General features: G+C 39.6%; 2 protein-coding genes across 4 annotated transcripts; both read right to left on the reverse strand.

The window, feature by feature from the left end:
- Positions 1-22,348: 22,348 nt before the first annotated feature.
- On the reverse strand, positions 22,349-28,751 carry EAPP (E2F associated phosphoprotein). The gene is made up of 7 exons (XM_018082816.2): positions 28,725-28,751; positions 27,887-28,050; positions 27,207-27,388; positions 25,799-25,897; positions 25,320-25,443; positions 24,420-24,539; positions 22,349-22,970 (listed from the first exon to the last, which is right to left on the reverse strand). Exons 1-7 carry the CDS (start codon positions 28,749-28,751, stop codon positions 22,706-22,708), a joined length of 981 nt encoding a protein of 326 aa, XP_017938305.2. The 3' UTR covers positions 22,349-22,705.
- Positions 28,752-29,391: 640 nt separating this feature from the next.
- Positions 29,392-50,913, reverse strand: SNX6 (sorting nexin 6). 3 transcript variants are annotated; one of them, XM_018082745.1, is made up of 13 exons: positions 50,809-50,913; positions 49,941-50,051; positions 48,368-48,489; positions 47,257-47,395; positions 46,289-46,412; positions 44,981-45,076; positions 43,555-43,660; positions 41,042-41,117; positions 39,753-39,792; positions 38,508-38,594; positions 37,433-37,592; positions 36,382-36,467; positions 29,392-30,084 (listed from the first exon to the last, which is right to left on the reverse strand). In XM_018082745.1, the coding sequence occupies exons 4-13, from the start codon at positions 47,313-47,315 to the stop codon at positions 30,031-30,033; spliced, it is 888 nt and encodes a 295-aa protein (XP_017938234.1). In that variant the 5' UTR covers positions 47,316-47,395; positions 48,368-48,489; positions 49,941-50,051; positions 50,809-50,913; the 3' UTR covers positions 29,392-30,030. The 3 variants fall into 3 exon arrangements, with proteins under 3 accessions (XP_017938234.1, XP_017938236.1, XP_017938235.1); XM_018082747.1 differs by lacking the exon at positions 47,257-47,395 and having other exon boundaries at positions 50,809-50,907; XM_018082746.2 differs by lacking the exons at positions 48,368-48,489; positions 49,941-50,051; positions 50,809-50,913 and adding an exon at positions 47,566-47,652.
- Positions 50,914-72,089: the final 21,176 nt, after the last annotated feature.

The following is a 72,089-nucleotide window of genomic DNA, read 5'->3' on the forward strand; positions in this document are numbered from 1 at the left end:
AAAGTGATAGGTTGTACCACTGCTGGCTTCAGCAAAGTTTCAAAACAAGCTTTTGTCCAAACAAGGACACCTTTTCCCCAGCAAGAATATGAACAAAATCTGACAAAAAAGAAGTGCCACAAAATTATTGTCTGCTGATATGATCTGTATATCCTACACTACTGTTTCTCTGTCCCTACTCAGTTTCCCGCAAATCACCAAAAGGGGGATTTTCACCAGTAAGCATCAGAAATCCACCCAGGGTTTCTGTGGGATTTGTTGGCTTTTGAAGTTCTCATGACAATCTGACAATTTTTCCAGCCTCAGTATGCAAAGCTCTGCTCTCCACTTCAGAGACTAGTTCTATCAACATTCTGTGCCCCTCATCTCCTTTCAGCTTCATTACCTGTATCAGGTAGCCTTGGATAGATGTGCTTGCATTAAGTAACACTAAACTGCCTCATTTACTCAGGTCAAGATGAGTGCTAGAGAGAATGTGTTTAGCTCAGGATTTCTCACCAGCACTCACCTCTCACCTCCTTATCTTCCTCCCACTACTTTGGACCTCCAGTTTTCCCCTGCTCCACAAAGAACACATCCAGCCTCTGGAGATCTCAGCCTTGGCTCACCAGCTGGCTTCACCAGCTCAAAGTTAATGTTGCACACTTCTTACGGCTGCCAGGGAGGGCAACATTTGGGGGAAGAAAAGGGGAGCATTTTCCTTGGGGGGGAGGATGGGTTGCTTTTATTTTTCTTCTCAAACATACTTCGTAGTCACTCAAACTTCCATTTTGAAAAATGCTGGCTTAATTCAGGGCTCCTGTCATTCTTTCTTTCATGACTGACATATTGCATCTCCCTTTGAAAGGAGAGTGAAGTGGCACAGGAAGCATCATACCTCTGAAGATCTCCCTTTCTGTAACAATGCAGACACTTTACTAACTCTGTATGAAATCTGCAAAAATTTTTAAAGTTGCATTATTTTTCCTCAGAATTTAATACAAGGTGTTTGCTAAGATGCTTAAGCAGCATCCCAGGGTGGGAAAAAGGGTGCTAGTCAATATTTGAAACCTCAGTGGCTGCAGTGCTGAGCGCCAGAAATGATCAAGCTTTGTAATTGGCTACGTCACATGATCTACTTGCTGCATATTCAGTGGCCTGGCAACACACATCCTCCCCTCCTTAATAACTGATATGCATCTCTTCCCTATCTAGTACTCCTCCCATCATCTGGTATGGGCCAACATTGCCTGCAAGAGCTGTACATGGCTCCACAGGAGCACAGAGTGGACTGCATGGCATCTAGGGAGAGGTACTGGTCCATGGGCCATATGGCTTGCTCTATCACATACACGTGAATGGGCGGTTTCTTCTGGAAGGACAGGTAAGCTAAAAAGAAAAGTTGTTGTCTTTTGAGAATGCCATGAGGTCTGGACTACATCAGGTGTCAAATGTGCCCTGTGGTAACAGTGGTGACTGAAAACAAAAAGAAACATGAAGATGTCACACCAAGGACTGATGAAAGGGACGTGGACAAGGCGTCCCACGAACACGCCTTACTCAGCAACGTCACACAGAAAGCAGTAACAGCAGGGAACTACCTCCCCAGGCTGCTTTTGGGAGGGGAGCACAGCGGGACATAGCCCTGTGGATGGTGATAACAGAAATTCTTTCTGACACGAAAGGTACAGCAACATGAGGAAGTTTTGCTAGATTTGGTACTAAATATAAGGAGGGATCAACTGGAAAAGCAAAGGTGACAGCAACCAAGTTATGATAGACTCAGTGATCCTTTGGAAAGCTGAGTAAAAGGTGTTAAGAAAATTACCTTCAATACAAGGTAAATTAAAAAAAAATGCCTGTTACAAACTCTTATTCTGTGTTAAGGAAATTAAAAAAAAGGGAGGAATTAGGGCACCAGTTCCTCAAAGAAATTACACAAAAGCTCTTTATTGACCTCAGATAAAAACAAGGAAGTATACAGAAATCAATCTAGGTCTTACTACTAAAGTGAGTATAAAAAAATAGCAGGAGTGCCTAGGGACAAAAACAGCTAGAAGAATAGAAAATTCAGAATAGGAATTCAGAAAAGAAGAAAAATATAAAAAAGGGCACAAGTCCGCAATATTTAATGTCATCACGCAGGAGTCTTTACTTAAAAAGTCAGCAGTATGCAGATGGTTAATACAATTAATATCAACAACAAAAAGGGTAAGATTACATATGGCAGTGTTACTTAAGTATTTCTAAGAAAAATATTTTAAAATAATTAAATAAAGGCATATTCAAAGATTGCTTGAATTATTAACCCAAAAGCCCCAATAAGAAGAATAGGTTATGATAACCCAGCCATCCTTTTTCATATTGGTTGAGCATGATGTTGTCTCTTCTAGGTTAATTAAAAAAAAAAAAAACACAAAGGAATAAATCATACCTTCTGTAAACCCACAAAAGGTACTAAAGCAGATGAATGGTAGGAAATAAAGCATACCAAACCAATTAACTTCCTTCCACAATAGACCAACAGGCTTTGTGGACAGAGAAGAAGAAATCAATGTCAAAACTGAATTTCAGTAAAGGCCTTTGATGTTACCCAATATGACAATCATGTAAGTAAGCTGCAGAAGCAAAGATTAGATCAAACCATAGTCACAGGATAGCTGAAAAAGTAATCAGACACTATTACTAAGGGGTAATTATCCATGGTTCCCTTTCAAAAAAGAAAGATGAATTGAGGTGGATATTTCATGGATAAGTGCACCACTTCCAGCCTCATTCAGTGCTTTCACTAATAATTTGGACAATTGAATAAACAACCTTATTAAATCTGCACACAAGAAAGTAGAGAGAACTGCAAGTATACTGGATGGCAAACGGAATTCAAAATAAACAAAATGAAAAGTAGTCAGGTAAAGGAAAAAGGAGCCAAACCAAGCAGGAACTTAATACGAAGCATTGCATTTTCATAATAACATCCAAATTAATGAATTTGGAGCAGGAAATGGTTGGCAAGATAACAGCTCTTAAGAGGATGGGAAGGCAACAGATACGAAGCAAAAGGTAAATCAATATAATGCCACTATGAAAAGGGAAACATCAAAAGGGATGTATAAACAGGATTATTTCATGTGTCTTTCAGGATACAATTTTTCTACTTTAGTTGGCACTGATAAGGCCTTGGATGGGAAAACATCCAGTTTCAGAAAAGACTTCAGGCAATTTAACTTATAGAAGATTGTTAATTTCTCGTGTTGTCCCTCCAGCCTTGAAGTATAAAGAAACTTGTTGCAAAGGAACAATCATTCATCTTTGCACATGGCAGACAGGACAGGTAGCAACAGGCTTAGATGGAAGTAGGATTACGGTTAGAAATAAGGAAAATCTTTATAATCAGAAGGGTAGCAGCCTCACCCCACAACAGATTACCTGATTTGTTCCTTTATTTGTACAAGCATATGATCCACATAAAAAGCATCCTAAAAAGACACATAAGGACAAGAACAATCAGAACACCTTCTGGCTCCCAAAACTGCAGATGACCATGCTGATCATGAAAATAGACTCCCTTCTCTTCAAAACCATGCACTGCTTTTCGCTGTACTAGCGGTCCTCCCCAAAATTAATCCCTAAGTGGAACAGAGCTCTGCAAAAGCACAGAGCTGGGAACAGCTGGGGAATCAGCCACTTGGAGACAGACATGTGCTATTTCCTTTTCACCAGTGTAAACTTCCCCGCTCACTGACAGCATCCTTGTTAAAGGGTAATTCTTAGGGGCTTGTCATTTACTGCTGGCTTTGGGAGGTTGGTTTGACCAGAGACCTTAAATTTACAGCTCATTTAGAAGCATAGCAGCTGTTTGATGATTGTAATCCACTTGACGTCCTGGCTTGTTATACCAGCACATCAAGCTGGTATGACAAACTGGCTAATTAAATGGAGAACAGGGACTATTTTCACAAGCTTCACTCACATGGTAGAGGTGAGCTTTAACTCCTTGATTCCTGTCATTCAAAACAAGTCACTGCATTTAGAGTTGTTTCCAGGGAAATTGCAGGGATCAGGTATAGGTGCCCTGACATTATCTATTGAGTTGTCAATGAAAAATCTATCTCGTTCCGAGTGAAATTCTCAATCAGGTGTGAAGAAAAGCTGGAAGCTAATGTACTTGAGGCCAAACACACTGTGTGGTCGAGGGATATCTAGCCTGGACACATGCTAAGAAGGATGCTATCATACCCCTGATACTCTCCTAAATTTATCTGGATGTGAAAGCAAGGACTGGAAGCTGGGTCCCCCCCCAGGTGAGTGACCATACTACTGCATTTTAGGTATATAAGTAAAGCTGGCATTAACTTCAGCTAGAAGGAGTAACCATATCCCATACCCATTAAACTGGACATAGTGACAAGAGGAATTCAAGTTACATGGATCCTTGATTTTGCCAATATCTCAGAGACCTTATAGTCCAAAGAAACTAAAAATCAGCTTAACAAGAGAAGTTCCTTCCCTGTTCAACTACTGCAAAAAGATACAAAATAAAGGTCTAGTCTCTGACTGAAGGCACCTAAGTGGCATTTTTTAAATGTTCTGACCCCTACAAAAAAAAGTTCTTTACAAAGTACTTTTTTTCTTATTGTTGAAGATCCAGTGCTGGGAAACAAGACAGCATTCCTTTTTAACAATTCTTCTTAACCACATGTCGGTCAGGAATTCACAAAAGAACATCAACAGCAGTTCTATAATAACCAAAAAAGAAAAAAAATTACCCCATAAATACTGACTGAAAAAACAGGGTTGTCTTCTCTGGTTTATGGTTTTGGGCCTTTCATGGAAAGAACCAGCTCCCATAAATAAGCTATTTTCAAGTTCCAAACTGAATCAGTGGAAATTAGATTCCTCTTTTCGTTCTCTTCATTACAGAAAATGGAGAGGAGATATTTTGATTTTTTAACAGCAGAGTCATTCAAGGCTGTGACATGTGAAGTCTCAAGCACAAAAGTCCCCAAATGTGAATAAGGATGAATCAATGTGAAAGCCCAGAAGACAATTCAGGACACGTATTCCAAGTCAAAAACAACAACAAAGTACAGGGCAAGTCCATGAGACACCTATTCTGAAAACAGAGCTAATGAGAAGGTAAATAACTGTGCTCAGTTTGCAAGCTGTTCAGTTTTACAGGAAACATACTTGCAAATTATTGCAGTAGATGCCTCTCTTGATTCTTTTTCTCATTTCAAGCTCAGAAAATAGTGCTTTCCGTTCTGTTGGTTTCAGTGTTATTAATGAAAACGTTTTATTGACTTAATAATAGCATTGAGGGAAGTGCAATGTTGCTGTAAAGATCATATTGGGACCACTGTCATCTCAGCACCTTCCCTCTACTTTCACTCTGTCACCCTATGCATTTCTAGCACTTTGGATTCTGTGTAATTCTTCTAATGCCTACTGCTTCAGTTGCTATTAAAATCCATGTAAATTTTTTTCATATTGCTCCTTCGCCTGACTTCTTCCTTGGTCTATAAAGAACAACAGAAAAGCTGTTTCAAAGGTACATGTAGAGATCACCTAGTCCAACCTCCCACTAAAAGCAGGACAAATGCCAGCACTAGTTCCAATCAGGTTAGTCATAGCTTTGTCCAGAGGAGTCTTGAAAACCTTCAAGGACAGGGGTTTCGCAACCTCCCTAGGAAACATGTTCTTAACTGCCAACCATCTTTACAGCCTCTTCTGGATAGTTTCTCTCCATCCTTCTGGAAGCAAGGAGCCCAAAACCAGACACACTATTGCAGCAGCTGCCTCAGCAGCAGGATGAGGATAATGATTTCTCTTGACTTGGTGGCCACATTCTCCTACTGTAGCCTCACATGTATGCTGCCATATTTATGTTGTGAACTCACTGTTGGCTCATGTTCAGCATACACCATTAATTCTCAGGATCTCTCTCAGCAAAGCTGAGAATTCTGCACTTCTCCTTGTCAAACAGGCTTCTGTCAGCCAAATTCTGAGCCCAGGCTCTATCATATTAACTCCCTCCCCCACAGAGGAACATTGGTTGAATAATCAGGGTCTTCTATGAAGATACTGAACATCAGCCCCAGTATCACCTTACAGAACACTCCACTTTTAGCCACCTTATAAATTAACATTGAGCAACTAATTTGAGTACAGTGATCCAGCCAGTTAAAACCACCAAACAGTCCCCTCACTTTACTCAAACTTCCTCTGTCCCAGCTGCAAACACTGTGGGAGATCATGTCAAAAGCCATTCTAAAGTCAACATATGAGAATATCTGCCACTGCTCTCATTCACATAACAAGTCATTTGATCATATAAAGTCATCTGATTGTCTAAGCGATGCTTTTACACATCTCCCTTATAGCCTGTCCTTACTTATTTCCACTTCTTTTTTGGCCTTCTAGTTCACTAACAAGCACCTTGCTTATATAAATAAGCCTTTTCAAAAAAAAAAAAAATCACCTTCTTCACCCTCACAGGCTAGAGGTCTGAGCAGACCCTTACCACAGCATCATCAGTGTTATTTTCCATGCCTTGTTTGTCTTTGTTATTGTAATTCAGTGCTTTATCCTTGGTAATTCCAATCTCCAACCGTCAAAACACAACTGGTAACTCAGCAGGTGAAATAAAATAGACATGAATCGATTTCTGTTTCTCCTACCCATGTTTCCTCTTATATCTACTGTCCTGTCTAGGCCTGACACTATTTGAGAAAGCATACAGTGGTTGAAACCAGTATAATGCACAATACAAGGGTTTATCAGTAGTTTATGGAGAGTCCCAGTATTGCTGAACATCATACAAAAGGGGGTTTTCCAGCAAGACTGCTTCTTGCAGCAGGTGAAGATATCTATAACACTGGTATATCATGGGATGCATATATGTTGGCTTTAAAAGGAATGAATACTACCATCATCAATCAAATTAGAGATTACCAATCAGTGTAGTAGTATCCATTCCCCAGGTTGCAGTCACCAGCCAGAGGAGGAACAAAAGACTTGAACTACTCTTGCCACTCCTCTGAACCAGCCCTAAGATTTTTCAAAAGGCATAAGACAGAACATTTGTGCTCACATATGCACAAGACATTGAGCAGAAGCAGTACTGAAACCCCAGATGTCATGCAGATACCTAGAGACTGTCCGGTTCACACCACACAGCACAAAACAGAGACCAGAAGTGGTGTCTCTGTGTGCTCTATTTCAGCTTGTTCAAACACTTGCAATCTTTTCAATGGCTTAATATAACTCTTTCTCCAAGGAAATGCAGAGAAGTGACACAAGTCTTTCGGCACGGTACTTCTGATCTCAGCATTAGGCAGCATCACATTGTGCAAGCAGACTGTGCAGCTGTGTCCTGACCCAGAAAGCCTCATATCTGCAGAAGTTGTCTCCTATTCTCTGGATACAGATAACCCCTTGATTCCTTTCCCATGGAGCCCACCTGTCCATTTGATCAGACACCAGTTCAGAAGTCCCTGTTTGTCTAAGACAAACAGAGTGCACATTTTATCCTCAGTCCCTCCGAGCTGAGCACTACTTTTTGTCCAGCTTACTGAAATACTGTAAAACAACACAGAAGGTGTTTTGAAAATATTTTTTTAACCAATACTCCAGTTCATATAATCACCCACTAATTCAATCCTGAGTTTGGGAACTATGCGCTTATTCTGATTAAAAGTCAAAGTACTACCCAAGCATATAAACTTCTTGAGCCCTGGGATGCATCACAGGAGGCTTTCTCTCAAAAATGTTTGTTTTGAGCTGCTAACATAATATAAGCAAAATAAGCTGTCAGTAGTCTAGCACATCTAACTAGATACTCAAATTCAGATCATGCATGCCTTTGGATTGCCCCATAGATGATCTGACAGCACAATCCTGTTATGCCAGAAAGACTATTTTATTCAAAGACATCTTCCAGACTTTCATAACCTTACCAGTGTGTATTAAATAGCATCACTAAAAAATATGTTCTGAGGCATTAATTTCTTTCTTTTTGCAGTATATGAACCAAGAACATCTCAAAGAAAAAACAATCCAAAAGGAAGAGAGGACAACAACCGATCATTACAAAAGCAGGAGAGGAAGATAAACCTTGGATAGAAGATTTTTGGTTTAAATTTTTACGTGATCATAAAAACTCAGCTTTTCTGCCTCAGTAGACACAAACAAATTTCACAGAAAAGACAAAAAATATCAATCATTGCCAATATAATTTTTTCCCAAAGAAGTTCTTTTGGGGGCTATGTAGTGTGTCGTCTTGCCATTGTGAAACACAGGCCAGAAATATGCTGTCCATCTCAAACTGCAGAGAACACAAAATGCAAAATATGCCAAGAGAATTCCACCTGCAGACATGGGCATGAATAAAAACCAGATATGTCAGACATGATGCTTGTAACTGTGTGAATATTAGCAAAGTGTTGATTACCTGTTATTTCCAACTATGAGATAGGTCAAGGAGCTTGTACAGGAACATTCAGGCTATCCAAGAACTATCAGTTTCAATAAAAAAGCAACCAGCTATGACTATAAATTGAATCTCAGGCTTCTTCCTCAAACATCTCATTATCTGGATAACTTCTTTAAAAGGTAAAAGAAACAGTATGATTCTTTTTTTTTCTTTTTTTGTGGGATGATAGTAGTAAGCAGTTTATCAATCATATGCTTTATTTCCAAACCTCAAGCACTAAAGCCTAAAAGAGACACCTACAAAAGCAGTCACCTTTTCACCATTAAAACACCCACAACATAAATCCTGGCTAATGAAACTTATTGCAGTGACAAGATTGATATCGTATACAGAACACACCCTTCAAGGTTAAGAAAGAGCAACAGAAGATCAACGAAAGAGTCTCCTGTTAACCTGTAAAAGCACATTTCAGCCAGTAATAGGCTGTGACAGAAAATCACCACCATGATCACCAACACAGAGGATAGCTGCTTCCTGCATAGATACACAGCCTATTCCAAGATTTTTAATGTTTGGGTTGTACCTAGAAATGGCACATCCTATATCCAATTTAGTGATTACTGCTCCATGATTATCTGTCTGCAACTGGCATGTCCTATATCCAATTTAGTGATTACTGCTCCACAATTATTTATCTAGCTTATGACAGGTGTTGAGGTTTTCCCATTAATTTATTATTCCTGGTTTTCCCATTAATTTACTTAATCAAAACTTCTGTTTCTGAACCACGAGATCTAACAGTAAAGCCTTTAGAATGATTATTTAGTCTTTAATACCAAACGCCATCACTACAACCTCTAAATGAATAAATCAGTCACATCCTACTGGTACCAGCGGTTGCCTTTCTGACACGAAGGATCTCTAACCCAGGTGAATCCATAGGTCCACACATTACAACCACACAGTCTAACCATGAGGTACTATCACCCCTTATACCAACTGTTCTGTAATGTAAGGTAGCTCCTAGCTTGGTAACTGCTATATTTACATAAAATATTTACTGTTAGTAGTTTGGGGGTTTAGCACAGGTATCAGCTTCAGATTTCAAAACAAGGCTACATTTTCTATTTAGGGAAATAACTCCTACTTTTCTCAAAACATCAGGAAAAAATATTTCATATAGGTTTAAGTTTCACAAAAACCAGAGGTTTTGTAAAAGAATTTTCATCCCTCAGTTCATCCTTTCACTGTCCAAAGACACAATTTTCATTTTCAGTCTCATCTTTGGTATCAATATTTCACTGTATGAACCTTCCCTTTGATTTCACATAATGAAGCAATTTTAGATTAGAATAAAAAAATTCCTCCTGAATTAAGAATGCTATTAACAGAGGGTCTTCTCCACATAGGAAAGTAGAATCTCTTTATTAGGCTCCAAAATGTAAAGGAGTTACATGTTTCTGGGGCCATAAACCTTTGCAACAGCAAAACACAGGGAACTGTTCTAAGTGTAAATTAAGAGTCTCCAATACTTAATAGGGTTCTTTCCAAGATAAAGCATGCCTCAATTCATATTATAAAGTCTAACTGTTTGACCCATAAACAGATGCAGCTTATAAATTATATATATATAGTATCATTTTTTCACTAATAAAATAAGCAGTACTACCAACAAAATAAAGTGCTAGACAGTGTCTTAAAGGTAGTTTGGTTTTGCAGTTTTTGGGGGTTTTTTTAAACAATGGGAAGTCCACTCATGAATAAGGTGTATTTTGTTAAGCATATGTGGCGGATAGCTCAGAGACACCACAAGAGCACCACAAAAGGTGCAGCAGCATAGTCTGACTTTCAGCCAAGGCCACCTCCCAGCTACTGAACATTGTGTTAAATGTTTAGTGATAAGGTGTTGCATAATGCAATTCTCCATTCTATTTAATTGTAAGTACTTGTAGTGTTTGAGATAAGACACTGGCTGCCATTGCAAAATTATTGTGAAGAAACAGTTCAACTTTTACTTTACTTAAGAAATCGGTATTTACTTGAGAAATTGAATCAGGTTTTCTCAAGGCCTATTCAACTCTTATCCAGCTAAACTCTCAGAGAGAGTGGATATTCATAACTTCTTATTATTCCATCATGCAATGCTAATTGTGATGGATTGAGGATCTTGTGATGATTTACTGATTTATGAAAAGCAGAGAGGTGTCTGCCAAAATTCCATGCTGAAATCTAGAATAGATCTAGAGTTTCATCTCTCCCCATTACCAGAAGAGGAAGGTGGATCCAGGTCTGGACTATGATGCCAGATTTTCTTCTTAAACCATCATTACACAAACAAAAGGCAGAAAAGACAGCAGCTTTTGTGCTCAGCGATGACTGCTGTTTAGGGAGGGCCTAGCAGATCAAACAGAGAAACCATGCATGAAATATTCGGGTTGACTTTGTCTGTGAAAAAAAAAAAACAACAATAGCACTACACTGGTATCAGGATAACATGTCAACAAGAGGGGAAGAAACTGTCTTCCTACAACAGCAGTTGCAGAAAACATGGGCAAATAAGCAGGTGAAAGGAACTTCTGGAACTGAAGACCTTTACTGGGGTCCCAATTCCAGAGTATGCTCCTCTAGAGCATATGCCATCCTTCTAGAGGATGGCTGCTGTCTCCACAGCTTTGTGCACAGCCCACTCATCCCATGGTACCCAATCTCTTCAAGTTGTGTCTCTTCACCTCAATATAACCTTTATTTGTTGTTAGCCAAAAGCAGGTACCTCTTCTTCAGCATTTACAATGCACACTTCATTACTGCACCTGAATGGAACTGGGCAACACTTCACAACATACCAGTTGCACCAATTTGCAGTAACGTAATGCCCATCTATCACACAAGATTCACCTTTACAGCTCCTATGCTCTTTTCACATCTATTTATTTTTAATACTGATGGATATACAAATGGATTTCTTGCTGAATTTTCTCAAGAAAGTCTCACTTTAGGATTCTCTGGTGTTTTCCTTCCCAGAGTAAAGAAATGAGAAAAGAAACCCGACAGCCTCTGTCTCCAAACTAATTGCTATGTAATAATTTTTGATAAGAAATAAACAGTTTATGTATATCTATATACATATAAAAGAAAAAAAAAACAGTGTCTGTGCATATATTTATTTTAAAAGATATAACTATTTCAAGCCATACATACCCACAGGTCCTGGATCTGTTTCTGGCTCCACCCTGACTTCCTGCAATACTATGCCTGTTTTGGTTACGGCAGCTCCTTCTGCAAAGGTTTTTAATGAGTAATTCTACAGTACCCAGCCCTGGAGGCAGCCAAGGAGCCTCTGCAGAGCCAGCTCTGGGAGACCAAGGGCTGCCAGCACAGCAAGTCACCCTGCACAGGCAGGCACATGTAGCTGGAATTATCAGTTCTGATAACTGTGTCTGTTATGACACAGTTAATGCATTTTTAAATGCTTATTTCTAATTACTTGGTCTAAACCACGAGAGCTATTACTATTAAAAGACTAACATAAACTTGCAGGTTTCTCAGCTGATTTTTTTTCTCATTTCTCACAATTGGTTTTTTCCAACTTTATCTAAATTACTAATGGCTTAATTGTTATCAAAAAACAAAAGCAAAATTGACCAGCTGCCTCCAAAAGGTATTTAAACTGCCTTTGACGTCCAGCTTGCACAGAAAAAGCTTATGGTTCTATCACAGAAGACATGATCCCCCAGCTAATATGACAATAAAACAGACTGGGGAAAACAATTTGTTAGTCGTATGATTCATTTATTATTCAAATGTAATGATTAATTAAATCCCTACCAATACCCTTACTTTAAAAAAAGAAAACTTACTCTGCTTCATAATTATCACCACTTGAACCATCTCTTCACTACATCAACCTTAAGAAAAGGAGACACTGCAGAAACATTCTTCTAGAAATTCAAACTCTAATAACACTTTGTATTTCATTAATTAAATTATTCCATCTTTAACAAAGTATCCAGAATCTAAAAAGAACAGTCCAGGACTATGAGATTCTTGATTTATACTAAAAGAAATGCTGAAAAAGACTGTACTCAACTTAGCCAATTGAATTCAAGTATATCACCCAAGCCAACATAACGCAAATGACTGTAAAGTGATTCTCAGCAAAAAGCAGACAGCTAACAAAAGTCCGTATACCAATGCTTTTTTATAAAACCTTTAACAATTAAAAATCATGCTTAACATTTCTAATGCCACCACACAGAAAGGCTTTTTCCCCTCATACAAATAATACATCTACTGCTGAGAAAGGGGCTATCAATCATGGTAATAGTTTGCAAAGAAATATCACAGTATCAATTTAGTCCTCAGAGAGATCAGATTTATGCTATGTTACTTCAAAAAGAGTATGTTAACTTATCATTAACTCCATATATGCTTAAAACACTCACAACTCTGGATACAGTTAAATAAAACCACAAAAAAGCACCACAAACAATAACAAAAAACACCACCCCAAAAACCTACCCAAGTTTTGATAGTCAGTTACTACTAAGTGAAAGCACTAATTTAAAGGGAGACTCCTACCAACCTAGGAAAGCTCAGGTTCACCTAAGAAGTTTAAGGCTCACTGTTTATAGCTTCCAAAACAACAGGGTTTTTAATCAAATACACATGAAGTTTTTAAATAAAGGAGAAAAACACTCTTTTCTCATAAGAAAAATTTTGAGAAAATTAAATAAACCTAAAAGGCAGTATTTCTATAGATACATCTATAATTTCTGATTTCAACAGAAGTTGCATAAAAGATATAGAAGTACATATTATTACTGAGCCATTAAAATCACAGTACTTTGGTCAAGTATCACTGTTCCCCTTTTGGAAAGTTCTGAGAAAAGCAAGCAGCATTCAGAAACATATTAACTTCTCTAAGAAAGTTTTGCATCAAAACTCTGCTTTTAAACCTTTATTTTTTAAACAACAACAACAAAAAATTGTCCACTTAAGAAAGTTGTCACCATCTTACATTTCAGAATACAAAACTGAAAAAAATCCCTATTAAAAAAAAAGACAGGACTTCAGCCAAGTATTCAGCTACTTATTGCTGTAGTTGTAACTCAAGTCCATTGAAACCCTTGTGTTTTGGTCGTTTGTAGCGAAAACATGTTTGGAATACTAGCAGCAATAGAAAACCCCTTTAAAACCTAGACATAGTTACACTGTTGAGTGAAAATTAGCAGAAACCATAATCATTGGAACATAATAAAGTATCCTGTAAAATTACAATTGAATTGGCAGCTAGAAAAACAGGGTTGATTTAAAATGCTAACCCAAAGCCTTATGTGGGCCTATGCCAGTAAAGTCCATTTTCCCCCACTAGATAAAGCTGAGAACTACAACACTACTTGAAACATAACAAATGCAGTCTTCACTCCGCTTCAGTGCCTCATCTCCCCCAGCCTTCTCCAACAGGTAGAATACAGAAGACTGAAATAATGGCCAATTCCAAATTTAGGTGATATGCACAAATATACTGTTGAACAAAGTTTGGACAGCAAACAGTACACCTGAGTTCGGTCATACAAACTAACTTCTGTAAATAGCGTTAGACGAATATATCCATGTCTCTAATATGAATCTAGATGTATTTTCTTACAAAACGCATTAATAGAAATCTCCAAGCAAATACATACCATACAATAGCAAAAGCTTTAAGCCCCATTTAATAAGATGACTTTCAGATTAAAAATAGAAGGCAATTAAGATTTACTCAAAATTACAATTAAGAAAAGCATTCACAGTGCAATATTGAAACTGTCACAAAGTTAAGAAAATACTGATATCAAAGTACAATCACAATGTTAAAGTAGACAAAACTAGCATATCTTGTAAAATTAAAAGGAATGAACACAACATAGGGGACATCTCACATCTCATGTCCCTGCTCTACATATCTCATTTCCTAGTCTTCAGAGTCATAAGCGTGTCTTTTGGACATTGGTAGAAATCTTGTTAAAACTAAGAGGTTCATTCTTCTTTGTAGAACAGATTTCAAAGCCCAGTTACTTCTTGAAGGTAGGTTCTTCATCACTGCACAATTTCGAAGTAGTGCAATATTGCCATGATGTGCTGAGGCATGAACACATAGCCTGTGTAGAGTGCCATTCCAACAATGGAAACCAGCATGGAATCTGAATTACAGTTGAGGAAAAAAGCATTTGAAATAGGAAGTGCATGAGACATCACAAACTATAGCATTAAAACTTTACCGGTTACTATCTTATAATGTTATCTTTTTCAATCAGACAAGGTCAACTGCATTCAGAAATTACAGCTATAGGAAGAACCTACTGAATACCCAAAACCAGAACACCGGCAGAAGCAATTAGCTGAATTGCAAAGGATGCCTTGCAAGTTATCCACTGCCTTGTCACAGACACAAGAGGACAGGCCAGAGCACAGGAAGCATGATGGAGAACAGAAAACAGGCACTTAGAAGACACAGGTTTTTACATGCATCTTCCTAGGTGTTGAGCAATTCTGCAGAAGCCAGCCCCATCCAGCCAAGCAGAAAAAAGTCAACCATCACAAAAATCCAAAACAAAACCAAACCACAATAATATGATAGCTGTACTGAATACTACCATTCTTATTTGTGGATGACCTCATTTTTAAGCAGACAGCATTAGATGCTGATCTCAACTTCCTGGAATAGAATGACCTAAGAAATTCAATTTACGATGCACAAAACACATCTGGTGTGAAAGTTGTACTGTTAGCATAATAGTCAGGAAACCTCACATCCATTTCTAGCTTCCAGTGTCCCCTAGGGCTCTAAGTCACTACAATATTTGGTCCGTTTCTCCATCAGTAGTACTTTACTATAGCAGATCACACTGCAAAACAAACTTTACATGAAGCTATTATCTAAAAAATCTTAAGATGACCACTTTATTAGCTGCATGCCTAACAGAAGTGAGACAATAGCTTATAAGCATATGTACAACTGGACTTTTGTCAAGCTCTAGGGCTCTTGAAGCTTTATCTAAAGACATCAGATTACTGAAAGATTACACCACTGAAAGCTTAAGGTTTCAGAAATTCAAAAATAATGGAAACCAATGAAAATCTGTTGATTTCATCCAATTACCTGCAGAGATTCAGTAAACTTAGACCAAAGCACTATAAAAAGCACTGGAGATTAACAAGCGTGATAACCCCAGACAGCAGTACTCAGTTTCCGCAGGTGAAACCAGAGGAGCTGTGCATGCTCTGCATCTTCGTGAAATCAAGTCACCACACACAAGTGTAACAAATGCTCTACGACTGACTTCCCTATGGCAGAGCAGAGGTATTAGCTGTGCTTATTAGAGCATACTAGCTGCTTAGTGTATTTATAGTCCCGGAAGACAGTAAGAGATACTAAAATGAAGGTCAACACATAAATCCACATTTCCGTATCAGCGCTCTCCTCCGATGCTGGAGCACAAGCAGCAGTGTGACACGCAGCAGAGCCACACACCATTAGCTCCCAAGGCCGTTGTGTCTGCGCTGCAGCCGTGCACCACCTGGCAGACATGGCCCACCCACAGCCAAAGAGTCCGGTCTAAGGACAAAAAAAAATTTTGCTGATCTGAGATCACAAGCGATACTTGTGCCACTCATTACATTTGTCAGTTATGTGGCAATTACAATATGAGCATTTTATGAAAGTAAATATGCATACACTTTCACTTAAGTTAAAAAGGAAAAAAATACTCATGACTAATATAATTGCAGGGAAAACAAAAATTAAGTTTCCTCAGTGAAACATAAATGGCATAAAAGGAGAAAGGTTAGTTAGCAAGGAATACATTTTTAACGTAAGAACCCCTAGCTAAAGAATTGTGCATGGTAAGTCTACTAGAAAAGTAGTAAGTTTTTATAATCTCCATTTCTACTGACTTGAGACAGGAAAAAAATAGATGTTCGATCACACCACTGTAACTTGGGCAACCACTCTTACATAACAAAAGTGAGTTTCTTTACAGAACTGAGCAGTATGTCAGTAAAAGCACCTTCTCACTACTTTGTTAATGTTTTCATTCATTTCTCTTTGCCTCTCAGCGTTAACTGGAGATGGCTCAGGGTCATTCACACTGAAATATCGTTTTAAGTCAAGATCAAAACAGCCACACTTCAGAGAGAAATACTTGCAACGCCATAACAATACTTGAGAAAATATACTACTGCTAAAAAAGGACCAGGTAAAGAAGAAAACCTGTAAATAGTCTTGATACAGATGTCTTTACATGAGCATCTATCAAGTTCTTCCACTCCAAAAGAGACAAACTTAACAGTTCGAGGATTAAATACCTATGTAAGAAAAGCCACAAGACAAAGCACCATGAAAACCTAGGCTTGCAAGGTTTTGCAGCGTGCACATTTACTTTCCTCTAGGCAAAAATACAACAGAAAACACTAAAGACACCTTAACAAAAAAGCTCGGGATTTCAGTACAAAAGCCGGAACTGCCATAACTCTAGAGATATAAACTTGTGCTGGAGGAGAAACGAACTAGGTCGCCACACGCCCGGACACGGGATGCGAAACAGCTGAATGAGGATTATTCCCAGATCGGGCAACATATTAGTTTGGGAGGGAGAGGAGCTGAGCCCCTGCCTGCGAGGCGGGGACAAGGCTCGGTTCCGAGCGGAGGCTGCCGCTCCTCTGCCCCCTGCGTGCTCCGGCGCGCTCCGCGCGCCTCAGGCCGGCTGCCGGGCCCGCGCCGCTCCCTCCGGCCCGGCCCGCCCCGAACCCGACTCTCCTTCCACGCCCAGCACAGCCCGCCGGCTGGCAGCGCCCTCAGCACGGCCACGGCCGAGGCGCTCCCCCGCACGCGCCCCGGCCGGCGGAGCCGCCACACCCGCCGGCCGCTCGCGGGCAGCCCCAGAGCCGCCGCCGGCAGAGCTGGCGCGGTGGGCAGCCCAGCGCCGCGCACACACACACACTCCGGCCAGAAGGATACTGAAACGGTGCTCTTCCCTCAGGGCTCCAGCATGTAGAGGGCGGCTGAACCAGCATCGGTACTGGTTAGTAGTACAGCCAACCGACATCTTGCTTCAGACGCCGGACACCAGCGCCATGGCGCTCCCGCCGCCCAGCGGACCGCGCCGGGCCAGGGCGAGTGCGCAAGCCAGCGAGCGCACCGGGACAGCCCTTCCCCGGCCCCGCCCCGCGCCCCCGACCGGGGAGGCCGCGGCCTGTTGGGGCCCGTCACGGGCGGTGCCGGTGATCCCACACCCGGACAGAACGTCTGGGGCACCCCCGGCACACCGGTACCTCGGCCCTCCCCGAGGAACGCCCACATCGGGCCCAGTCTCGTTACGTTACGCGGCTGGCCCTGAACCTGGTAACCTGCCAGCCCGAGTCACACCTCCTGTTCAAATTTGATCTGGGAATCGCGGCAGACCCGAAGCCGGTGCTCGGCAAGGCCCACGGGAGGCATGTTAAAAATGCTCTGCACAGGCCTTCGGTTTCGTTGTCAGACGGTAAAGCCCACCCAAAAACATGGCTCGGATAAATGCGACCTTAAGATCGGCCAACTGTGATGACACTGATCCGTATGAATAGAAAAAAGAAAGAGGTGATAGATCAACTGTTTACTTGTGACTGTTGCTAGCTTTTCACTTCCCTAAGGCACTTGGAGCCAGAAACCAGAGGGTGTGGGACACCCCTGCCCTGACTGCTAATTTGCCTAAGATTAATAAGTAATTCCCAGAGAGCAGTTTGGGACTACATGAGTAGGAAGGCTCTTGGCAGTTTATACTGCCACTCTAGAAGGCACGAGTTGAAAGCCAGCTGGAAAGGGATGTACACAATCATCAGGCACCTTAACTAAGCAGAGCATGCATTGCAACCACCAGGCAGCAGGTCCAGGTCACCAGCCAGGACCTCATTTGCCAAGTGTGCACACCGTAGCCGCCGATTAGAAACTGAAGTCGACCCACTATACTCTGCTTGGTAAATCAATTTGCAATTATGTCACTGAGCAGTGATTCTGTTCCTGCAGCCACCCCACCACTACCTTCACCTGTGCTGTTTGTACAATGAAAAACAAGGAAATACAACCACAGGAGGATGCACATATGAGTTATTTACACAGCTGCAAAATAAAACTACAGGACCAGGAGATTACTGTGAAAAAAAAGAGCAGCTGGCAGACAGAACTTAAGACTCTACTATTTCGTGTGGCAGGAATCTGAAAAGGGATTTAATTCACCCAGAAGACATTTAGACACACTTTGCAGATTTCTTAAAAGACAAGTAGAAATGAGAGCACTCACACAGTTAATACCCCCACACAACTGCCTACAGGAGCTGTTGCCCCTACCCAAGCCTGCCGTTGCTTGTTGCAATTGCTGCTGGAGGAGCCCTGTGTTGGTGTAGCTGCTTGAAAAGGCAGTGGTAATCATGAAAGGCGCCTTTCTGTATAAACATGTCCAATGTTCAAGGACAAGTGGGGTATTCAGCACAAGTAAAGCATTACTCCTATTCTAAGCTGCAAGAGCATGATCAACATGGAGCAAACAAGTCCCAGTCCTGTCTGTTCCTATGATTCCAAATAAGGAGCTCTGCAATTCAAGTGGTAAGGCAAACAAACCGCAGCAGCAAGAAAGGACCTGGGATAAGAGGAAGGGTAATATCTAGAGGTGTGCTGTCTTCAAAATCCCCCACTGCACCTGCCCTAACACCCCAGGTGGGTGGCCCCTTACACTTTTTTGTTGTGGTGCATATTCATGAGAGGTTTTTTTGCTAGTTAGCCCCTTCAGAAAATGGACAATATTCCTATGTATAGAGTTTCCCCTCCTTCACCAGCTCCGTTTTACCCCTGCTTAGGGACTGTCAGCACTTAGTAATAATCCTGATACCACCCACATCAATTCTTGAGCCCTTGAACTACATTCCCACGTGCTCATGTTTCCAGCAGGTCAGTGCCAAGACCCTTAACCTAGAGAGCCTTCATGCTTCACCTGGAACATGAAGAGAGCTAAATCGAGGCCAGCATGCCTGAAAGCACAGACCATATGCTCTGTATCACATCTGTTCCTCCATACTTCTACCAAGAAGAAACAGTTCTTTGTACATTCAAAATTTTCCTTATGCACCTCCTGGCTCATGGCACACAGTAACAATTTCTCTCACTTTAAATGATCCCACAGCTATCTAATACTGCAAGTCAGACACTCCACTAAGGAGTCTGACTAGTAGGTAGCAAAGCTGAGATTGAGATCTTGTTTCAGGCATATCCCAAACCTCAGAACCTGCATGGCTCCATTTTATTTGTAGGTTGCACATGCAGAGGAAGGCACATCATACTGGCCAACCAATTAAGTGTTCAGCAGCTGCATCAACAGTTCTGTACTTCATCAAGGAGAAGATAAGTTTCTGCTGACTTGAAAATAATAATTCAATGTTTTTCTCATGTAATTCTGACAGAAGAACCAACATGTTTATTTCTTCCTAATCTCATTAACAGTGTAGAACGAGTGTGTGTACATTAGTAAAATACTACACCAGGGACTACAAAAGGTAACCAAAGAGTCACAAGATTTTATTATAATCTAAGGCACAAAAGAAGTATGTTCTTCAGGTTCTTGCCTCCTAAGTTCAAATATTTCTGACAATTCCTCAAAGCACATATAACAAATTATTCCTGGTACTATTACAACAAAAAGCACAATGATGAGATTTTTTTTCAGACCATTGTTCAAAGTAAACTTAAAAACATATCAGGCTATAGAGAGGAGATTTACTATAAAAAACAAGAGTTCACCTCTTAGGCATACACCTGGAAGAAGAGAGGGAAGGATCCGTTGTTAACTATGCAGTGGCTTCATAAATATCAAGTAGCAGAAGCTCTTTATGCTTCCATAAAGAAGATGTAAATGTACTAAAGAAACAGAAAAAGCATGCAAATTAGCTCTATGGTCATAGATCTGATCATAAATTTCTTCTTAAAATGTGTCATCGTAAGGAAAAAGGACAATAAAGTTCAGTACTTTCTTCATATACATATTTATATGTAGAGCACTCAGCTGTATTATTAGACATTAATATGCTGATTTAAATGATCCATTGCAGAACAATCCATGCCAGCAAACTCTATATAAGCTCATTTTCCACTCTATATAAATGGAAGTTTCAACTTTTTGAGATCTTAATGAATGAAAAATCCAAATACGGTGACAATTCCTTCTTTATCAAAGTGTCCTGGTTTTGGCTGGGACAGAGTTCATAGTCTTCTCAGTAGCTTGGATTTAGTATGAGAAAAATGTTCTCACGAACACTCTGATGTTTTGGTTGTTGCTAAGTGGTACTTATCCTAAGTCAAGGACTTTTCAGTGTTTCATGTTCTGCCAGTGAAGAGCTACACAAAAAGCTGGGAGGGAGCATGGCCAGGACAGCTGACCAAACTGGCCAAAGGAATATTCCGTACAATAGAATGTCATGGCTCTGTATATAAACTGGGGGAGTTACATGGAAGGGGATCGACTGCTGCTCAGGGACAAGCTGGGTATCAGTCAGCAGGTGGAGAGTTGTGTTGTGGGTGGGCTGACCCTGACTGGATGCCAGGCACCCACCAAAGCCGCTCTATCACTCACCTCTGCAAGTGGACAGGAGAGAAAACATAGGGAAAGATCCATGAGTTGAGATAAGGATCAGGAGCGATCACTCATCGCTGTCATGGGCAAAACAGACTGAACTTGGGAGATATTAATTGAATTTATTACTAACAAAATCAGAGCAGGATAATGAGAAGGAAAATAGATCGTAAAAAAACCTTCCCCCCACCCCTCCCTCCTTCCTAGACTCTACCTCCTCCCACCCAGTGGTGCAGAGAGATGGGGAATGGGGGTTACAGTCAGTTCATCACACATTCCTGCCACTGTTCAGGGAGAAGAGTCCTTTCCCTGTTCCAGTGTGGGGTCCCTCCCACAGGAGACAGTCCTTCACAAACTTCTCCCATATGAGTCCATCCCATAAGCAACAGTTCTCCACAGACTTCTGCAACATGGGTCACTTTTCCACAGGGTGCAGTCCTTCAGGCACAAGCTGCTCCAGCATGGGTCTCACAGAGGGTGACAAGTCCTTCAAGGAAACCTACTCCAGCACGGGCTCCTCTTTCCATGGGTCCACAGGTCCCTGCCAGGCCCCTGCTCCAGCATGGGCCTCCCATGGGGTCACAGCCTCCTTTGGGCACCTGCTCTGACATGGGCTCCTCCACGGGCTGCAGCTGCATCTTTGCACCCCTGTGGACCTCCATGGGCTGCAGGGGGACAGCTGCTTCACCATGGGCTGCAGAACCTCAGCTCCAGCGCCTGGAGACCTCCTCCCCCTCCTCCTCCACTGACCTTGGTGTCTGCTGAGTTGTTCCTCTCACATATTCCCACTCTGCTCTTCTCTGGCCACAACTACTGCTGTGCAGTAACTTTTTTTCTTTCTTAAATATGTTATCACAGAGGCATTACCACCATTTCTGACTGGCCCAACCTTGACCAGCAGTGGGTCCATCCTGGACAGCTGGCACTGGCTGTCAGATATGGAGGAATTTTCTAGCAGCTTCTCACAGAAGCCATCGCCACTACCAAAAGCTGGCCACGCAGTAGTGCATCACTTACTTTCTCTCTCCCTCCCCTTACTATTATCATCATCATAATCATATTTGGTTTCAGCTGTTAAATTGTTCTTATCTCAACCCATGAGGTTTACCTTTTTTTCCAAATTTTCCTCCCCACTGAGGGAGGGGGGAAGTGATCAAGCAGTTGTGTGGCTTAGTTGCCAGCTGAGGTTAAACCACAACACAAACCTACCTGTGTGCAAATCTACCAAGAACACAAGCCTAAGGACACCCAACATGCTGACTTGGAGTTGTTTATCCCGTGCCATAAAAATGATCAGTGCAGCTACAGAGAACCAGTTACTATACAGTATTTATTCCAAGGAGCAGTTCTAATACATACTCAGATAATGGGTAGTATATATACAGGGAATGATCATCATATACAGATCTTACATGATATTTACAAAATTTTAAATCCCCAATGATGCAACCACCTGACGGTAGAAAAGAATATTGCTCTCAAATGCACGCAGTTAACTGTGTTCCTTTCATAAAGTTTGCAAAAGTCCAACCATTACAAAGTTCTCTGATGAAAATGCACATTTACAAGACCACAGTTTAAAAAGGCTAACATGCCTGCATTTCTGACACTTCCCACATTCTTAAAACAGCGCAGTAATTTTTCCCCCTGCATTTGCACATTAGGAGTGGCTGGCTAGAACATTGAAGAAGTGAAAAACTTCATCTTTATCCATTACTGCCACTTCAGTTGAGCATTCAGTACATAATACTGGATGATATACTTCCTCCTCTTCTTGATTTGATTGTACAGAGCTAGTTTCTTTGCCGTGCTTCATTTTCTTACTTCTGCTCTTTACCTTCTTTCTGTATTTCAGTATTTCCTCTTTGTTAACAACGCAGTTCATCACAAACATTGCTCTGTACTGTGTTTTGTAAGATTCATGTCTATGGAGAAGGGGAGAAAATCTGTTACCATCACTGAAAATTAGATTAAAGATAGGAAGTACTATGACAAAGAGCTGAAAGCCAAATAAATATGACATTCTATAAACAGAAGTCACAACTACAAAAATAATAAAATCATAGAATTGCAGCCATCTGTTATATTTTTAAGGCATTTTTTAAAAAAATGCTGGCTGTTGCTGAAATAACCAGCCTGGAGTACAATGGTACTGGTACTGCAGAATTATGCATTGCTACATATAGCTGGCAATAGGCAAAAGATCAGGAGTGCAAATGACTCAGCTACTGGCACTGACATCCTAAAATGTCTTGCAAGCCTGCAATTCCTTATTTATAAATAACAAGCATTAAGACATCACACTAGAAAAAGCATGTCTATAGTAAAACATAAAATGCATTTTCAGCTGTCATCAGTCTTAACAACTGTATATCTGGAGTATGTAGCAAAACTCAGGGCTTTTGTTCAATTTAACACAATGTCCCTAGGGTGCAGTTTTACAGCAGCTTAAACTGACATAACAGTGGCTGCAGAAGTCCTACCTTGACTTCTGCTAGCTTTACTGCTTGTATAATGTTGTGCTGAGCTATTTCAGTTGATTAAACCGAGGAAAGACCAGTTTGGCAATAAAAATTGAGAGTTTTCTGTCAGCTTAGCAAACTGAAATACTTAATTACAGAACAGGGTCAGGAACTACCAGTGCCAGCAAAGCAGACAGAGAAAAACAGCACCCAGTAGATGCTTTAAGGCTGCTATGGAATTTCATCCTCAATCATCAAAAATACTCAGTAAATAATAAGTAGCTTATTCCTCATTTCACAAGATTTTTTTCTCCTGTTAATCCCAGTTCAAGAGTCCTCTCCTTAGCATAGGGTAGGCAGCACTAACTAGATTTGCGATGAAGATACTGGAGAGCAGCAAACACAGTATGGATTCTCATGTAAATCCTTTCCTGGCACTTTTAAATGTAACTGAAAACCACAACTGTTAAGACTCAAACCAAGTAAGAATTCACTATCTTGATTTTGCTTAATCCTCCTTTAACAAGGCTCTTTTACACAAAAATAATCTGTAATAGTTTCATGCCTCTGAACATCAAGCAAATAGGTACAGATATATATCTAAAAAAACCCCAATCTGCCTGAACTACCTGCTTAGTCCACAATTATTATATTTTTTTAAAAGTTTACCTTGTCCACTTTGGTAAAGTTCTACCTTATTCTTCCACATCTCCCCACTGTAGGTTAAAGTGATCATCATTTTTACAAACCAGCATCCAACTCTAAACCTGATTCACACCTACCTGCCTTCTCTTTATTAGCGACACTTTGCAAGACAGAATTGATAAAATCCGTTGACCAAACTGAATACAATAAAAATACTCCTGACTGAAAAAAGACATTACAAAAAGACCCTTATTGTTCACTAGTTACCTCTGGCAGTCCAGGCATAATGTTGTCATGCAAGCAGGGCAATTCAAAACAGCATCACTATTGGGGACAGGTGCAGGTTTTGCCTGCTGCCGTTGTGGAGCTCTTCTTTGGTTACGGTACCTACCAATGCAAGAAAGGAGGAAGGAGAGACAAAAAATTAATTACAGGCCCTTGCTATTGGTCATATCAAGTCAACTGTCAAACCTTTTTTACATTAAAATACACCATAAATAAAGCAGGGGGAAAGCACATACCAGTATCTTTTCATTTACTTTGTACAGATAATTTTCATTTGGGGAGACAAATACCTCGGCATGAGAATTTGTGCCTGATAACCCTCTCCTCTGACAAAGGAGGTATCTCAAGTGCAATCTCTGCAGGCAACATATATTAATATTATCTTATTCAAAAGATATACATGGAGAATTTTACTTCAGCTGCAACAACCATTTTTCTACTTTACCCTTCAAAAAACCCTCAGTAAAGCAGATTTGTGCTGTTCTTATTTAATCTGAACATTTTGTGGCTTGCTAAATTCAAAGTTTCCAAAAATTTCCAAAACTAGACACAGTATTTAGTAGGAATAGATATTAATTAACAACCAAATTATCTTACAACTTTTAACTCACAGCATGGTTCTTTAGATGAGATCTACAGACAAAACCGGCTTACAGAAGTCAGAAATCTTGATTTTAAAAATTGCAAGTTTTGTGCAGTTTTACTCAACTTCCATTACATACACATTAAACATTTTATGGGCTTCTAAATTTCATATGCTGTAAGTTATAAATAAAAAATAGTTTCGCTGGATGGAGTTGACAGCATTGGCTTTTTCTCTGCATTCACCATTTTCATTTAAAATTCTCAGTTGATATTAAGCAACCAAGGATGGTCTCTTACCCTCTCCTCTGTGAGTCTACCCACTCTTGGTCTCTACTGTCTTCCTCTGGGTCATATAGCAGTTCATCATTGGAAAGAATCCGACGCTGCTGATGTTTTCTGTTTTTCCGGACATCGTGTGTATCTGGAAAGATTTGTGCAAGAATGTGTTACATCCATCAGGCATATGATTATTCTCTACTTAAATTATCAAAATATTTTTTCAATTTTCCTTTTCCATCCTCACAATAAATTTAAACTGAAACTTAAAGGTCTAGCTCATCTCTCCTCCAAATAGATAGCCCCAAAGCATTAACACACCTTACATACAGTGGGATACATCATCAAGTTGCAGGAACTACACTGAGATTATATAGGCTGGTAATTCCCCCTAAAAGGCTTCCTTCAGGAACAGCCTCTTGACCCCCCCAAGAGAATTCTACAGGGTCTGAGAGTGAGAAGTACCATAAAGATGCCCTCCTCTCTCCTCTGTCATTTACCTGTTTTATCTTCATCCTCTGAATCAGAATCAAAGTAAATATCATCATAGTATTTTGAAGTGGTGGCAGGTCCAGTCTGCCCAGTACTTGATGAAGTACCTGTGGGTGCAATTAGAGAAAGAAATGGTAGGAACACGCCAACAAAAGGACAGCAAGTACACAGTCCAGAACAAACCTTCACTTTCGTTACTCTATCCAGAGTGCTCTGCTCTGTCTGGGTGTGTTAAGTAACAGCTCTCCCAATTTATTCCCATATCCTGATCATCCACATCACTTGTGTTATTTCACTTACAGGTGAAAGCTGCAAAGCTACTCCTTCCCTCTGAGATGAACCTCAGGAAGGTTTAAAGGAAGGTTTCTCCCAGGGTACACTTCCTTTAGGCACAGAGAGCACCACAACAAATATGCCTATCTCTGCCCTGTGTAATACGCACAAGACACTCCACAAATCTTTAGTCATGTGAAAGAAATACAGGTGTAGCACATTGTTTCACAAACTTTGATTACAATAAAATTCACTAAAAAAGTCCCCCAAAATTTCAGGGCCACAGAAGTTCAAAAAAGACCCAGATGAACCGCCAAACACATGCATCATGGCCTGTCTGCACCAAAACTCCTATCCTGTGCTGTATGGATGTGGTGGTGCAAATATTGCTATATATTCTTAACTGAACAAAATCATATTTGGCCACTAACATAAATAAAACTAATAAACGCGTTGAATGCAGAGTGAAGTCCCCAGACTGATGTGACTACTACACTGATTCACCAGGACATTAAGAACACTTCGCAAGTTGTTTTGTAATAAGTAAAAACATACACTAGTCAAATGCCAAAGCATCCATCTCTTGCACCCATAATATACAAATTCCAGAACATGGGTATCTTCAATACAGTTTTACTATTTGCTGCAACAATTATGAGCGGGTAAGGGAGGAAGAGATTAATATTTTTCCTGTTTCCCCCAACCGATTCAATATACCAGGTGCTATTCCTTTCTTCAAGAAAGGCCTCCAAAGCTTGACAGCCATCCAGAGCCACTAGATAAAGTACAGGAGACTGCAACCTGCTCAAGAGACTTCTAAACACGCACGAAAGAACTTAAAGAGATATTGGAAAAAAGGGGTCTGACCTAACAGAAAGAAATCATACTAAAGCAAGTAATCAGAAGTTCAAAAACACCAAAACCGAAGTCTTAAAAAAATGAAAAAAAAAAAAAAAAAGCATTCACTGAAACAGCACCTTGTGATCATTTCCACAGGCACCATCAGCCATTTTAAGACTTCTCCCTTGGCTTCAAAAAACTCAACTATCACTGCATACACAGCCTCGCTAGCCATGAAAATACTACATTAACTTCACTTAACTCATGATTTTTATATGCAAGCAGCTGTTAAGCATGATTTACCCATTTCTGGTGATTTCCATTTGCCTTCCATAGTCTTCATGGTGGTGTTCAGTTCTGCTTCCATCTCCTTTTGGAACTCATCATCACTGGAAGACTCGCTCTCCCCAGTCAGGCACTCTCGTATCAGCTTCCGCTTCTGGTCAGGAGTGCCGTGTAGGAGCACATCCACCTCATCCTCTGAGCTACAAACATTTAAGCGTTATACACCTAATTGTTGCAACCAGTTTAAAACACGGACATAGTGACTTGGAGAACAAACAGCTGAATTGTGTGGGTTCACTAGGAAACATTTACTCATATCTTTATGGAAACCGTACTTATTAAAAGACTTTATTAGTTTGGTGATATTAAAACTCTGGTTTAAACGCAAAGGAGCTTCAGCCGACTGTGTCCCTGCAGCTCCCGCTCCGCGCAGGGGCCGTTTTAACACACCGCCATCGGTGCGGTCAGAAACGTGAATACGCCGGTTCCAGGGAAGGAAATCCCGCGGCTGTTGCGAGGCCGATCCTCCTGCACCCCACGAGCGCCCCAGGGCCGGGGGTAGCCCGGCGCACAAGGCGCGGCCCTGGCCCATGCGTCCGGGCCCTGTGAGACCGCAGGCGAGAGCGGGACACGCTGCCCGCCGGCCCGAGCCACCCCAACGGCCCGCAGCTCGCAGGCGCCCCGGGCCTCGCCTGCACCTGCTGAGAGCCCGCTCATCGTCGCTGGCTCCTGCCACCACGTCGGATCGTCCCCTCCTCCCAGCAGGGCGGCTCCATGGGCGGCACCCGCCGCAATCCCCGTGCCAGGCCCAGGCCCCGCCCCTCCGCGCGGCCACCGCAGCTTCCGGCCGGCCGAGCCCGCCCTGGTCTCATAGACGAATTACGTGTTGGGCACTTTGATACTGTATCGTTCGGGCCCCGCCCGCCGCCGCCTCGGCCCGGCCCCGCCGATCCTGGGCGGCCCCGCCGCTCTTTTCCCTTTGCTCCTTGGAGTTGCAAGTCTTCGGGTCACGTTTTAAGCACTTTGCTCCGGCGTTACCGAGCCGGGATTAGAGTTTTAAGAGACACACCCAATACCAAGAGGATTGAAAAAAGTTTAATGAGCTAGTAACACTGAACAGCAAAAACTAACCTAAAAACTGTTCCCACATCCTACTTAAAATATTTACAATTTTGGTAACTGTATATACATTGTCATCTTTGTCCCTTATAGTCTATTTATAGATGAGTTCCTTAGGAATTATACCTGTTATATTTGGAAGATGAACAGCACAGTATTAGTGCAATAGGCATTGGTGGGAATACTCTGGACTAGGCAAGTTGCCAAGAGCCATCGGGCAATGGCCATCGAAGCCTGAGGTGATGCGTACACGAATCAACACACAATGCAAACTCCTCTGCAATGTTCTGATGTGCAAGGCAGCAGGGTAAGTATACTACACTGTGCAATTCACCTTATTTGAGAAAAAACCAAAACAAAACAAATCTTTCACCTCTGGTACAGGGCATCTGTAACCACAGAGAGACATTGACTTACACTGATCTGCACTTCCAAATATACCATTCACCCGAAATTCTGCTGCTCCACTGAAGGCCTACAAACCCATATAAAGCAGCAATCCCACTGTGAAGAGCAATTCATCAAGTAAAGCCTAATTTTACAACATCCTGAAACTACACAACAGAACAGCACCTCTTGGAAAAAATCTGTGGTTCAAGTAAGAGACACAAATCAATACAACTATTAAAACTGGCTTCATAGTTCTAAGTTCAGTTAGCAGAATGAGATCTTTTTCACACATTCCTTCATAGGGGATACCTTCACTTTTTTTTCTGAAGCAAATCTTTTTATCTCTATCACAGTGGGGCAGTATTACCTTTCATAGATATTTTATGCACTTTCTGAACTCCCTTCCACTACTACTTCACTTTTCTGGAAAGAAACCCCCAAGAAGTTCTCTATAAAGTATTTCTGCCAAAGAAATTGCAGAGTCAGCCACCAAGCTCAAAACAATTTAAGTACACTGGATAGGAAAGACACAGACAAAGAGATAAAACCTGAGAATGCAAGTGAAAAAGTACCAGCGGGCGAGTAGTGTCAGACCAATCCAGTACTTAGTCAATGGTTTTTACGTGATGAGTAGAGAAAAAAAAAATCTAATTTACTAGAAAATATAAAGCTTACAGATGATACAATGTCTGCATAATTTTAGAAAAATCATTGATTTCATGGTTTATTTTACAATAATTGGATTAGTCTACAAGTTAAGGCAAACATACTAATGCATCTGCTTTTCTTTTTAAATCATAGTTATAAAGGTTACACAAAATTCTCCAAAATTTCTAAGAAATGTTCACAATTGAAAAAAAGATAAGTATTTTGATATCAGTACATGGAAAAAAACTAAGACAGTGTATACAATGTCATTATAGTAACAATATTGAAATATCTAATGGTAATATTTAGGCCATTTGAACAATGTGTTTCGAATGGTGAACTTCAGAAATTACTTACAAAGGTAAATAAGATTGCAGCTGTATCATAGTATTCATAACATGAATATGATTACATTGGCTATTTTCACAAAACCCGAGCATTTGTTTTCTGAACAATGAAAGCATATAATGATTAAATAAACATGAATATGTATGTATAACAAGTATACTGTTCATATAGTCTGGAGCTACTTTCAGGTGTTTGTTCTAATTCTTTTGAAAGAAGAAGCTTGCTTATGTGCACTTTGTCAAATGTTTTCTCCGGGGAACTGTAAATGCCTATTTAAAGTTATGAAAACAAAATCCAGAGGAGGGCAGCCCTTGTTAGTGGGAGGACGGAGCGTAGCTTATGTGTCACCGTTTAACACTGCCAGACAGCTCTGCAGAAGCTGTAAGTTACCCTGTAAAAATAAAGGAAAATATCACCACATTTCTCTTCTTTCTTTTACGCTTGTGACAGATGTTTTTTAAATAGCAATACCAGCACTAAAGCAGAACAGACAAGTTTTAAGCATATGGAAAAATACTTGTGTAAGAAACTTTTATCCTAAAAGAGCTTTTTGAATGTAGGAATATTGTGTCATGGAACTAAATGGAGCCAACTTGAGATTCAAAAATAAGCACTTAGTACCATTTTCAGGTTTTCTCCTCAAGATCTGGTCTAGTCACAAAAACTATTAACTGCACAGCACTCTCTCAGGAATGAAGTTCATAGTTGCAAAGTTTTATATTTTTTATATAGCAAGTACCATTAGTCTGTGACTGGAATATGATTCCCAAAGTGTAAGTATGCATATATTACACTCAGAACTGGATTTATCAACAAGTATTAAACAATTCATAGCATTCAGGACTTCCTTGCTTATAGCAGCCATCCCAGCTCACAGCTCTGTTCAAGGACAGGCCTTGTTTGAAAGACAGCAGACTGATTTACCAGCTTAGCCAGGTGATTTAGCCACCAAAGTTGAGTTTAGCAATAACATCTGGAGCTACAGAAGTGATTATCAGAACATTACCTCAGCTTAACTCTAAACCAAGCTCTGCCCTTCTTTCCAAACACAGTTTTTAATCCTATTTAAAGCATTCTGATTATACCATAAACAGACTGATTTTCAGGTATCTGAATGAATTTACAGAACCGACACCTTTGTGAATTGAACCAAATATGACTGACAAGCCAGGATTTACTCTGCAGAAAAAAACCACCAAAACAACACGGTATTCATAATATTCACACTGTTTTGTGTATTCATTTACACTCAGATCATTTTAAACTACTAGCTATTCACTATGAAATAGCTGGACTAGATTTGTTCCCAAATCTGAAATCTCTGTGTAAGAAAAAAATGTCAGGCTGCTGACAGTGTTAAGAGTAATTCCTGTCAGATTCAGATAAAATGCAGAACACACAGTTTTCTGAATGCCCAGTTATGAACATGAGAAAAGCTGCTTACTTCTATCAAAAATGTCGGATCCAAAAAGAAACATGTAAAGAAAACTTCAGACAGACAAAAACATGTGAGTAGCTGTGATTTGCATGCCCCTCATAAACAGTCCACAGAAGTACTAAAGAATTTGTAATTACTTTTTCAGTTAAAAGCATTCCAAATGACCTGTGGTAGATAAGCAGAAGGACACATCCTTCATCCCAAAAAGGTAAGAAATCATAATTCTATCCCCTATTAAGGGTTTTATAATCCAGATTAAGCAATTAACTGATTTAAAAGCTTCAAAGCAGAAGATTCCCAGTTATGCCTACTGAATCCTTCTCAGTCTTATCCCAGAAGGCAGCAATTTCAGTTACAGCTTCAACAGTTTTCTTGTCTTTTTATGGCTATATTGGCAAAGGAGCATCACAAGCTATTTCTTAGAAGGCTTGTAATTCTGTGATATGAACAAGTTCTATATAAGCATGGGGACTTCGTGGCCTATCTTTGTGGTGTACAGAATTCATAAACTAAGGTCTCTGTTACTGAAAAGCTGATTATTGACTGTAATGAACTAATGAATGAAAAGGAATACTTCAGTCCAAAGGATACTTGTGAACCGCACATGTTACTGGTAACAAAAGTGTGACAGGAGTCTTTTGGCCACATTCTTACAGCAGCATGAAGTATATTGGCAATTTACAGGCCATTGTGTAGCAATCTAAATAGACAGTACCAATACATCTGTTGTGGTTTTCACTGGGGGGGCGTTAATTGCGTTCACAGTGGCTAATATGGGGATGTGTTTTGGATTTGTGCTGAAAACAATGCTGATAATATTGAGATGGTGATGTGATTGCCAAGCAGCTCTTACTCAACCTTTTTTGCTTCTCATACAGCCATGCTGGAAAGGTGACGAGGGGTGCATGGGAGCTGGGAGGAGACAAGTCGGGACAGATGACCCCAAGTGACCAAAGGGATATTCCATAACATATGACACTGTGCTCAGTAGATAAAGTGGGGGAAAGAAGAAGACTGGGGGCATTCAGAGTGTTGTCTTCCCAAGTAATCATTATGCATGATGGAGCCCTGCTCTCCTGGAGATGGCTGAACATCTGCCCGCCCATGCGAAGCACTCAATTAACTTCTTGTTTTCCTTTGCTTGTTTGTGCGGCTTTTGCTTTCCCTATCAAACTGTCTTTATCTCAACCCAAAAGTTTTCTCACTTTTACTCCTCTGATTTCTAGTTGCCAGCCAAGGTGAAACTATGAAAACGTCCTTTACACATCAGTCATTTCCAAAGTCAGTCAGCCAGACTACTAAAATTTTCCAAATAGACATATAATTAATTTTCATTTGATCAAATTTACAAAGTTGAAAAGAACCACCTTATTTAAATTATAATAGATCAAGGACATTACTCTTTCTGACTGCAATATCTAACATACTTGACCTATATAAGCACAGCTCAAGAAAGTCCTATACATTCAGATAAATTCAGAAAAGTGTTTCTTGTGAGCTCAGACTCCTAAGCTGTAGATATTAAAATTACTGGCAAAACCACAGTGACAGAAACATCCTTTTCAGGAAAGAAAGAATTACTGACAAAACATTTCATCAAATCCCTTAGCACTGCATTTTGCTTACTTCCTTCTGTCAGTTCCAAACAGACTTTTGTTGCTAGTAACACAAGAAATTATTTTTAAAAAAAAAACAGAGAGGCAAGAGCAGATATATTAATATTTGTGGGGAAAATACATTTCTAGTTTTTTATTTGTTTTTATTTGAAGGGAGTGGCTATCTTAGTTACAATTCATATGTCAAAAGACTCTAAAACTACAGCCAAGGCTCTAAGTGTATGATTGTAACCTTAACGGTTTCACCAGCTATCAAACCTCCCTTCTTGGACATGAAGTCCAACACAGGAACACTGCAAAATCCAACTGTTTAAAATACTGAATAGTACACCAAATGCAGCTTTTGCATTAAAATGGCCAAATGCTTAATCAGATCTCAAATTAGCTTCAGCTGCATGAAGTCATGAAGAAACACAGCACTAGCAAAACAGAAGCACTACCGAGGGGGATAATTAGCCGGAATGGCCGTACAAAAAGAAACATCAATCTGTTTAGTACAGGTCAGAGACCAAGGAGAATCTAAAGCTGCAGCTCAGCAGCTATTCTAAGTAAATCTAGGGTACATGCTGCTGATAAGAAGGCAGCTCTCTTTTATTGCCAGACCTTCCCAGTCGAATCTGTGTATACAAGTGATGCTGTGAAAACAAGACTTAAAGTAAATCTTCGAAAAACCCAGAGCAACGTTAAGCTCCGTCTTACTATGCAGCTGCACATATAATTGTGCCAACATACAAGAAAGAAACAGTCATGCATCATCATACTTCCTGGCAAGAGCCTGCACTTTCATCAACTTAAAGCAATCTCAACCCACAGTCTGATTTTTAGCTTTTTTCAGAAGTCTAGATATGCAATCAGGAAAGGATCAGAGAATATCAGCAGATTTAAAGAAGTATTTTATAGGGAAGTAGTATAACTGTAACTGGGCAGTGAGGGTTCACTTAGTATTGTATATATAGTGTCCTTGATTTATTCAAAGTTTATTTCCCTATCACCATCCAGTCTTCTAGAGCTACACAGCCAGCTACAGCTCACAAAACGCAAGCCCTGTCTCAGAACCTTCTCTCAATACTTTGGTCATTCTGACTTTTTCAGAGCAGCGACCTCTGTGTTGGGATTTGTGTTTTTATTTCCACACAGAGCAAATAACTTTTAACAGTAAGTCATGCAGCAGCCTTCCTTATGGCTGAATTCCTCCAAAAGACAGCCTCTCAGGCTGAGAGTTCCAGCACCCACAGCTACATCGTATTCACCTCCTTGTCTTCTGCGCCAGGCAGCTCCAAGTCCAGAGGATACATGGCGAGACTGATTCAGAGACAGACTCATCTGCATGACATCTAGTCTGGACACACGCATTACAGCAAAAGAAAACCCACAACAGCAGACTTCTAGCAACAGCCTGCAGCAGTGGTGTCTGTTGTTCACGGACTTCCTCCCCACTTAATATTTTTGCTGGAAAAAAACCACTTAGACCTGAATAACAGGTCGTGTTTCAAAGTTTGCAAGTGGTGTGCTCCACACGCTATTGACCAAGCAATAGCCATTTTGTTGTTGCTAAAACTTCATATGCCTGCCTCCAGTAGGTGCAGAGGCACAAAGAGACTGCTACAGCATCAGGCAAAGTATTTTGTCCAGAACCTAGAAGCAGGAGCTTTCGATCTGACTTAAATAATATATTGCCTACATGAAAAAAGCAGGGTTTTTTTTTTGCTTCTACTAGTCCTCCTTTGGCTGTACCGCAAGAGGAATTGAATTAGGTGTCTAGAAACAGCTCAGCTTAACCCGGCCAAAAACAGGGCTACCTAGCACCCCCTGAAATGAGAGCCTCAGAATCCATATAAAGAAAAACACAGCAACAAAACTGGTCCATCTGTAGTAGCTTACCTTGTTTTAAATATGAAACACTGGCTTTGAAAAAAAGAGAACTTCCAAACCTCATGAGAAACGAAATATCCTTTCCTTCAACAGGTCACAATATTTGTTAACATTTTGAGAATTGTCACCCTTAGTCAAAATGGCCTTTTATATTGTAAAGCTTTAAATACTCAAAACTATCTAGTGAATGTTGTGCTCTATGATGAAGTAAGTGAAAAGGGTCAGCAGCAATTCACCTTCAGAAACAGAACTACAATTCAAAGCTTCTATTACAGCTTTATACGCTCCTTTTTAGTAAATTCCCTAAGACAAGGTAAATCAGAGACTATCTGAAGAACTAAGGCCTAACCACAAGCTGTGGGGACAACAGCTAAAAAACTTCAAGCTCTTCCAGGTAAACTGAGCACAAATCAAGTAAGTTGAAAGCTACATAAATTAAGCATCTTCCCCCTCCCTTCCACAGTTATTAGATGTCAAAATTCAAGAGAATATTACTATAAGACAGTGACTTTTATAGATAATAGAAATGATTCTTTAAGGATACTTTAGAGGATAGAGACATTGTTTAAACGTTCCACTCCAAGGCATGTGGGGTCTTCAGCAAGGGTCAGTTACAAGAGATGATGAAGAGTCAATGACTGAAGCAGGACAGAAGCCTGTGGATTCATTCCCTTATTAAAAGTATGATATGGCAAATCAATAAAAACTATTGCAACTAATGACTGTTAGGACTATTTAAAGTAAGCACTATTCATCTGAAAAAGGAGTCAAGTTTTCCATATCTTGTTGATTGCTTTACCAGCTAAATATCCCATTAAGCTGAACTTATACCTAAAAAGGTTAAAAAAAAAAAAAAGTCCCCCAAACAACCCTTTTTACAGTACATTAGTTTCATTAGTTTTACAAACAAAGGGTTTAGCAGAATGAAGAATGACACCCTCAGCACTACGGGAAAGACTGTAAAGCAGCAATACACCTCGTAACTAGTCCTTTCAACAGATACCTTTTAAGTTAATTCACAGCTTCATAAACAGTGCAGTTTCAGATTTGTGATAAGAATGAGAAATGCTAAAGAGCTGATTTTTAAAAGAAAGCTGCCTCCTAGGACTGTTGTACTTGCCTATGAAATCAGAGCAGATAACCATATTTTTATATTGATTAAAAGAATCAAATACACTGTGAAATTTAAGGACATTACAGGCCTCTTAAAGCTTTTTTCCTACAAAAATTAATTTCCCTGAAAAGGCTATCTGCAACATTCCTCTCTTGTTAACACTTTAGAATTTAAAGGCAAAAAGGTTCAAAAAGCATGCTAATCATATTGATCTGAGTTCAGGTCTGTGTGATCTCATGCTTAATAGTTAACCTATCCTGTACATCAAGTCCCAACATCTGGATAACAGGAGAAACCACTTCCTGTCCCATGGTAAAATGGTAAGATGAGGTTTTAAAAATAGGCAGGTTTTCAAACTCTGCAGCTATAAATATCAAACAGCTAAAGAAGCATAAAACTGAAGCCAAAAGTGTCTTTGAAGAGATGAGCTTTCCAAAGGCACCTCAAGCATACCAATCTCTCAGAGGTACTTCACCTATATTTTTTTTCTCTATTATTGAAGAAAGTTCACCTTTCTGGATGATGCTTAAATTCAAATGCCCCTTCCTGAACATGAAGTGTTCACACAAGAAATATAGCCATTTTGGTTAATCGAGCATACAATATTAAAAATGAGTTGAAACATAGGCCAAAAAAGATCACACTTACCTTAGCATGCTTTAATTCCAGTTCTGCTAGTTCCACCAGATTTTTTCTGAATGCTGCAACTCTTCTTGTCTTAAAGTCTATCAGTTCTAAAGAAAATAAAAGTGGACTCATTAACAGTATCCTTGCTAGTGGCCTCAGCAGTTAACAGACTTTCCTTCAGGATGGAAGAGGTAAAGGGTGAGAGAAAGCAAAAGGAAAAAACTCAAGTTTAATCTCAGCACATTTCAGGCTCAAAAATACTGCTACACAGTTGGATGAAAGCAAACCACCGTTGCAGTTCCTCACCTCTAGGTAGCCTTTTGTGGACAAAAAGCTCTTTTGAAAACAGACTGCTTTTAACATTTAATTCTTTTATTCCAGCTGCACTGCTCTTTCAAGGTTGATATGTGAAAGTCTTAAGGGAATATACTAAGCTAAAACTAGAATGAACTACACGATGCTTTTTTCATATAGCTTTGTGGCTAACAGGATCACTCATTCTCCACTGTCTCATTTACAGGAATCACCAACCAGATTTACTGGCTCAAACAACCCTTAAATGATAAAAACAGAAGAACACGTGTTTAAACCTTGAACAAATCTGCCCCAAACAATGAGTCAGATGACTACTAACTCACAAAAGTATTAACCTAAAAAAAAGACAGTAAGTTTCAGTGAAATCTCATTTCATTATTTCTCCTTTCTCTAATGTAGTATCATATATGAGACAGACTGGTGCCTCACAGAATAATGCATAAAACCAAAAGGGGAATTTCAACAACACTTTAAAAGATTTGACTGCCATTACTGCTGGCAGTTACTATTTTGTTTCACTGCTTATGCATATGAAAAAAAGAAGTTAACAAGTAGTTTGCACCTAGACTTAGCTCTGCCTAATGGAGCTTTGAGGAACCAAAGAAAAGTATAATTTGAACTTTCTAAAATAAGTAAATACTGATTAAAAAATAATAGCCTTCCTTAGGAAACATTACGAAAATGTATTCTAATTAATAGCATCCTAAAATCTGTTAATTTTCAAGTAGTAATATAGGATCAAGGACCACCCAAATACCTTGTTTTGCCGATTCAGAAATTTTCTCAAATTTCTGACAACATATTTGTTGAGTAGTTTCAGCTTGCAGCACATCTTTATTTTTTGCTCTTGCTTTATCCAATGCCTTATTAGCATTTTCATAATCCACTAGTGACCTAGATCTTCTGTATAGGAGATCCTATAAAAAAATCCCATAAAGTTTGTTTAGAGTTTACAAGACTCTACCCAAGGATTTTATTATATACCAAGTAATTAAAAAAAATCAAATTAATTTTAGTTCTTCTTGCTGTATTTCAGTTCTTACTAAATAATTTGCATTCACTTAGTTCATCCTGCAAGACCCACAACATAATACTGTTTGGCCTCCATCTTGTTTGACAGAGGCTAGCACCAGATGGCTTAGACAAAACTCCAAAAAGCCTAAAAAGGCAAATTATAGGAAATTTCACAGCTTCTTAGATTAGAAACAAACTACATTTAGATTACGTATTTTAAATACACAGAAGGCCCAAGAAACATCAGTAACGTTTTGCTGCACAATAGTTATTGCTGTGATGCTGTGATCATCTAACTAGAGATATTTTTCATCCAATGCTTCCTCGTTCTGTGATGTTATTTCATCATCTTACATCCAACTACAATAAGAATTAAATTTTCTGTAGCCACAGAAAATGGCTACATTTGGCCCATGTGTTTTTGTATCAGCACTAGTAGATCATATGGAGTATTCCATTTAATATTTAAAGAAAGGTAGCATTGCTTGCACTTACAAGCACCGAACACATTGCAAACAGATGAAGAATTCACAAACAGCTCTTCGACTGTTTTTTTTGTTATACTGCATGATTTGGCCTCGACAAGTGCCTCACACAGTTCCACAGTCAGTCCCACAGTCAGCAACTGCATTGTTACTCCTTACATACAAGAGAAATACAGGTTTTACAGTTAAGGGAGAAATTACAGGCTAGAGGTGGCAGCATTTTAACCTGTCTATATTGTGTGTTTCTCAAGATCATCCCTTATCACTTTCTCTCTCTCTTTTTTTTTATGTCAAAGAAACACAGTGCCACTGAACAAAGACCCATAAATTCACCTTAGCAGCTTGAGATTCCCTAAGGTAATATTTCAGAAGATCAGAAAGTTTAAGATCTTCATCAGCAGATACCCGAGCCTCTATTTTCTGGAAAAACAGAACAGAACAAAACACCACCACCAAACAGAAAAACAGTAAGTAAAAGTATCAAGTTAAAAACATGGGTATTCACTTGTATGATACAAATTCAATGTAAAATATACAGTACATGACAGATTGTCTTTTTCAAAAACTAAGATCAGACATTATTGACAGAAAACATGCAAAAGGAGAAGCAGTATTAGGATTTTGTATTAAAATGTAAGCAATAACCTACTGTGTGAGCAGTAATTGACAACTAGATTTCTATGTTACACACAGCTTTATTTTACCCCCAATATAACTATATAGATCATATGCTAGAAAAACCTCAGAGAAACGCTTGTATTAAGAGTTGCACAAGAAGTTTTATGTTGTTGCTGAGATCAAAGGGAAACCAATTTTTAAGGCACCTTTGCAGACTAGTTTTGTAACTGCTTGTACTAAATGCTCTAAAAAGACCAATAAATTAATTTGCTTGTATTTGAAACAGATATTTCTATGAATTTAGAAACAGAGTTTATAGGTGCATTTTTTAAACCCTAATTTAAAAAAAATAATTTCTAAAATGCAACATTTTGAGTCAAAGCAAGTACTTCTGTTAATTTTCTTTGAAGCACATATTTATGCAGATACAATTGTGTATTAGGAAATGCACACATTTTTCATTTGAAAGTTTTCCTGATACATGGCATACATCTGCTTTCTAGTAAGCCAAACAAATAAGGTAAAAGAGAGAAGATATTTGAAAAATCTGCTTAGAAGCATCAGCAGTAGTATTTCCAACTCAAGTAACTGCAGAAACAGATCTTGGCTCCAGAAGAAAGCAGCATGACCACCATTTTTTGGATTAAGGATTACATTTCTTCATTTCTTTTATCCATAATAAGTCATGTGATACGCAGTAACAGTTATGGAGGATCTTTCTGCACTTTAGAGGAACAGAAGCTTTACTAGTGTATTACAGGAAGACTGCCAAGAAATGTTTAACAGACTGAAGATTCCTAAGGTTCATTTTACAAAATCATTTTACAAAACAGATGAATGAAATCTTATGCTTTCTCATTCCCTACCACACATTGCTTAAATGCTTCATATAGAAGCACCTATAAAACATGCACATATTAATGTCTAATTGACACACGACATTAGTTTCACAGTACATACCCTTGTTTTGTCAAATAACTCTGACACCTTCAGAAAAAACCTGCACAAAGGAAACAGCTTATATTACAACATTAATTTGAACAGTCTAATTACTTTCTAGAACTCACAATACAGTCTGTGTCTGGCAAAAAAGACTGAAAAAGCACAGCTTAGAATTGTAATTCACAGAACTCAGAGAACACACTAGTTTCAAACTGTAGCACTTCAAACATCTAGGAACTGTGCAACTACGAAAAGGCAAAGGACAAACAAAGCATAACAGATGGATGGGTTTTACTAAAGAATAATTGCAGAGCTTCTCAAGGATTCTTTATGCTTCTGTGAATTAAAGCCCAAACACTAGCACCCTGGTTAACTGTCTTACACTTTTATCAGGTGTCCTTTACTTAAGTTGAACCTACTTTTCTTCACACAGTAAACATGGGGCACATCTTCATCACAGGAGACAATACAAGGCTTCAGTCTAACAGCAGACTAAATTACAGTCAAATTATACTATTTTGACAGAAGACAGATGTGATTTCTGACAGACCCTAACAGACTACAACAAATATAAATACTCTTAACAAGGTAACTGATATGTAAGCTATCAACACATTTGAAAGTATATAACTGTAATTCAGGTAAATTAATAAAAATAAGTTAACTTTCATATTCACCTTCTACCTGTCATCACAGCGACACTAACATCACACTAATGAACTACACATGCATATTCACAACGCTGACATCTTAAAGTTAGTTAACTAAGTTTTACTTGCAGATACACCAAACTCCATCTTCAAGCAAATCACTAAAAGATTAAAGGACAAACATCTGTACATAAAGATCCTCTTCTATTTTCAAAGTTCTGGGGATCTCTGTAGATTCCTTTATTTGCCTAAATGTGCCAGAACAGCACAACTGTTTTTCAAGACGTTGGTACAGAGAACACTCAAAAAAAATCTATATACTCAGACTGATACCTGTGCTTGCTGCACACGTCAAAGCACTTATTTTAAAAAAATTGTGAAAGCATTGGGTTTCTTCCTTATTCTATGAGGGCTTTTCCATCTCAACTATGTAATTTTCTACAAACTGCAGAAAACAGCATTTTTACAAACAAATATTTAAGCAAAAATATTAAAAGCAGCCTGTTACAGAAATGAAATACTAGAGAAAAAATATGTTAATGTGATATAGCTGTAATAAACTGTGGTTTTCTTATAACAAGAGCTAATAATCTCAGCAGGTCACCATTAAGACTGCTACTTATCAAACTACCCTATAAATTATTAACAATATCTTACTTGCATATATCTGTGGAGTCCTGTGTTCCTAATGCATATAATGAAGACCCAATTCTATTGTAGTCATCCGCCACATCTAGAAAAACAAACAAGCACTTGTTTTAATACTTCATTCTTCTTCTTTCTGAAAATTTTGAAGTTCCTCTCTTCCTTCGAGAGTAAGAGTTTTTCTAAAAGGACATACTTTAACACAAAAGCAGAAATAAAATTGCAGTCACGTCACTTTTTAGGAAGGATGACTTCGCACAATAAAAATGGTGCCCTCACCAAATTGCACAGCCTGTAATTTACCTAGGAATATTTTACATGATTAGAACCTGCTGGCTAAATTTATTGTGAAACTTTGTTAGGTTTCGTTTTGGTGGAAGATATACAAACTCAATGGTTAAAGTCTGAATTTAAATCTGAGTTTAAAGCTATCTGAAAAAAAATAATAATCACAGTTTAACAACAACAAAAAAAGTCTGTGTGCTTGAGAGCAGTAAACTGACTACAAATTCCAAACTACCAGAAATAGAGTGCTATGTGCACAATATACTTTCTAGTACTGTCTAGTTTTCAGGAAACCCTTACCTCATCAACAGTCACCAGTAAAGTAGCATTAGTGTTAAAGCATTTCAAACAATGAAATTAGAAGTGGTATTTGTATGAAGGTTGTATAATTTGACTAGTGAGGTATTGCCATATAGTAATCATAAAAATCAAATTTCTGCACACATGACTTTCATAAAGAGCTTTTAGTATAAACTCAGTGGATGATGAAAACTCTCGCAGATCCAAGCAATGAACAGGAAAAATATATTTGCTTGTTATTTGTGCCTTTAAGCAGAATTTTGTTTTTTTAAATAACATAACCTTGTTTTAACATTATGAGTGGGTCAACTTCCACCCAATTCATTACTCCATACATCATCAGTGCAGTTGGTTACAGTGAAGAACAGTATCAGGAAGCTATTAACCTCCCCTTCTATTCCTCCCATTTCAACATAAACATAAGATTTTCTGCTGGAAATAGCAAGTCAGTGTCTTTACAAGCCCTGCAACTCTGTGCCAATCATAAATTATCCATAAACTACAGACTGCTCATTTCTAAAACAGGCTTCCCAGGTCTTTGCTTTACTCTGCTAGCCAGAATTTCAAAAGGTGCCATTTGTCCCAATTTGCAGTTTGATAAAAGTTGTCAACAAACATCCTATGTGACTTCAGTTTGAAAACCACTGAAGCTCTGTCATGAGTTTAATCAATCCTTTCCTTTCCTCTACAACCTCATTTCAAATGATCTTCCTTGTTCTACAACCAATGTAAAAGGCCTCCTCACTATGTAGATAAATCTTGGCTCTTAACTACTATGAATGAAGTTCAGTTTTCACTTTAAGAAAGCAAACAAAAACACCAGAAACCTCTTCAGGTGGTAACTGAATGCAGACACAGGGCCCCTTAATAGTTCATTAAGCCATAACTCACTCACTGTCTCCTAGCAGAGATACTAAAGCTACAAGACTAAGCCTTCATACAACAATAAAAGAAGCATCAAAAGAACTCAGTAAATTCTTGTTTTAATGTCTCATTCAATATCCACTTCAGAGGTCTTATCAATGGAGATTCATAAATGATTTTGTGACCTGCTTTTGTGTGAACTATATTACTGTAGATAGCAAAGACAGAATCTGTAAATCAAACACAAACTTCAAGAAAGTAGACAGAATCTAGTAGATCAATTTTGATTTATCTAGGCACAAAAACTTGCAATCAAGGGCAACATAGGTAATTTTTTTCTGAGTTTCTCAAAACACAGTAATCCTAAGCCAAACACAATAGTCCTAACTCAAAGCTTTTTCATTTTCTCAAATAAATGCACTGTGCTTGAGAAGACTATCCAGAGCTTTCCTAAGTCACATTAGCCAGCACTCAGCTCAGGAACAGAAATCAATAGCCAAGTGGAAAAATCTTGTCTCAGTAAAAAAAAAAAAAGGGGTCCTGCAAACCAGGCTACTGAATGTACACATTCCAGTCTCCACTCTAAATGGATGAAAAATGGAAACCCAATCTAGAACTCATTTCCTAAGTAGGAGTTTGCTACTAACAAAGGTAACTTTGCTAGCACAGTAATGCAATGCCTAGTGTGCCAAGAAATTGCACTCTGATGAAATCAACCTCTTCTAATCAAAAACAACTTCACTAAGTGTAAAATCATATGGACTGCTATATTACCCACCTCTACACCTTAATGACTAAGAATCAGACTTCAAAAAATAATACATAACATGTTTCTCTTCAAGCAGACAGCATGAAGAGCCAAGGTATCTTCAGTGTCACACTAGGCTGTTCTTACTCCATCTAGTCTACTACAGAAAAGCCTTAACTTTGAAACTCAGATTTAGACTATCTCAAGGCAACACTTGGAGAAATAAATTCACTTTTTGCATGCAAAAAGAAAAAAAATTACTTCTCCTCATGAACAACTTCTGTCCACTTTAACTAGTACTGTTTTCACCCTGGAAAAAAACCCTTACTTTTATGTGATTTTGTCATTTTATCAGATTTGGCAGAGGCATCTTTGACTCGGTTGTGATATTCTACAAGGAATGTTCTTTCATGTTCAAAGAAGTCATCCACATCCTACAAAAAAATAAAGGAGAACAATTAAAAAACCAGTATTCACTCACTCTCTACAGAGCAATTGCAGAGTAAATTTACACATCGCTGTATGCAAATGCAATCTATTTTTATTGTCTAAAACACTATTTATGTAAACTGACTTCCACTTACATCATGAGCTGAAGTTTTACTAAGAATTTAATAAGAATTAAGAGTTTGTAACAAGCATCTTAAAGGTCTATATGACTACACATGAAGGATATAATTTCACTACTAACTACTAAAGGGTCACCAAAGGGTGACAGAAAAACAGAACACATGTCAAGTACTTAATAAAAGGACATCTACGTAGAAAAGAGGGAGAGGGGATGAAAGTCAGCCAGTTGCACAGATGCTGTGGTTACAGCAGAGATGATATGAACTCCTAGCCCAGAACACTGATCTTAATGATAGACTTTTTTCAGTTTGGTAAATGCAGGTAAATTTTACTATTTTCTGTATTACAGTTTGAGATACTTGGTTTATATTAATTTTTTTAAACCCTCTAAAATAACACAGATGCTCAATACCATGTAATAGCCTACAACATGGGCTTTGAACAATGTTCTTACAAAAAATGCTTGTTACTTGGACTTTACATTTTTCTCCAAGTCATAACTAATCCATAGTTATATCCACCTTCCAGCAGCTTCAAAACTCAAGATTTTAAAACTAGAAACTTTAACTCCTGGAAATTGCTAGCAAATGGAAAGTTACCACTAGAAAGAAAATAGATCAAAACCCATCCTCTGCAGAATTTATGCTTATTATAAAACCAATCTTATAGCTTTTGAAAAAGTCAAAATTAATTGAATTTTCTTTTTTCTTTTTTTTTTTTTTTGTCTCAGTTACATTCTTGCATCTAGTGGGAAACATCATATCACCTCCACTGCTGCTCTTAGCTTTGAAACAGCAGAAGGATTCTACTAGGCTGGTAAAATTCACACTGTGTTATTAACTTCTTAACTGAAGCAGTTGTCAAACCAAGTTCCCCTTCCCACTATATAAAATGGCAGGTTGGAACAAAAAAAACCCCAGATTATCAATTATCTGTGGATTAAAAAAAATCTTAGTTTCATAAAACAGGGGGAAAGAGCACCGAAAGCCCTGTTTCACACAAGCCAACTTTTAGTTATCTTGCATCCATGCCACAACTTCTTTCCCATGGTCTGCCACAAATGCTTAAGTTAGATATCACTATAAAAGTCCCATTTTTGTACCTATGTAAAATTCTGCTTCGTAAAAAAAAGGCGACAACAATGTTAATACATTTTAAATCTTGATATGTGAAGCAATAATCACCTTTACTCCTGAAACAATGACACCATCTGCCGATTTAACCATATTTTTGAAGAAGTCTTCAAGTTTCTCTTTCTTATTTTTCCCACGAACACTCAACTGAAAAACAAATTCATTTATCAAGTTCATTCCTTTTCTGGTCACAATAAAAGCTTTAAAAAAAAATTAAATAGAACTGCATACCATAACTCGCTACACCTAAACTGGTTCTCCTGCTCTCTGCCTAGTGTTATACTCTGCACTAATGGGGACAGGGCACCATGCATCCAGAATGACAGACTACCTCATGTACTAGAGTGTTCTTTATCACCTAAAATACTGTTCTAGAAATTAAAAAAAGAAAAAGACCGGCAACATTCTAGCACTTACAGGTAATACCAAATGTACAAGATGTACACTTCAGTAATCAATAATACAGTATTTATCATGCACAGAGCTGCTGACTTAATATAACCATAACAGATCTTTCACTTCCAGAGGCTAATGCCGGTTTCAGCCTCCTCAGCCTTCTCCTGTCCATCTAAGTTCGCCCAGTTTAGGTAACTGACTTCCTGAAGCAATAAGCATTTCTACATCAAGCAACAGAGGAACCTCGTAACATATTTTGATTACAGTGTGTATGCAGCTGAGCCACTCTCTGTAATGATTTCTTTAACATTCAATGTTGATTCCTGCAATTTTAAAAAGTAACTAAAAACTGTTTGCAGAATATTAGCAACCACTAACTCCACCACCAAAGTTATGAATCCAAAAAGTCCTCTCCATTATCTCAACTCAGTAGGTAACATGTGGGACGCCACACTAGTCCAATACTTAGAAAAAAAATAACCAAATTTTCACTTACATTGTTAACAAAAAGGCTTTACTCATCACAAACATTTAATTAGAAATTCTCTCTAGTTTTGTTGGCAGCAGAATTTATACCACAGTTCCAGATCCTAAAAATTAGTGTTCCATCTTTCTTGTATCATTCTTCCTCACAACAACAGAAAAAACTTCAGTCAGAGTGGAAAAGTATAATGTCACGTGAAATCACCACCAAAAGCTCATCTTTTTAATTCAAAATATACTAGCTTTCCATTAATATTTTTGATGCTGAGGTTAGAGCACAGTGCATTTGGTTCCACAGATGGCAGAAAATGAAATCCTACCGACTAAATGAATTTCTAACTTTTACAATACAAGTATGTCTGGTATGAAGGAACTGATGTAATTTGCTCCAGGAGGTAATGCCCTCTTAATCAATTTTCCATCCTACCATAAAAGTATATCTTGATTTCTGTTGCCAGCAATTCAGTTTTCAATACTCACATCCTGATTATATTCCAAGAATACATGGAAATTTAAATCCTTTCTCAAAATAGGATGTGCTGCCACACGACACAAAAACACTTCATGCATTGCAACTGTCTTCTTGAATATTGCCAAATATTCACTAAAAACAAGAAATAAGACAGACATAAGAACTTCATATGAAGCAATTAAGTTTGAGATAAGCCTAGTGAGCAGCTTAAAGAGATCCTCAGTAAGGGTACAAAATTATAAACCAACGTAATAGAGTTTATCACTCCAATATTTGATATAGACATAAATAAATAGTACAATGATAACACTAGTGAGAAATGTGAAGCCTGAACACACTACAGAGAGACTTTGGATGAAGAGTCAACAAATACACTCTGATTTTTAAAGTTAGCTAACAGACACTGGTTTGCTGAACGTGTAACCTAATGTCATTGTCCTTTCCCCAGCACCCCAAAAAATCAAGAAACTGAAGTACAGACTACAGTCACTAGGCACTATGTACTGATGTATTCCTTCCTCCCCATCTCCATCCCCATGCCCATTCGCACCCTCCTTACTTATTTAAATGTTTATGTGGCTTTGTTAGCTGTTTAGATAGTCTTTTATTTCACATTAGAGTCCCTAGCCTTTTTGAGCCGAAGCTTATGTTAATGTCTTGCTTCATAGTGATTCTAAAAGTGAAATTAAGTGGTAGGTACACCGAAAAAAATCGCATTTAACCATAACAATCACGTAGTTGCCCAGTTCAGCCAACTCAACTTCAAAGCAATTACTCACTTGCAATTTAATTAAGAGGAAGGCATTATTATCAATACAAGTTTGCTATAATTCATTTTGCTTTGCAAATTCAGTGAATAAGATGTAACTCATCTAAAAATGAGGAAGGGCTCTTTTTCCCGTTCTGAGGTCAAACAGTGAAATTATAATCAACACTTTTCCTTCCACTATGTGCAAGGAGGTTAAGATTTACATACCAGCAAACCAGCAGGGCCAGTGTTGGGAGATGTTTGATCTCAGTGAGAGTAGTAGTCATTCAGTGAAGACAAAAAAGGAGGATGCAGAGGATGGAGGTGGCAGTAGAAGAAACCCAAAGTTTTCTGTGTTATCCAACCCCTAACCAGACCACAAGAGAATCATGATCAGGGCCGCTGGAAAACCAGATTCTTTAAAATCTATAGTGTTTTGCTAATTTCCAGTTTTCTGCATATGAAGTGTATATCTACTCTGCTGTAAATTATGTTGTACATATCACTAATACAGAGCTTTTTAAGACATTTGCTCACAGCAGCTGAAGTTCGGAGAGAAAGCAGCAGTTCTAAGAGTTCTATGTACTTTTCTTGCCAATTCAGAGCTCTTGATAGAAGCAGTCTAGAAGCAGCGTAAATATACACTTGAAAACTGAAACCAATGACAGGAAAAAGATCAAAGAAGTGAATGCATGATAAGGAAAATGGACGAAGCAAGGAGAAACTTCACTGTGTAACTCAATATGGAACAAGAAGCCTCAGAGCAGATATTTCAATATAAATTAAATTCATAGTAAGGGAAAACACTATTTTCAGGAAGTATATTCTCCTTGTGCAAAAGCAACAAAAAAAAAGTGTCAAAAAATATTTTCTAGTAATCTTCGTATTTCTTGGGGAACAGAAGGTTGGCATGTATGTTTCCAGTACCAATCACATGCAAAACTCCCTACATCAATCCCTACATGTATAAACTTAAAGTCTCATTATGCTTTTAAAATGTGGAACACCAAAACTAAGATAGATAGAGGTTATCTCTGCCCTTTGCAGATGTTCTGTGAAGAAAAGGATCTAACTAGGTTCTTTCTTACAGAAGAATGTACAAGAACAAGCCAATTTATTTTTCCTGTTTCAGAAGATCTTCCATGAAATTATTTCTACAATTTTCCTAATGGCACTGATCATGATCACTAAGATTAACCCTGGTTATGTAGCAACTGGATTCTCAAGCCTGTATCTCACAGAGAACCGTTACACTGAAATCGGAAACATGGGACAGCCAATGGCTTTAAAAGTTCTGGGATATAAATAAAGATATAAAGTAGTAATCAAGTCTACATACGCTTCCAGTTCTTGTTTCATCTTGGTGAATTCTTCTTTAGTCATCGATCCTTCCCCTTCTCCAAGTTTCTGCAATTTCTCCCTGGAGGCATCAAAGTCAGGCCTGGGTGGTGCTGGTGGAATCTGGAATTGAATCCAATTTTTTTTTAATCTCTCATCTTCTCAATCAAACAACAGCCATTCAGTACAGGAACTGTAGGTTGCCTGCAGCCTTTTAATATATGGCTCTCTCTTCCATCATTCATTATAGCATTTCTAGATGAAGTCTCTCATTCATGAGTTATAAGTGCCACATTACTATACCAATTTTGGTCAAGTGTCCTTGAAGATTACTAAAGTATGAACTAATGGCTTCAGTTTAATTACAACAGAAACCAAATAACACCTAGCTTTCCCATGACGATGAATTAAAGCCTGAGATCATTATTTTCTAATGAGTTTTGGTTTAGCTTATTTGGTATTACACAACTGTTTTCACACCATCCATTTATAACTCCCAGAGACTTTAAACCAAGAAAACCATTCCCTGTTGTTTGCAGACACTAGCGCTTTCTTGCAGCACTGTTGACATTAAAGATGCATCTGTTGAAACAACAAAGCACACAGTAAACACCACAGTCAAACTAATCCTGAACTGCTGTCAGGAAAGGGACACAGAACAAACCTAAACTATGCTTAAACTTTAGTTTACTGATATGGGCCCATTATATTAACACATTACAAAAAACAAAAAATCCAGCATCTAGACAGTCAACTATCTGAAGCTAGTTATCAACACACTGAAGGTCTAGTTACTTCAAACAGCGTTGCTGACTAAGAAAAGACTAGCTCAAGAAGGGTATGACACATCACAGACTATACTCATTATAATGTACCCCCTAATGAATTAGAAATATCTGTTTACCTTCTGCATCAGCAGACACCCCCCAAACACAAAATGAATACCTTTCATACCAAGATGACAAATATACCTATTTGCAATTAATGTATGAGCAGCAGCATCCATTTTTAATATGCGCTATCATAAGGTGACTATTTTGAGACCTCTTGTCTCTGGAGGCTTGAAATAAACTTCAAACCTTAAGTTATTGTGTACTGAAGTTCTCTGTAGTTCTACAGGATATTTTTATTGGTTTCCCCCACTCTGATTTATGGTAAAAAGATTCTGATCTTTATAATGAAAACTGGAAAAGTCTAATTATTTCACTCTGCAATTCTAGCTAAAACAAAAGCAACATGAAACTTCTAACATTAGCTTGCAAAAACAATACCACAGCTCAATTATCTCTCACATTTTTAACACAGCAGCCTAACGTGCACTTGGAGAGAGATGAAACTACTCATTCCTTATGAGAAAAAGGGAAGAAAGTATTACAACTACTGTAACTTTTCTCCAAGCTTGCTTCAACCATGAAATTTGTGTAATTGCATGAAGTTAAGTATTAGAGAAGCTGATCTGATTTTAGAAGGAACGAACACCTGCTGTTTCTACGGCATTTAAAAGCAGTCTCAAGTACTTTTGATACAGCCCACAGAAAATGTTGCATATAAACCAAAAGAACACCAGTACTTACGATATAGCCAGCATAGTCCTCATTCTCAACAAAAGAATCGTGAAGCCAAATAAACTCTTCATGTTGCCGGACAACAGAAAATTCATTTTGTTTGAAATTTGGTAAGGAACTCTAGAGGGGAAAAAGGAGGTAGAATTATGGGTGGGAAAAAAAAAAAAAACACAACAAAAAAATCAGTGTTTTTCATTACTGCATGAGAAGCACCTTGAAGGAACAACAGAAATGTCCCTGTAAAAATAAGTGAATCATCCAAGTAAGGATTTGACACAAAAAAGTTCATTCAGCAGTAATTACCCTCATCTTAATTAGTGCAGCAATCAATTGGAATATGTTGCCCAAAAAGGTTGTGGAGTCTCTGCCCTTGGAGATATGTTTAATATTTTATCCATTTAATCTTGGAATTCTGTTTAGCATCTTCATCAGTGATCTGGATGAGAGGATGGAGTGTATCCTCAGTTAGTTTGCATATGACACCAGGTCGGGTGGAGACAATCTGCTGGAGGGCAGGAAGACTCTACAGAGGGATCTGAACTGGCTGGATCCCTGGACTGAGGTCAGTTCTGTGAGGTTCAACAAGGCAAAGTGACAGGTCCTGCCGTTGGGTCCTAAGAACCCCAGTGCTACAGACTGGGAGCAGAGCAGCTGGAAAGCTTCCTGGTGGAAAAGGACCTGGCAGTGCTGGCTGACAGCAGCTGAACATGAGCCACAGTGTGCCCAGGTGGCCAAAAAGGCCAGTGACATTCTGGCTTGTAGCAGAAATCATGTGGCCTACAGGACTAGGGCAGTGATTGTTTCAATAAACAGTTTAAGTAAACTTTCTTTTGTATATAATTAAGAAAGTGTTGAGTTTACAAATTCAAGTTTTTACCTTTGTATGGACAGTGAATTTCACTTTATCCCTCTCACTGAGTGCATCTGAGATATCCACTTGCAGAGCAGCATCAGTCTGGAGATCTACATTTATTGCTCGAAGCTAAAAAAGAAAAATCTATTTAGCTTAATTTAAAAAAAAAAAGTTAATTATATTTACTTTATTCTCCTCTGAGAAGAACACTGATCCTGCAATGCTGAAGACAGATTACAAAAAACTCCAACATTAAAAGATTATTCTCAGCAAAAAAAAGAAATCCCAGTAGCGCTCCTTATAGCACAAATAACTATACAAATAATAATCTCCTTTACAGTACTCCTTGTTAGTGCACTATTTTCATTTCTGTATATAGTTACCTTGCTAGTAATTGAGATAGTCAAAGTACATTTACAGACAGCAGCAAGTTTGGAAGGTTTTTTCCTTCATTATTCTCTTCATTCCCCTCACTCCTCTGAATTGACAACCTGCTCTAAGTAAATGTACTTGTGAAGGTAATTATAAAGATACTAACAGTTGGGAAGGTACTTTTAAGGAGAAATGTGGTCCTATCTTTCAAAGAAAGAGCTGTTAAAGACCTGATTTACTCATATTTTCTTACACTATTTTTCTGTTTAATGTTTCTCATAATATATTTAAAATGCTTAAAAATAATATCCTGAGTTTTACAGAACTAAGTCTTCTCAGGGATATTTTTCTGAAACCCCCACAACCAAAAAACTCAAACCCAAGATTTCAATATCTCCAAAACGGCAAAAGTGCAAGGAATACACATATTTTTTCTACAAGACATGAAACGCAAACTCTCTTACAAAGTAATTCCAAAGTCATATCGAAAAAAATGAGACAGTGATCAAATATAGAAAAACTGGAATATTATCTGAGCACCACAATATTTGGCAGTAACTCGCTTCAACAGTACTTGCTGCAACTAACTGCTTCTAGACTCCAACTGGAAATTCAAGTCCCCTCGCTCTTGCACCCTTGTTGTTTTAGAGGAATTTGTTCCATGACAATTTCATCATGACCAACCAACATTCAGAATGTTTTTACAAGTACTAAGGCTAACTCTGAAATCTTCTCTGAAATAATTGTCAAAAAATATTTCAACGTCATGCTCATGAAGCATACTTTTTACTGAGACACTGTGTCTTCTTTTCATGCTGCATTTTTTCTACAAATATCCTGTTCTACAGTATAAAAATGTTTTGGCTTACAAAGATATAGACCTTTTTCCATGCAAATCTTTTCAGGATTGCATTTTGAAGTCCATACTTAAGTACAGAAATGCTTTAAGTATCAACAAGACACAGTACAAAGGTTACACACGAGCAGATTTTGAAGGTAGCTCTGTAAGCCACAGGAGCAGCAGTAGGGAAGAAGCATCAACTGCCATATTTTGCTTTCCATCAGTTATCTTTATCTTAAATCACAATGGCCAGATCCCACTCTAACTAACCTCAATGTGTGGACAACTGTTGTCTATGTAGCAGCAACCAGACTAATGTATCTTACAATTAGTGTATTAAAGTAAACCAAAATCATGCAGTCTAGCATATTCTGCTAGGCTAGCAAAATGTAAGAGTTCAATAGCTATTACACAAGTAGTAATAGCTTTTCCTTAAAGCAAAGTTGGAAATCATTAAAATGACCACCCAGTAACATATGCACACACCTGATTAAGGCATTGCCTTTTGTTTTGTTTTCCCAAGGTTTAGGGGGTCACTGCCTCGTACAAAGGCATATTATCACGAAACAGTCCCTTGCAGATCAATTCACAGAGGCAGAATCTCCTAGCTCCTACTGAGTTTACAATGTTCTTAGTATCTAATTTAGGAAAGAAAAATATAATGACATACCAATGTCTCCTGTATGCCGTGACACCACATTTTTCAGTGTGTAAAAAAGGTTTTTGTGGTTACACTGTCTGGGGTACTGCTTGTTTTTCTCCAGTCCCCCCAGGATACATTAACAGACATGGTAATCTCAGCAAATAGTCTGGATTATCTAAATGGCATTTTTGTAATCTTTCACAGGTCACAAATATTTCTACCAAAATACTTTTCCACCTCCTCTTTTTTTTTTTACAAAGTAGTACTACACAAAATTCCAAGATTCAGTACAACAGCCGATCGAGTCTGTCACTGGAACGTATGTAGGGCACCCTGGTCATATGCACTATTCACAACTTTAGATACAAAACTCTCATCTGTGCTAAGAAAACTAAGAACAAAACACGACAATTTCACTCACAGCATACAACTGTAAAGGAGTATCCGTTTGATTTATACTGAGTTAAGTCTGTAACAGTTTTGAAGAGTTTAATCATATGTTAAATTATGCTACGTAGCCTGACTGCCAACGGGGAACGTTTTTGTATGCAATGGTAATGAAGCATTTATGAAAGGTGTCAAAGACAATCAGAAAATTGAAGGACTTTAAATGTATTCATGTGACACAAGGTTCACTTTGCATTACTGGAAATTGAATTCACCAACAACAGCACTGCACAACAAACTTAAGCAAACTCTTCATCACTACAAAAGAAAACTACCACCAATGGATGGTTTTCTAGTTGTAAAGGAAGTAGGAAATGGAAAACTAAAAGAAGTCTGATATGGATGAAAACTGAAAGTACCTTAAAGTATGGAAAAGACAGAGCTAAGATACAGTCCCTTTTTATCTTGCCCCTCTCCAAGTCTAATACATACAAATCACACAATAATTTCATGCTTAGATACATACTCTACATCCATGCTGAACAACTTGCAAAACAAAACCTAATTTGTTTTAGCTACTTTACAGTTTTCTATGCTTTACTAAGAAAGTCCCTGTTTTATTCAAAGGGTCTAGAAAATACCAGAAGCCAAAACTCTGGCTAAATGATGTTACAGTAGTAAAAGAGAGTACAATGCAAAGAGAGGATTTTAGCATCTAAGCTCTTGCTTAGGAATCAATTATACTTCAAATGATAATGGAAGGAAGCCGATAGAGGCAAGGGAAAAACAACTGAGCCCTACATTCCTAGGTAATGCAACCATTAACACCAACTTTTATGCTCTAAGGTCTTTCAAAAATGTTAGAGAAAAAGGACCCTTTCTTCAGCGAGTTCTTTACAGGCAGATAAAAACACAGAGCAAGGGGACAAACAATACCTTTACGACAAAAGCTTCCTAAGTGTCTTCACAGCATTATGTTTCCAGCAGACCTGTTCTAAGGGATAGTTCATTTCCTCTGAATGAGTAGACAAGAGTGTTAGCCAAGTCAGCTAAAGTTTATATCTATATAAAATACACAAGATGGTACTAGTAGAGCAATACTGTACCACTTTTCAAAGCACATACTGTTTACATTAGAGAGAGCACAAAAATCCCAACAGGAACTGTGCTATTCCAAGCGAACTCAATAGTAACTTCCTAAGTGAAATTTAGAAAAGCAATTCCCACAAGTTCATTTTATGCAGAGCATTTACAATAAGCTCCTTCTACAGACCACCCACAGCTACTTCCTCAAAGATGATTCGCAGTGCTGTTTTACAGTTCTCTGGAAAAGGCTCCATATGGTATAACACAATTGTTTGAGAATTACTGTTCTATGTGGCATCAGCATAAACTCCAGCCCTCTTTTCATCCCATCACCCCAAGGTTAAACTTAACTGTAGCTGATGAACATGATCCTGCAGCATTAAAAGTACAGTTGTCATAGCAATATCTGAATTCCACAGAGGCAAGAGTACCGATTTTCAAAACTAAAAGCTCAACTACTCCAACCAGAAGTTGCCATCCATGCTTTCAAATAAAGGCTTGACCTACTCGTTTTTTAATTGCAAACAGAGAAAATTTAATTGCAAATCAGAACCAGGGAATCACTTTATGAAAAAATGTCTATTTTTACTATTCTACTAAGAAAAAAATTATACTGTTTTGAAGATTAAAGCATAGCAAACCCATTCATGAACAGATTGCCATATTGCTTTTGATTCATTTCCTGTATCACAATCAAAATCATGCAGCTAACAACTTGTGTTTTAACCCTAGGGATCTACACAGCAGTGAAAAATAACCCCAGAGTGACTGATGATTGAAAAAAAGAAACCTAAAAAAAATTAGGGAAATGAGAAGGACACTATTTTGGTTTAATTCTTTAGTGCTGGATGAAGACGGGGGAGGGGAAAAAAAAAGACTGGACTTGGCCAACTGAAATGATGTAAGTTTTACAACAGTACAAACAAGACTGCTAAGGGATTTCTTAAGGTTTTCAAATTACCTTGTGAACTCTGAGGACCTAGCCTTAGAGGGAAAACTAATAACCAACCCAACAAACAAGTTTCAAAGGAGGTCAGATCTGCATTGTGTTCTACCTGCACCTTCAGATAAAAACAACTTAGCTGTGCATATCAAAGTGTGTTCCTAAGTACCAGGGAGAACCTACTTAAAATACAATTCCACAACTAACAAGTTCTTTGGTCCTTCTTCTGAAGACACTCAAAGGACAAAAACAATTTCCATCTTCTTTCTTTTTTATCCAGTAATCTTACTAAAGTAGCTGCAAAATTAAAGGCAAAAGCTTTTCAGTAGCCCGCTACAATATTAGAATGCCATTTTTAATTTTTGGTCATAAACTGGAACATAAAACACTGAGTTCCTACCGCATGCATACAGTTAAAACTAATTTAGTACTTAAAATTGTATTTGACACCTAAGTACAACATACATACATGATAAAAGTTTATACCAACGCAGTATTTCTCAGATTTTTGTATTTTTTAGTGATATACTGTATGTAGTCACTTCAATAACCACAACAGCCAAGGCAACCTAAGCAACCCTGAAGCTGCTCTTTTATCTTGCTCAGTTGGTCTTTTTTAAGATAATAAGCAAGAGGGGTAATCGGTGTGAGTGAATTATACTGTATTAGCTGATTTGTTGCTTAAGTGAGGCAGCAAGTTACGGAAAGATGGATGCGACAGTCAGAAGAGAAACGAAGGCAAGAAAGAGAAGGGCAGAGGAAAAGGTTTTCTCAGTAAGAAGCATAACTGTGGCATTCTGTCCCAACAACAGAACTTCTTTTCAATAAAGGGTTTATTATGCAGCATGTGCCTGCTATGTAAATGTCCCATTGTTATCTACGGGAGAGTCCCTAAGGCCTGAAGGGAGAAGAGGGGCAGGACTGCATCACCCAGGCCCTGGCTCACGGCTGGAGATGGAATCTGGTGCTCCCCAGGGCTGGTCAGCCTGGGCAGTACCGGCCTTGCCGGGAGCGTGCGGCGGGAGGGGCCCGCAGGGAGAGAACATCGATCCCCAGGCACACACACAACCCCCTCCCGAGCCGTTCCAACGACAGCACGAAAGAACTGTCCTTCCAAAACTTGTGTGACAGAACAATGAGCAGCCAAGGCTGCACACAGACGCCGATTTCGGCTGTGCCAGGCGCAGGTCCCGGCGGGCGGACAGGCAGCCCCGACCCCGCCGCCCGGCATCCCGCCTCCCTCCCGGCACCCACGCGGCGGGCTCGCGGCCGCCAGCGCCCGAGGCCCCCGCCGGAGGGACCGACACCCTGCGCCTCCCCCGCCAGCCCAGGCGCCGGGCGGTCTCGACGCCTCCCCGCGGCACTTACACCTCGGTCTCCTCCGAGGGAAATCTGGGCGTCGTCCGAGCCTTCCGTGCTTGGGGGCGAGCGAAGGCGTGGCGGAGGCCGCGGGGTGCGCGTGAGCGGCAAGGCCGGCGACAGGGAGGGTGTGGGAGACAAAGCGCACAGGTTAGTGACCGGCCGCCGGCCGCCCGCCCGCCCCGGCCCAACCCGCGCCGCCCCAGACCCACCATCATGGCTGCTCGCGGCGCGCTGCGCCCGCCGGAGCCGCGGCCGGGCGGGGCTGCGGCGGCGGGCGAGGCTGGGCGGCGGCGGCGCCGAGCGCGCCTCTCGCGAGAGAGCGGCCGCTGGACGGAGGGAGGCACGGGCAGGCAGGGCAAGCGGGCGGGGAAGGGGGGGGCAAAGGGGCCCAGGGGGCCAAGCCGCGGGGGGAGGGCAGGCAGGGCAGCGGGCAGGCAGGGCAGGCGGGCGCGGGAGGGCCAGCTGACGGGGAGGGCAGCGGGTGCGCGCAGGAGGGATGGAGTGCGGCTTTGCGGCGGCGGTGGAGAAGGAGCGGGACCGCCCCGGAACGCGGCGATAGCGGCGGCGTGTGTTGCAGCGCCTCGGTTTCCTCCTGCTCTGCGGGTGTCGGGTTGGGGCTGGTGAGCACCGGGACCCGCGGGCCTGTTTGAGGTGCAAGGCGTTCCCGGGAGCGGCTTGTTCCCTGGGCTGCGCCGGGGAGCACCGGGACGCACGGCGGGCAGAGGCGCTGCTGCTGCTGTGCCTGAGCTCCTGCACAGCCGAGAGGCGTCGCCTGCCCGCGCGCTCACGGCGTTCGTGTGGGAGATAGGCTTGGCCGCGCCGGCCCTGCCCCGCTCCACGCGTTTGTACCAGCGTGTGTGAAACTGTGCAATGGCACAGCGCGAGAAATTAAGTGCTTTATAATATGGCTTTGATTTATGGGTAGTTACGTGACTAAGATTGACAACTGCCTATTTCAGACTTCGGAATGGAGCCTTTAAATGCCCTTGTGTCTAATGATAGTGGAAAAGGTCAGCATCCACAGACTAAACCAAGTGGAAGTGTGGAGGGTAGGGAGACCACGCCTGAGACTGCATTTCTGTGTGAATCAGAGCTAGAACGAACAAGAAACAGCCTCGGGGTGGGGCTTCATGATCAGCATAATCTCATCTCGGCGTTGCCGAGGGATGCGGGCAGATGGACATCAGCACTTCCAGGGGCCTGCGGTCAAGACAGTGGAGGGCACTAGTCCACCTGCAAATTAATCCTGCAAAAAATTTGCGGTTTCAATCCTAGTTTGTTCCACAGCCAAGCCCATAGTTAGTTGCACAAGCAGTAGTGGGACAGGACTACCACTTGCCACAGTAGCACTGTGGATTTAGATGGAATTCAGCCAATCGGGAAACTACACCTTGAGAAATGGTGCTCATGTAGCCTCAAGATAAGTGAAGATAAAGCATTCTGAGCTCTGTACTGCTTTCTAAGCAGTGTGCTTTGGAATTCAGAAATTGTCTCTTGGAAATTGTTCTTAGTGCTGCGGAAAGAGGTATTTGAATATGCATTTAGTAAATAATTTTAAAAGCTGTTCTTAAAACAATTTTCATGTATGTACTCTGTCTTTATACAGACACATGCAACATCATCCAAAATACTGACTTATTACTGGGGTTGAGAAAAATAAAAATATTTGACAAGGTACTGAGAAACAGTATGTGACCTGTTTAAACACTGGCCTTGACATTCTGAAGGGGTAAAGACAAAGTCACAGAAGAAATTGATTTCTGGGGGTTCACCTGCATGCGTTAGCATATGTGTATGCATAATCTGGGCTCAGTATCCTACTACCATTCCACAAAAACAAAATTTGGTGACAGATTGAGTTTGCTTTTTCAATGTGTATTATTTATTGTTGATGCATTTCAGTAGGACCAAAGAACCCAGGTCAAAGAGTTGAGAAAAGGCTTCATAAGGAATAAAAAGACAATTCTTTCTTCCAGGGAGAGCTAAGTAGGTCAGCTGACTGATCTGAATCCAGCAGAATGACCATCTCAGTTGCATCTACCAAAAAATAAGGTTATTTGGCTTTCCAGTGTGGCTCTGGGAGCAGTCTGGTCATGTTTTGGATAGCATGGAGCCTCATGATGGTCCTGGTCTAATGAAAAGTGTCCCTGTCCATGGCAGGGGGGTCCAAATCAGATGATCTTTAAGGTACCTTCCAACCCAGGCCATTCTATGATTCTCTGATTCTATGATATTCCAAAGCATCAGCAGTACTGTGGCTCCAAAAGTTGCTACCAAAACTGCTAAGCAGCAATACTATCCATGATATTAATCTTTCGCCCTGCCCTGATCAACTTATCACAGCTCCATGCCCTGCCCTACTTTTCTCCCCATGCTCCTCCCTGCTGGCAGAGCAATGCTTGCTGCATGCTGTTTCTGCTTCAGCAGCTGAGACACGGATCATATATGCCATGGGGACACCCTGGCTAGTAGGTAGGAGAAAAGCACTACCTCTTCTCAGTGTTCTTTTGTCAAGAGTCATCTTAAAAAACCTGCTCAGCAGTTGCAGAATCACAGTTGCCTTTGACAGATGAGTTCACCCCACCTAAGGAGTTTCCATCTTGGCTATTTGCACGTTCTCCTCTATGTCTACATAACAATAATAAACCAAGTCAATGAACTAAATATAACCCAGGAAAAATGAAATTACATGTTGTAACTGAGGCAATCTGACAGCCCCTTGGTACCACCATATTCTTACTCTCCTCCACACACCTGGCTGTCTACACCAACTCTGGTTTTCAGCAGGCCCTGACTCCTGTCAACCTGTCTCGCCAGCAGAAAAATTACATAGGATGAAGAAGGGGAAAACTGCTTTAACAGTGAGTTCCATTGACTCTGATAAACTGTATGGATAGCCCAAAGGAGGATGCAGGACTTTGAGCCCAAAAGAAAGGATAGTCTTGGTGCTTTCAAATGACATATTGAGAAATTATTCCCTTTACTAACAACATCTAACTTTTGCTCCTGGACACATTTTGACTCATTCGGCTACTCATTTTTGGGCTCCTTTTTCCTCTCTTTTTTCCTTATTTTTTCTGTTCAGATGCCATGTTTTCTTCAGCTGCTAAACTCTTGAAGCAAGGATCAGCATTCTCCTCAGTTTACACAGCTGTAAGTAGAAAGAGGAACCGATTCTGTGCCAGTTAGGGGAACTCCACTACACTATTGTAACCCATAGGTCTTCCGATTTTTTTAAAAACATCCACTTGCAAAGACCCATAATGTCAGTAGGTGGTGCTATGTACATATTTTTAGGAATTCTTTTCGGCCGAGGATTACCCAGCTAGTAACAGTTCCTTTGTGCTTGAGTGTGATATCCCTGAAAAACTAGAAGCCACACAATTTAAGAAATATTTGGCTTTTATCAGAGAATCACTGCAGAGATCTAAAGGCTTTCCACTCCCTGGCATCGTGTCATATAGTACTACCTGTACTTTATGACTCATCATGGAGTGATTCAATGGAGGCGGGCGTTGTACACGAGAGCTGTAGTTCTGATATTTCATTAGCTGGTATGTATTTTCTTAAAAGCGTGAGGAACTGTTCTTCATGCACTTTTTTCTTTTTGAGAAGTTTCTCGACTTCCCTCTCTACACTTAATTACTCTCATTTCCTTCAAACAACCTCATGTACTGTTCATGTGAAGCTCAAATACAGCATCTTGCAGACAAACTGTGGTCGGTGGGACTAACTTTTCTGTATGTCACTGACGGATTGATTCCTCCTTTTGTTTCATCTTTGAGATGAAAATACTTTATTTCCTTACATACTTCATTTAAATTTTCTCTACTGCCGCTAACTGAAACAATATTAAGGAACCAGATCATTCAAGCTGCCTTTTTTTTTTTTTTTTAGTGGCAGAGCAGATAATTACATTTTTAAAAGGTGAATCAACATTTACCTTTTATTTCTATATAAAGCTAGAACTTTAAAGTGTAATGTTTTCAGAAGATTAAGGCTGAATGAGAAAAAGGCTTCAAAACCATGTTATAAAACCTGTCTAAAAAGCTCAGTTAGCAGTAGAGGCCTTTTACCTCTTATGGAGAAAGATCACTTTACAGCAAATGATAACTCTCAAACTGATCATATTTCTTTAGGAACATGAAGAGGATGTGACCTGTAGGATTAAAAGAACAAAGAGGGAAAATGTATAATATTATAGAGAAGAGAGAGAAACATAGCTTAGTACAGTGTGTCTCTAGTAACTTCTAGATACTCTGAAGAACAGTAATTTCCATTAGAAAAGGAAAAAAATACCTGCTTCTCAGTGTGGAATAGACTTCTGTGAATTCTAAAGCATAATGGGGTGATATGCAAATATTAAGGATGTGCAGATTTCTCTTCAGACTGCAGGGATCCTGAAAAGGTTCACTCTATAGTTTTAAAAATCCTGGCCTCTTTGCACCAGGTGCTGACTATATGTATGCATATATATTATAATGCAGTTCATCACACTTCTTCCCCTTGGAAAGAATCAGATTCTTTCTTTTTAAATTTAATTTACATGGCATTATAGACCCTGTCTTTGTTTGCCATGAATGACTTAATGTCCATATGCAGCCACACTGATTCAGAGAGTGGAACTATCTAAAGCCTCATTTTTCACCAGTGCCATGAACTACTGCCAAGAAGCTGTAAGGGAAAGAATATATTATACATGTACATATATGAAAAATTCACTTATTCTGAGCTCTGAACCTTTTGAAAGTTTTCTTCTCCTTTGGATTGTGTACTGTTATTAACCTAATCATCATATTTCTATAACAGAATGTAGGCAATCACTGCTCTACACAAATTCTTCTTTAAAAAAGGGTGCAAAAGGATACTGCTTCTCCTACAGTTCCTATAGGATTGTCCAGGAAAGAGCCTATAAAGAAGTTTTCTCTTTCCCTGGTTCACAGGGATGCATAGAAATGTTTCTAAATAAGTCACAGACTAATCAGCATTTCAGCTATCTACTCTGGATTTAAATCAATTGAACTCATCTCTTTTCCTAAACTCCAGTCCCTTCTTCTTTATAAACGAGCTGAAACGTGGAGTACTTCAGAGAATATTCTGAGAGAATCCTTTTTTATCATTCTTCCCAATTGTTAATATGTCTTTTTTTAAGAGAAAGACAGAATTTCCTGCTTCACCTTTGCCCCAGACTAAGGGTTTTACTTGCACAAAATACTGGCATGAAATTCTTTATTGTAACAGAATTTATTATTATAACCAAAAGAGAAAAACCTTTTTGGTGACATCAAAGCTGAAAACAGGGGAATTCTTTTCTCACATTGCTTCTCAGGTTTTTAATTTTAATGCTGCCTGGTTTAATTCGTGGGTTGTGGAGGGCAATAGGAATGCTTTGGGATATCAGCCTCACCGTAGTCTTAACTCTGTCAATCAGTAACTGCAGTGGTAAGAGCATTATGGGAGACTTCTCCAAAACAAATTTATTACTTTTTTCACGTCAGACGTTGATGAATCTGAGATAAAAATACCAGAAGGCCATTTACAGCAGTGATTTCATCAGGACTAGCACTGATGATTCTTGTCAGGGCTAGGGAATAGTAAAACAGAAAAAAACCCTCAGCATAAATAAAGCCTTGTTGATGAAAGTGTGACCAAGGATAAAAAGCAGATTTGCTAACACTGACCTCATACACATCATTCCTCAAAGGCCAGCTCTGCCCCAGCAGGGCAGCACCAGGCAGGGAAGACAAAGCAGCTCTTGTCATGTCTTGTCACTGGTACAATAATGGGTATCAGGAAGGACTGCACAGTGCTGCTTATTTTATCAGAACAGACTGAATGACACTTTCTGCCTTATTCAGTAGATACCTTTTGTTGGGGACTATTAGTCATTATTCTTTGTCTTTTGTTCCCCTGCTATCTTATTTCCTTTTCTCCTAGCACCTTTTTTTTCGATTATTTTCCCCTCTTTTTTTAATATTTGGCATTTTTCATTCCTAATACTCATTTTCCTTCCAATCTGTCTCTTCCTTTTTGCCTTGTTAGACCACCCCATTCCACGCCCTGGTTTCCTTTGGTCTTGACTGAGGGCAACTGTCTGTTCTCTCCAGCTCATTACAAAATGACTACTCTCCCCTCACTCCCAAATCTTCAGGTCCTTCCTGTAATTAGTCCCAGCTCATTCCATTTTTGTGTCTTGTTACTCTCAGTTGAAGATTCAGTCTTCTGTTCTTCTATTCGGCTCCTCACTGGCTTCTTGGTCACTTGAATTTCACTGTTGCTCTCTTTCATGTCTGGTATGTAGCCACAGTGTTCTGAGTTCTCTGAAAATCTTGGATGTCTCCTAGCACGTCCTATGAATGCCATTAGTAGTAGAGCATCACTTGCAGCTTGAGAAAATGTGATTACCACTAACATGCTGTGCTGGAGGCAACATTCACAAGCCTGGCCAAACACTAACCAGGTGTTCTTTGTCTTCCTACACGTATCAGGTGAGCCATACTGACCAGCATCCTGAAGATTTTCTGACAAAAGTAGTCTCATTCAAAACGATCAAAGTCAAGAAAAAAACCCAAACACATTATTTCTGACATATGTTTATCAGAGAAAAAGCTGAGTTTGATAGATGCCCTCAACGAGCATTAAACCACCAATCAGCTGAGGCATTACTTAATGGCCAGGAGTAGCTCTTCTAATATGATGTCTGACTCAAAACCAAAGCTGCTTCCATCTCCAAGTAAATCTGTTGTGACATTTATATTACAGCATAGTTACATGGGAGCAGCCACCCTAAGACACATCCTATGTTTCATTTACAGTCTCAAATGCCTGCTTGCTCAGAGGTCGAGCAAAAAAAACAATTCTATGCTGCATCCAAATGTGTTCCTTTCTTTGTAGTATCTTCAGAGCCAGAGGTGTTAGGGCTGGCTTGAGGGGTAGTCAGAAAAAAAATAAAAATCAGACATTGGCTGGCCAAGCAAATCACCTTCTTGGTTCTTTTTTCCTGACTTAAAAGCTATGGAGATGCAGATGTTTGTTAATTTTAAATTGTGTTGGACAGCCTGTTGCAATAAGTGGCATGGGTTAAAATGGAGCCACACAAAGCACTCACTGTTAGGCTTCACTGCAGTTTTACTTCCAGCTGTCTGCTTTTGAGTTACCATCTCCTGAGACAGCTTGACTTGACTGATGGTGTTCTCTGCAAACAGCCAAGATGTGCAGGTCGATGGTAATAGCTGCACGGAATAACTGATTCCCACAGTGTGACCACCAGCACTTGAGCTGCAGCCCATGCTTCCAGACAGGCCAGTTTTGTCTGGTTCACCAAACTATCTCTCTGGATCTGGAGATGCTGAACGTGAAACAACCACAGAGTGCAGTTTGGATTAAGCTCATTGTCATCACTCAACTCCAGCTGGCAACTAAGAACCACACAGCCGGTGGGGTGGGAAGGAGAATCAGAAAAAGGCAAAACCACTGGGTTAAGATAAGAGCTGTTTAATAATTGAAATAAAGTAAATTATTATTATTATTATTATTATTATTATTGTAATTAAAAGGGATATAACAAAAAGAGAGAGAGACATAGAACTTAAAAGAAAAAAAAACAGTGATACACAATATAATTGCTCATCACCCACTGATCAATGCTCAACATGTCCCCGAGCAGTGCTTGGCGCCCTTCCAGGTAACTGACCCAGTTTATATACTGGGCATGACATTCTATGGTATGGAACATTCCTTTGGACAGTTTGGTCAGCTGTCCTGGCCATGCTGCCTTTCAGCTTTTTGTGTACCTCCTCACTGATAGAGTATGAAACAATGAAAAGTCTTTGACTTAGGGTAAACACCATTTAGCACCAAATCTGTGTGTTATCAATATTATTCTCGTACTGAATCCAAAACACAGCACTGTACCAGCTACTAGGAAGAAGATTAACTCCATCCCACCTGAAACCAGGACACCCATCAAAGGCTATGCTGCTGCTGGAGGGAAACTCATGTCCCTCCCTTACATGTCCCTACTCTCTCTGCTGTCCCAGTGCTCCCTTGGCACAGCCCAGCAGCAGAGAGATGAGAGAACTGACTCAATTTACCTGCTTTTCTTGCAGGATCAGTTTCCAGGAAGTTCACTTGAGCCAGCATGATAGGGACATAGGGGGAATATTAAGGGTAGCTCAGTGCTTTCCAGCAGCAGTGCAGTTTTAGGCAGGCTCAAACCAATCAGGAAACCTCTTGTGGCATTACTAATGAATTATTTCAACCTGCACTTCGGGTACATTACAATAAGGCACCCTGCTGTGAAAATCCAGTGGGCACACCAGGAAAAATTCAGGTGGCTCCTGCTGTGGTGTTTTGGAGTAGTGCAGCGGTTTTCACCGATGGACAGGATGTGCCATCAGGCAAACACACTGAGCCCATCTCAGCACAAATTCATCTGGGATAGCTTGCATCACAAGGGAGGTCTGCACAAAGCATGAATGGCTACAGATAACAAAAGCACTTGTCCATCAACCTCTAGCCAGCACAACCTTATGTTGTTGGCCAGGCCAGGCTATAATCTGGAATGAAAGTTAATGAAATAACATTTGGGTCTCCATTAACACTTTATTGAGTTGCAATATCCTGCGGTCAAGGCAAAGATAATATGATACCAGAACTGTAATTCTGTATTTGAGCAGAAACAAGCTTGTGTTGCAATGCAGGGAACTGAAGTGTTTGGTACTTGAGATGTTGACCTGTACTGCATGTGGTCAGAAAGAGAGATACTTGTAATGTTCATGAGCAGGTCCAGGATCAGCTCTTCAGAGAAGACCTGACCACTGTAACAGGATCAGATCTTCAGAGAAGAACCAAGCAGTGTTACAGATGCTTTTTGTCCCGGCTGGTTAATGTGTGGTGGAGGGAAGGAAAGAAAGCACTGATGCTTTGACTTTATTTTGTTCTTTTTCGACATTCATGCCTTTTGACTTAGGGATTTTTGCATCTGAGTGGGTGGATCTGATGGTGAACAGGTGAACCAGCCTCACAGAGAATTTTACACGTGGCCAAAGGCAATGCTGGGCCACATAGGTGGCTCTGCAAACAGAATTTGAACCAGCCTAAGAGATGCTTCCAGTCCTCCCACTGGGATGAAGGCCTGTCTTTCCCAAGCTACAAAAATAAATCCAGAACAGTAGTTTGGGTTTGGGAAGGTCAGCTGTGTTAGCCTAACTGCTATGTTCAGATCTGTCCACAATTTTCACAGCAACTGTGACATGTAGGGCCAAATTTCACTGATATATGGAATAACACGGACACCAAAAATTCTTGTATCAGGGCAATGTTTGACTCCATGCAAAAGGCAGGGAGTTCAGAGTCCTGTTCATTGCTGCTGAGGTCTCAGATCCACCTGTTATCCTTCTGCCTTGTGGTAGTCACTGTACAAGTGCACAAAGCAATACATACCAAGAGTGGAGCAGGGAGCTATGCCCTAGGACTGGTGAGGCATCCTCATCCAGGCCAGGGGAAAAAAGGGAATAAATTCAGATGCTCCTCTGGAATGTGTTCCTTGCACTTTTTGTGTTAGGACTCTTAAAGACAGCTTTGGCACTGCAGAATGGAGCTACAACCTTAAATAATCTCTATTTTTGATAATTATTTCAGGGATATTACCTACATATACCAGGCAGTCAGTAATGCCCCTCCGTCCACTCAACTCTTCCACTAGTGCAAATCAATGTTTTGCCATTAAAGTCAATGGAGCTTTGCTGATTACACGAAGTCAAAATCATTATGTACAGTTTACTGGCTCTAGTCATTTGATGATACTCTACAGTGGGAAATCTTTTACATCTGCTTCTTTTATAAAACTCAAAGGACCCATGTGGTTTCAAGTCATTATATTTTGTTCTAGTCTCACCTTCTCAAAAAAAAAAATCCTTTTGTTATCTCTTACTTGAGGGGACAGCTATGACTAAGTGGCTGAACAAAACCTTCAGATTTACCAAACCTGCAATGTAGCTCATTTCCCAGCATTTAAGGCAATGCTATTCTTGGAAGTCACACTTTGAAATCTCCTCACTGGGAGAATCAGTGCTTAGGAGAAAGGTAGGCACCAGTGTAAAGCCCAATTGCAACTGCACCTAAAAGTTTTATATTAAATTTTGCCTTTCACTTCTCATAGAAAAAGTTTCTTTGCTGTATTTCTTATTTTACATCTCTATATGATCACCCAGCTGTAGCACTGAAGACTGAGGAGTTCCAGTAATATGTCTTGGCAGTGGATTCCCCCTCCAGTCTGGGCTGATCTTTCTGAACTCTCGACTTCATGCAATCCTGTGTCCCAGGCATACAGGCACAAAATCAGCTCTGAGCCACCAACAGTTACAACTTTTGCTTAATCATAACTACTTTATCTTAGAGCGTACATTAATTTCTTCTCCATAAAACACCCCGGTGTCCTGTAGTTGTACAATACGGTATCAAATCCTGCAAACACAACAGAACTGAGTTACACCAAGTTGGTATGTGTTTGGCAAGTTTATGGGAAAGGACAGCAAAAACTGCCGTACTGGTGATACATTAGGTGCAACTCTTCTCTCTGCAATGGCTGTGAACCAACGCTCTAAGGTACATGGGCCTCTGATTTCCACATAAATCATAAAATATTTTGGCTGCTTTTGAGATGTGATTGTGTGCTATGTGTAATCTCTGTGATGAGCTAAATCAAATTACGAGAGTAAGTAAGGTTGAACCAGTTTCAGTAAGGCTCTTTGTTAACTCTACACATTTTCAGCTCAAGTGCCATCCCAACATTCTACCAATTCTTCTAACCCCCCCCTCTTTGGGTCACCTGCAGTTCACATTTGGTTCTGAATCTAAAACACATCAATGCTGAAATTTATTTTAAGGATGTGCAACGTCACAGCAGAGTCTGATTGATTCATATTGGGCAACAAGGCAATCATGTGTGGTCCACAGTGGGACAGCACACTTCATAATGGGAAGTTGGTTAAATAACGTTTATAGAATTTGTGAATGCTACCCACAATAACATTTATAGCTGTTTCATTGTTTTCATATGTCCCCTTTTTGTACATTCGTACATTTCTGAAACGCTGTTCAATAATTATTAATAGAATATTATAAAATAGTTTATTATGTTTTAATTATTAGCATTTTAATTTAGAATGAAGTACCAAATATTTGGGGTTTAATTTATTAACAGTAAAAGCGAGATACCAGTCTCTTATTAATTTTTAGATATAATCAAGAAAGGGAATAAATGAACTAGGCAGCTGCCAAAGCATGTATCTCTGAGCTGAATAATGATCAGGATTTTATGACACATTTGGAAGGGAAACATAATAAAAGATAAAGTGGGAAGTAGGATAAAAGTACCCACTTATCATGGATAAGTTGTTCTAGACTTGTTTGATATATTTATTTGATAAAATTATTGCAGGTTCTTTACAGAAATAGACACAAATCTTGCTGGGCTCCTGAATGTACTTTGTATAACAGTAATTAACATGAAAATCAAGACTACCATATGAACTGTAAAGCATATAAGAAACTGACTGAAGAGGAGTCATCTGTCAAGAGAAAGGGTTTTTATTAATGGAGTTTCCTAGATTCACTCTGGGAACAATTTTATTTAATCTTCTCATTAATGACCTTGGCACAAAAAATATGAAGAAAATGAGAGAGTGAAAACTGCAGACAACACAAAACTGGAAGGTACTACTGATACAGAAGAGGACTGGAGTATCACACAGGAAGACTTTCATGACCTCGAGGACTGCAGTAACAGAAATATGTTGGAATTTTGTAGTGAATAATCCAAAGTGACAATGTTAGGGGCCAAAAGAAATTTCTATGAGAGCAGAGGAGAAGAAAGAATTATATGTACCAGTCACATGATATAATCAGACTTCTGTGGAAAAAGGCATAGGATCCTGCAATGCAGAGAAAGCAATGCATTAATACCTTCATAACCCGTAGTGATGAGGCCTGGTCAAATATGTTCAGAAAAGACAGATTCAAACTGGACCAGGGACCAAGAGGTGCTTCTAGGACAATTAAGGGGTTGAAGAAGGCTATCTTACTGGCAACATCTTGGTGTGAGCATATAAAAGAAGGGGATATAAAATCAGGGAATTAAAAAAAAAGGAAAAGGGAAGGTTATTTAAAGTAAAGAATAATACAGGTACAAAATGCCCACCAATAATTAAAATAAGGCTTCAAAACATCAAAGCAGGATTCTGGAAAATCTTCTCCATCATAGTAGCAGAAAGAAAAAAAAAACAAACTAGTTTTAAGTTGCACTTTTTAAATTTGGCAACAGAAAGAGGAACAGGGCTATATGGCTTTATAACAGACAGTGGTTGGAATGAAAGCCCCATTGGGCGGCATCATTCCCTGTCAGCCAGATTTGGATAGAAAAATTATGTGGTGCAAACTTTCACATGCACAGCATGGAGTCCTGACCTGTACCACACCTGCTTACTGCAGGTTTGGAGCTCTGAATCAGACTTGCAGTCATTTTGGGTATGGACAGAATATGGGTACCTTTGTGTACCTGTGTACCTTTGGCTGTGGCAGCCCTATGCTTCAGCAGTGCACAAGCCCAGACAATTCCCATGTGAAAAGTGAACGAAGTAGCTTTGACCTGTTCAGAGAGTCCACTCTGCAAGCCCTGGTAACATGGTGAAAGCTGTATTTGCAGCAGGAATTGATTTCTATAGAAGTAGCCTCTCTTGCTTCCCAATCTGTGAGTATGTGGAAATATTTCTTGGCATCTCATCACTAGATCTTAGGCTGAGAAAAACACATTCATTTCTGATCAAAGACAGTGATTGAGGGATAGTTTCTGAAGGAAGTAAATTAAACTCATGGTGATGTTAAGACATCAAAATAAATAAAGGATTATTCTGACAACTGAATCTGATTCTCCATAAAAACCCCACCAGGCTTATTAAAGAGAAGCACTAAACAAACAACAGAAGTAAGGCATGTGTGAGATGTGGAGATGTTCATGTTATGATCTCTAAGAGCTGAATCTACAAAGTGCAGAGTGAGCTGGATATGATGATGTATCATCACCACAATGATACAGACATTACTGTGTCTGATTTCTAGATGTCTGCTCCCTAATCACTAACTAGTGATGAACTGTACAAAACATTTGTACAGTTCTGGAGGCAGAAACCAGGAAAACGAGATCCTGACCAGCAACCAGTGTCCTTCTGCTGCATTCAATATGAGGGTGACTGTGTATTAAAGCACTGATTTGTACCTTGGCAGCATCAAAGGATGAGTCTTGGCCATCAGACCAGGCTGTCACATAGGAACACAAGTGAAACCCCTAACCTACAGTCCAAACAGAGACTGGAGTGAGTCTGGTTAGGGCATTAACAGGTGAATTAGAACCATAACTAGTCACAAGAGAGATGAAGTCAGGCTTCTTCCATAATGAGTGGATTTTCTAATGTTTTTTTTTTACAGTTTTGTATAAAAAAAATGAAGGGAACTCACCCAATTATTAACTGCTATGGCAATAAGACTGGGCTGTGGAATGTTTGTCCTGAATCCAGTGCTGTCAATGTATGCTAGTCACATTTAAAGTACCCTTACTACACTGGGCCACTAGGGAGACTTGGTCAGGAGAGCCCAGCTTCTGCCTTATAAATTGGCCTTGATGTCAATGCTGTTTTCTGAACTTAAATTCACAAAAATGAGGTGTGCTTCAGTGTGCATACGGAACACAAAGAGACAGTACATAGGTGCTGATCCAAAAAAGGCCATAATAGATATAAATGTACACATGATAAAACAACAGCGTTTATAATTGCATTTGGTGCATTTAAAAAGAAAGCACTATTAGGTTAAAGTAATAATGCATATTTAAAATAACCTTTTGATTAAAAGAATCATGCCTGCATTTCTTGGACTATACTCAGTCTGGACTATATTATCTTTGTTGTCTAAAGCTGGTAATCTGTGTTGCCCTGAAATATGCATAATGCTAGTAAAATATTTGGCTTTATCTACTGTTCACCCAGAGAATTCCCCTGCTGCCATTAACATCACACCATACTGTTCTAATGATTCCAGACACTAATGAACTTGTACTATGCATTTCTAACTTCTGCTGATTTAATGTAGCTACCCTTAATTATGCCTGGATTACATCAATCCTGACAAAAAAATCCCCACAACTTCATATATACTTAGCATATACGTGCACTGGTGGAATTTCAAATACACATCAGGTGAGCTATTTTGCCTACTACTTTTGTTTTCTATCTAGCCTACAGTAAACTCATAATTTACTTTTATGCTTAAAACACCACTAGATACAGTTCACTTGGAATGCTAACAGAAAGCTGAAGCTGAGCAAACCAAGATTTCTCACTAATTAAATGAACAAAGCAAAATCCAAATTCTCTAGAAATGCTGGCCCTTAGATATTCAAAGTTCAGTGACTGTGCTATACATGAAGCATGTTTGCCTACACCCTTCAGAATACTATGGCATGGCAGGATTCCCAGTCTCTGAAAGCTTGTAGTCAGGCCTTCAGAATCTGAGGAATTCAGTTAATTCATATTGTGGATCTTCATGGGGGAAGGGTGGTGAGAACGCTGTTAAAAGGGGTGAAGTGAGGAAGCAAGAGCTGGAGTCAGGCATGCACATGTCTGATGTGTAACTCCAAATTTCACCTTAAGTTAAACACTAAAATGCCTTTACATGTCTCGTTTGATATAATCAGCAGCTGAGATTAGAGGGACCAAATTTCACCACTGCTGTACAGGAGTCAGAGTACTGAAAAATACACATTTTAAAGTATGTGTGTAACAACAAGCTGAGATGCAAGTGATCATTGGCCTTTCCAGATTTTTGCCTGCCAGCAAAGACACGTATGACTGTGTCAGAATCAATCACTACATACCAGAGACCCAAATATCCTATGCTTCTGATCTTTGTTAAATACATCGTGAGTGGAGATATCTGCTGTGTAATATATGGACAGACACCGTCCAATTCTTCTCAGAAGAGCTGGACTTACTGTACCAGATGTATGTAATACAATAGCTCGGAGTGACCTGGAAATGCACTAAGCAACATGCAGGGGCATGTTGGGTGTCATGAATCATAAAATTGTTTAGGTTGGAATAGACCTTTAAAAGCCATTAACCCAGCACTACCAAGTTCACCACTAAACCATGTCCCTAAGTGCCACATCTACACATCTTTCAAATACCTCCAGGGATGGTGACTCTACCACTTACCTGGGCAGTGTGTGCCAAAGCTGGACAACCCTTTCGGTGAAGAAATTTTTCCTAATATTCAATCTCAATCTGTCTGGGTGCAGCTTGAGGCCATTTCCTCTTGTTCTGCCAGTTGTTACCTGGGAGAAGAGACCAATCCCCACCTCACTACAACCTTCTTTCAGATAGTTGTAGAGAGCAGTAAGGTCCCCCCTCAGCCTCCTTTTCTCCAGGCTAAAGAACCCCAGCTCCCTCAGCCACTCCTCATAAGAACTTGTGCTCCTGACCCTTCACCAGCTTCATTGCCCTTCTCTGGACCTGCTCCAGCACCTCAATGAATGCTAAGTTTAGCTTCTCCACAGATATCCTGCATACCAGATGCTGACCAAGGCAATTCTCAGAAACATCTGAAATATTTCAGGC

Source organism: Manacus vitellinus, unplaced genomic scaffold, assembly GCF_001715985.3.
Source record: "Manacus vitellinus isolate BGI_N305 unplaced genomic scaffold, ASM171598v3 scaffold_6_pilon, whole genome shotgun sequence".
Classification (NCBI taxonomy): Eukaryota; Metazoa; Chordata; class Aves; order Passeriformes; family Pipridae; genus Manacus; species Manacus vitellinus.

What these genes read in the sequence shown, in the direction of transcription:
- EAPP (XM_018082816.2), bottom strand. Translation starts at nt 28,751, where the DNA reads ATGGTATATTTGGAAGTGCAGATCAGT. An exon ending in AGAGGATGAAGATAAAACAG is followed by an intron (nt 25,444 to 25,798) that starts GTAAATGACAGA and finishes AAATCTTTCCAG; the next exon opens with ATACACACGATGTCCGGAAA. An exon ending in TTATGCCTGGACTGCCAGAG is followed by an intron (nt 22,971 to 24,419) that starts GTAACTAGTGAA and finishes CCTTCTCCATAG; the next exon opens with ACATGAATCTTACAAAACAC.
- SNX6 (XM_018082745.1), bottom strand. Translation starts at nt 47,315, where the DNA reads ATGACTACTACTCTCACTGAGATCAAACATCTCCCAACACTGGCCCTG. An exon ending in CTGGCCCTGCTGGTTTGCTG is followed by an intron (nt 46,413 to 47,256) that starts GTATGTAAATCT and finishes TCTTGTTTTTAG; the next exon opens with TGAATATTTGGCAATATTCA. An exon ending in TTCTGAATCGGCAAAACAAG is followed by an intron (nt 36,468 to 37,432) that starts GTATTTGGGTGG and finishes TATTTTCTTTAG; the next exon opens with AACTGATAGACTTTAAGACA.